This window comes from Primulina eburnea, chromosome 18 (assembly GCF_022965805.1).
Source record: "Primulina eburnea isolate SZY01 chromosome 18, ASM2296580v1, whole genome shotgun sequence".
NCBI lineage: Eukaryota > Viridiplantae > Streptophyta > Magnoliopsida > Lamiales > Gesneriaceae > Primulina > Primulina eburnea.
This window is the reverse complement of record NC_133118.1, coordinates 4,203,346-4,275,434: the sequence shown is the minus strand read 5'-3', so window position 1 is coordinate 4,275,434 and position 72,089 is coordinate 4,203,346. Positions and strand designations below refer to the sequence as shown.

The following is a 72,089-nucleotide window of genomic DNA, read 5'->3' as shown; positions in this document are numbered from 1 at the left end:
TCATGTAATTTGGATTTTTTAAACTTATTTTTCATGTTATCTGTCGATTTTCACAGTTTTTTCCCACTAACTTTGGTATTTTTTTACCATAGTGTCAAGTCACGATTTTCTGACATTGTGCCAACATTCCGATGAAAAATGAATAAAATCGTTAAAACAGATATCGTACATAATTATGTATGATAATAATTTATATAAGAGTCAAGAAATTTCGAATAGCCTGAGATTGAACGGTTTTCAAGGGATTGTTTCCTGCCCGGAAAAAAAAACAACACTTTTGCGACGTCGTTTTTCATACCGTGCACGTTGTATTCGATTCAAATTACTCTATCCCTCGAATAAAAACAAGTCGCGATAGCAAGATATGTGTTGGAAACATCAATGTCTGAGTGATGACTTCGGGATATATAGATGGAAAATCCCTTCCGTCGAAGGGGGCAAAGGTCGTTTTCTTTGGCCAGTTGGAATCTAGAGAGCAGAGTTAACACGATTTCAGTCCCATTAATTGTTTCGTTTTCTTGTTATTATGGAGAGATAACGTTGGTCCCCATGCATAATTTTGTGGATAAAAATATGAAATTAATATCATGGTTTTGAAAGCTCCATGCTAGTTGTTCCCATGTGCATGTTGACATCTCGAGTCAATTTGCGTGTCAATACGTAGGATTGAGCATTTTTCGTTTTAGCAAAAGTTATATCTTATCATAAATGTGCAATTTAAATATTTTAAACCGTACGTAAAACAGTTCAAGTGTCATGTTTTATTGATCTACCCAGCAAAGACGATTATTACACATCAATAATTTCTCTTTTAATAATTGTACTACTTGCAACCAATGAGAATCTAATCTGTTATCTTAGTTCTGATACCAATTGTAGAACTGAACGCTTGTCGTTTTACAAAATGTTTTAGTTGATAGTAATGGTGCAACTGAAATTTTTTAAATTTTATGACATCTCAAGCGTCACGTTTTGATTAATATACTCCTGTGGGGACAACTATTAATGCACCTAAATATAATATATGTTTGTGAGCTTTTAATTATACTCGTCGCGACTAAAAGTAAGTGTCGATCGATATTTTAGTTCGGAATGATCATGCGATAAAAAATTACATCTTTAAAAGTAGATACAAAAGTTCTCTCTAAATTCATGTGTTTATAAGATTATCTAAGCATAGATATGAATCAAGTTACTGTCGGAAATCAATAATTGTCCCTGATATGAGAGTGATCAAAATGTGGAGATTGGGCTGCACTGTTACTAAGAATTATAACTTTCGCTAAAATCACAAGCGTTCGATCATACAATTGATAGCATAGTCAATGTCTCTAATTCGATTCTCACGCTTGCAAGTGATGCAATTATCGAGAGAATGATTGTTAGAGTGCCCTGCTAAGAGAGTGATGTAACATGGTGCTTGAAATATTGTATGGTTTAAAAAGATCTGAGCTTCATCGTTATAATCAATTATAGTTTTAGGCCAAATGACATTTAATCCTATATATTCAACTCTAAAATGTGGAAATTTATCATCACTACAAGAAAATCTACCTTCAACCACACTCCAAAGATTTTACGAAAAACTGTTGTCTTTTTTTCTTTTAACAACTTTCATTAAAGCCGCTTTCTTTTGTGCGTTTTTTTTTTCAAAAATTAACGACAACGTTTCTAAAATGATGCAAAACTAATTTGTAAACAAGGCCAAAGGACATCAGTTTTTATTTGTTCTTAAATTTGTCTTCTACTTAAAACAACGATATTTTATTCATTGCGTAAATGTTGTTGTAAACTACAAACAACAATGTTTGTTATCCGTTGTTAAAATTTTGTTGTAACTTGAAAAAAACAACAATTTTTAACCGTTTTCATAGAACACATAACACAACGTTTTTTAAATGTTGAAAAATCGTTGTCGTAGATCACAGAAGAACGCTCTTGAATTAATTTCTTCTTTTTCACTCTTCTATTAGTCAGGTCTGTATGTATCTTTGAGTGTAGATACATGTGTTGAAACTATTTTGTTGGCTCACATAATTTAATTAATTATATATATTCTAGATCTCTCTTTTTTTTCCATCTGAGACAAGAATAATCGATTCTTTGTTATCTTGGAAGATCTATAACTACAACACTAGATCAATCAATTGATTATGTTATGGGTTCAGTGTTATTTATATTTTCTGATGATTTGGCATGAATTCCTGACCTGTTGTGATGTATGGATTATTTTTTATTAAATCTCCAACAAGTGATATCAAAGCTACATTCATATTGAATTATGAAAATTATGTATATCAATGGATGGAAACATAAAATTATGTTTATGATCATATGTGATTTTCCAACACAGGCACTTTGGCAGCCCCTTTTATACATTGGTTTAATAATAATTTTTCTAAAATTTAATTACTCAATCCGATATTTATACCCATGATATGGTGAGTTGATAACCGTCTTCTGCCTTGATGATAAGAAATCATTATTATGATATTTTCATATTTTGAAACGATTAATTAATCATTATTCTATGCATTTTTTATGTGAGAATCAATTCAAAAGGAAATTATATCATTTAAGGCAAAAAAAAATTGGTTCATTAATTTGTTCAGTTTTTATGTGAGAATCAATTCAAAAGGAAATACACTTGAGGAGGTCATTTTCTTAAAAAAAGAGTTGACCGAGGTTATTTAGCCAATTACCCCCGTTAAACGTTAATAAGACGGCATTACATGTATGACACATTAGCAAATAGACAAAAATATTCGAATCATAATGGTTAGTACACCAAAATTAAAGTTTGATAAATTAAAAGTTAATGCACCAAAATATTTATTTTGCCGATCATCTAACCAGAGGAGCTATATTTATTATGGGCAATTTCGTGTCCTTTATTATGGATTTTCTATAGAAAGGGGCATGTGATGAAAATATATTACCATATATTATATCATAATCCTAGTATACTTTTGTTTTGTAGATATTCAAGGCTTGTTATCTTGTGAAATTTGGAGTGAGATGGATTGCATAACTTCTTCAACATTTAATGTGTAACTGAGTTTAAACTCAACTGATTGTCATTCATATGTGAATATATCATATCTAAATTTTAGTTTCCGAGAAAATTAATTTTGGGTGAACGAGAAAATGATAGGCATAGTAAGAATAAAGAAACTTTCTTACATAGAGTAACAACCCGTTGGATACAAGTCTGTTGGGTTAAGTGTATATAAGTGGGAGTAGTACTGAAATGTATGATCTCCTGAAAATTTCTCATGGGTTAAGCTTCTGGAGTCGGAAAAGAAGTGACACTAGATATTAACGGCTAATAATGTATCTGTCAAGGACGGGGGCGACGATAGTGAAAGAGTAAGATGGATTTTTTTAAGAGATATGAGGCAACACTAGCAGATAGACACACAACTCTCCCGTCTTTTTGAAGGTCAAATTTTGGGAGAATGATCACAAAATTTTTGAACCATTGGATACCAAGAAGCAGGAAGTGGATGGATCTTCAATTCGATCTGCATCAAAAAAGCAAATCGATACTGATTCAAAAAGAACCCAATTGCCTGACCAATTAGTCATTTCCTCCTCACCATCCATGAGGACCATTACTCTTTCAAATGTTTAAGAAGTTGTGCAATCCATTGCACAACAACAAATTGAAGATTATGATGATAATGATGATGATGATTAGCTGCTCAGTTCATTTCTTGCCTCTTCACAAAATAAGAAAACTGTTACAATTAACCCCAATGCAGACGTCACCTCATCTGAAGATATCCTGGAGATAGAATCAGCTGAAACCGATTTTATTCGAGGGCTTGTTCAAGAGACAGTTGAAGTAGCAATGACCGAGCACAATGATCCAGTATTAGCATAACACATCAATTGGACTGTAGAAGAACTAGTTGATTCAGAAATTTTATTGATTGGTCAAGCAGTACCTTCTATCAATCTAGCCTTGAATTGGTCGATACCTTTTCCAAAGAAACTACTCTAGTAGAACAATCCTCACCTGATCTGGACTTAAATGATGGAACAACTTTGGATCAGATCAGCTCCAACCTCGTGCTATCTCCTCTTCTATCACAATCCTTAAAAGAATCAATGTGAATATTAAAGAAGCCTTAGAATCGTTCAAAGACAAAATGCTCAATGATGTGTCAGAACGATCCAGAAATGTGATTGATATATGTAGTCATCTGGAACAAATAAAAAAAAGCACAGGCAGCCACTTCTACTCATTTTGATGGGAAAATTAAAGCCAGTAACTTTTTAACTTTACATCAAGATAAAGGAAGTTCAAGTTAATTTCAACGAAAATATTGATGATAGTTCTTAGTTAGCATCTATTTTCGTCTACATGAATCCGCCATCTGGTGTTGACAAAAAAGGGAACAGGAGAAGTCAACTAGTTCTAATATGCATAGATCATCTATTTAGCCACAAGAGAAATTTACCAGCCAGTTTAGAAGATAATCAGTTTTGATTCAGTTAATTCAATTGCACATATTGTTGAAAATCGATGAATTCAATATTTTGGCATAATTTTGTCAAACACCAAAAACGAAAAATTGTTGAAACATTTTAGTTTTGATTCTTGGAAAAAGAAATCTTACCAAACCGAATTCTAGAAGTAAATTGAACTCAAAAATTTAATTCTTTAGAAACTTAACTAATAAATCATGTGTGATTTGTGAAAGATATCTTTATTTTGGATTTCCAGTTGAGAGGGGGCATGAGATGAAAATATCTTACCAGACCAAATCTTATTATACTTTTATTTTGTAGACATCAAAGGCAAGTTATCTTGTGAAGCTTTATCTTAAAGGAGTTCATATAGATTTGTGAAAAGGAACTTGATGTAGACAACCTAAAATTTATTATTTTTCATAATTAAAACTTACTTCATATGAAGAGTGGGTCTTACGTGAGACAGTCTCACGGATCTTAATCTGTGAGACGGGTCAACCCTACCCATATTAATAATAGAAAGTAATACTTTTAGCATAAAAAATAATACTTTTACATGAATGACCCAAATAAGTGATCCGTCTCACAAATATGACCCGTGAGACCGGCTCACACAAGTTTTTGCCTCATATGAAAGGAACTTGGTGTAGGGAGTAATCGATTTAATAACTGGAAAATAAAGGATTGGGATTAGGATCGAGAATTCGGCGACTGAACACATATTTTTCAATAACTGAATCGATCGAATTTTTATTTTTTTAAAAAAAAAACTGAAATCCAGCCATGCTTAACGTTTCCGAGGTTCCATTTCCAGAATTGGTCCAAATACGATTCCGGTTTCAAGGAACAATATGATCGACAAACCAAACCGTAGCGGTTGGACTAGTTCCGAGTTTTTTTAAACAAATTCTAAAATTTGTTTTCATTTATTTTATCTTTTTAAACCGGAACCGATTCCATGTGGTTTTATAAGTGGAAAACCTTCTTGATCCATTCACTAATGGATTGCGGGCAGTACCATAACGGATTACGCCGAATTGGTTTCGGTTTTGGCCTTAATAAGCCGGTTGCTATCCATTTCCGAGTCGAACCAGCCCATTAAGCATATCTACTAAAACCAAACCAATTTAAAACCGATTAATCGGTTCTGGTATCGGACTTAATGAGCCGATTCCGATCTAATTCCGGGTCAAACCAGCCCATTAAACATGTTGATAGAATTGGTATTCCTTGCTCTTATTCATTCACCCGTAGGTAATATATATAATCTTTACAAACTAAAATTATGGCTAATATTATGGCTACAAATCAGAGATATGGCTAATATTATGGCTACAAATCAGATATATATATATACAGAATATACATATTCTAGAAATAAAAGATTATTGGGATATTTTAATCTTAATACCCCCCCTCAAGTTGGAGCATGAAGATCACAAATGCCCAACTTGCCAAGTAGATACAAGAACTGGCGTTTTCCAAGAGCCTTGGTGAATATGTCGGCAAGCTGATCCTCAGTAGACACATGATACGTAGAAATAATACCGTCGCGGATATCATCACGGACATAATGACAATCAACTTCAATATGCTTTGTACGCTCATGGAAGACGGTATTTTGAGCAATGTAGAGTGCCGACTGACTATCACAGTATAAGCGCATGGCTGGCGAATGCGTGACACCCAAACTTGAAAGCAAAGCTTTGAGCCATTTCAACTCTGAAGTGACTGCGGCCATGGAGCGATACTCGGCTTCTGCAGAAGACCGGGACACCGTATGTTGTTTCTTGGTTTTCCAAGAAATCGGAGAAGATCCGAGAAACACTATCCAACCAGTAAGAGACCGTCTAGTCAAAGGACACGTAGCCCAATCTGAATCACACCAACCTGTGAGAGATAACTCACAATCGGTGCGAAGAAGAATGCCTTGACCCGGACACCCTTTTAAGTAACGGACCGTACGGAGCGCCGCATCCCAATGATCCTGACGAGGGTGTTGCATAAACTGAGCCAAGATATGAACTGTATAAACCAAGTCAGGACGGGTGGAGGATAAGTAAATGAGACGACCCACAAGTCATCTATACCGTTCAGGATCGACGAGCAAAGGGCCTTTGGCGAGAGCCAATGTGTGATTCTGCTCGATTGGAAAGCCAACGGGACGTGACCCAATAAGCCAGTTTCAGCAATAATATCAAGAGTGTATTTTCGTTGACACAAGAAGATGCCCTCTGAATTACGAGCAAACTCAATACCAAGAAAATACTTTAGGACACCCAAATCTTTCATATGGAAACACTCATGCAAATATGCCTTGAAATGGTCAATAGCGGAAGCATCATTACCAGAAATGATGAGATCATCAACGTACACAAGAACATTAAGTTGAATCGATCCTTGATGTAGAGTAAACAGAGAATAATCTGAATAAGATTGAAGGAAACCATAGGTCTTCAAAGAAGCAGCTAGCTTAGCAAACCAACACCGCGGAGCCTGTCGTAGACCATACAAAGACTTCTTAAGACGACACACTAAGCCAGGAGTGCGAACGTTGAAGCCAGGAGGAAGTTTCATGTAAACTTCTTCATCAAGATCACCATGCAGAAACGCATTATGAACATCCATCTGATGCAAAGCCCAATTCTTTACCGTTGCAACTGCTAAGAAGGCACGAACAGTGACCATTTTCGCAACTGGAGCAAAAGTTTCGTTATAATCAACCCCCTCAACTTGACGGTTGCCAAAAACAACCAGACGGGCCTTAAGACGCTCTATTTGCCCATCTGCATGGTATTTAATTTTGTATACCCATTTAGAACCAAGAGCCTTTTTATGAGGAGGCAAAACTGTCATTTCCCAAGTGCCATTAGATTCTAAAGCATCAATTTCTTTCTGCATAGCCTCGCGCCAACCTTCATGTTGCATAGCTTCTTTAAAAGAACGTGGCTCAATGCCCTCAGTGATAGCTGCAAGGAAAGCACGGTGTCGTGGAGAAAACTTATTACAATTCACATAATGTGCTATAGGATAAGAAGTACCTGAGGAGCTAGTAGAGGACGGTGAACACTCAGATGGACTCGAAGTTTGAACAGTGTGGGTAACGAAGTCACGAAGAAGAACAGAGGGACGCTTATCCCGCAACCCGCGCCCCAAGGCATCGGCACATGTAGGAGGAGACGAAAGTGCAGGGGGCACGGGAGGCAATGTGGGTTCCAATACAGTATCAGTCCCAATCGCAGGGGCTGTGGGGTCATCAACCAAAACAGATTCCAAGTCATCCAAAAGAGCAACATCAATCCCCACATTAGAATCAGGCGACGACGAGGAAGAAGCAGACACTTGAGAAGTAGAGACAGTCTGGTAGGGAAATTCATTTTCATGAAACTTTACATCTCTGGAAACAAAGATGTCACCTGTCTGAATGTCATACAGTTTCCACCCTTTCTTCCCATGTGGATAACCAATAAAAATACACTTCCTACTTCGAGGAGCAAATTTATTACCTTTGGCCTTTTGATTGTGTGCAAAAGCTAAACAACCAAAAACCTTAAGTTCATCAAAATCGAGTGCCTTGCCAAAGAGAATTTCAAAAGGAGTTTTATTTTGGAGCAAGCCAGACGGAGTTCTGTTAATGAGATACACCGCACCAAGCACACATTCCCCCCAAAAGGTAATAGGAAGATTGCCTTGAAACATCAAAGCACGACCCACATTAAGAATATGTTGATGTTTGCGTTCCACACGACCATTTTGTTGAGGAGTCCCAACGCAAGATGTTTGAAAAATAATGCCATGTGTATCAAAATAATCCAACATACATTTAAACTCCGTACCATTGTCACTGCGTATTAATTTGACATGTGTTTCAAACTGGCGGGCAATCACAGAAAGAAACGAACAAAAAACTTGATAAACTTGTGTTTTTGAACGCAATAAATAAACCCATACAGCTCTTGAAAAATCATCCACCAAAGTCAAAAAATAATGTGCTCCACATGAAGAGGATATAGTGTTCGGGCCCCATAAATCACAGTGAATGAGTTCAAAAATTCGGCTGGCTTTACTATCACTAACAGAGAAACTATCACGTTTATGTTTTGCTTGAGGACAAACATCACATGCTTTATTCAATTTCTTTCTAGATGTACTGGAAGAAATAGCCGGAACTAACTTGAATACTCTATCTGACGGATGCCCCAGACGACGATGCCACAACTCAAAATCCGAAATCTTTGGAACCGTTACCACACACACTGTAGGAATCCGCCGAAAATAATAGAGTCCATCCTTACGTTCACCGGCTCCAATCACACTCCCCGAGCGTAGGTCCTGTATAGCACATAAAGAAGCAGTGAATTTTAAAATACATTTAGAATCATCAATTAGTTGTGACACCGAGATTAAGTTGAAATGGAACTGTGGTACAAATAAAACATTCTCAAGTATCAACCCATCGGTCAACAAAACGCGGCCAGCCTTAGTAGCAATGGCATGTGCGCCGTTAGGTAACCCAACAGAACATTGTGGAATATGATGAGTGTCTGTCAAACATGATTCAATGCCAGTAACATGGTGAGAAGCACCAGTATCAATAATCCAAGAAAAGGAAGAGAGCTCACCCATCATCTGATCATGCTGGCGAGTATTTATCATATTTAATAAAATCTGAACATGTTCCGGTTTTAAATCATGCATAGAGAGGCTAGGAGACTCATGAGATGAATCCACTGGAACGCTCCCCCCACCTGTCACATCATTGGAAGCCACGACCATGGCAGCCGCGGCTTTAGGTCGACCACGAGGAGCATTTGGAGGAGCCGCAAGAGATGGTTGTGCATTGGGCCGTGCACGGCCTTGGACTCCACGGTTCCGATCTTCCCACCAATCCGGATATCCATGAATTTTGAAACAAGAATCGTTATCATGACCCGATCGCTTACAAGCAGAGCAATACAATTTGGATTTATCAAGACGGGTAAAACGAGCCTTGGGTTGTGCAGTTTGGAGAGCAAATGCATGGATTTCCTCCTTGTCCGCTCTATCTCGAGCAATACCCCGAGACTTTTCTTCCTGTAGGCATGCTTGATACACACGATCGAGATCAGGTAAAGGAGAGGTGGACAACAAATTCGAGCGTACCGTTGCATATAACTCATCGTTAATGCCAATGAGAAATTGATGGAGTTTCTCCTCCTCCCGATCCGCAGCGAATCGACCAGCAACATCACAGGTACAATTACCACATTCACACGCATGGAGAGGCTTGAGACGATCCAATTCATCATACAATCCCATCAAACGAGTATAGTAATCATCAATAGACATATTCGAAATTTGCCTACAGTTGGTAATATCGGCCCTCAATTGTTGAAGACGAGGACCGTTGGCCACGCAAAAACGCTTCTCAAGATAATCCCAAAGGCGTTTTGCTTCATCATGAAAAGGAATGGAGGCGGCCAATTTCGGATCAAGAGTCCGCGTGATCCATGAGACAAGCATAGAATTGACAGTGTCCCAATCGAGTTGTTTCTTCTTCTCCGTCGGTTTGGTGATTGTCCCATCAACAAACACAAACTTTCGACGAGCTTTCAAAGACAGCTTAATTGCACGAGCCCAGGCAATATAATTTTCAGTAGAGAGGATCACGTGTGTGATCATATTTCCAGGTTGATCTCCAGACCCAAGATAATAGGGAGAGTTGGGATCGATTTTGCCGTCATCGGCCATGATGACAAGAATCGGAGAAAGAGGCTGAGTATAATAGCTGAAGAAATCGAAAAAGAGGAAAAAAAATTGGTAAGAGCTTGCTAGGCTGCTAGGGCTCTGATACCATGATAGAATTGGTATTCCTTGCTCTTATTCATTCACCCGTAGGTAATATATATATAATCTTTACAAACTAAAATTATGGCTAATATTATGGCTACAAATCAGAGATATGGCTAATATTATGGCTACAAATCAGATATATATATATACAGAATATACATATTCTAGAAATAAAAGATTATTGGGATATTTTAATCTTAATACATGTCTACTTAAACCAAACCAATTAGTTCTTTTGATAACCAAATTAGATCTGTCTCTAAAAAAATATGTACCTATTAATATGTGGATCTAAAGTAAAGCCTATGACCCACAGTATATAACGAACATTATAAGGTGTATCTAGGTCCATAATATTATTTAAAATTTATTGTTCAAAAAATTTCAAAATTAAAACTGAAAAAGGACAAATTTAACCTATATTTTTAAAAAAACTTAAAATCAATTTCTCCAATTGATTTGGTTTGCTCCATTAATTCGAATGAATCCATTGAATCGATAATCATCCCTATTTAGGAGACTTCAATCACAAAAATCTATTTTGATGTAAATTTTACACAAAAATAATGTGATTTGTGCACCAAATACAATAGAATCTGCAACACATTTGCTTCAAATATAATATTTTTGAACTATTTCTTTTATTTTACATATATTAATTCTTATATTTTATTTAATATATGTATAATATTAATTATTTGCATTTGTATTTGTATTAGACTATTATGTTTTTAGTTATGGATTGTACTGTTATATATACATTATTTTCATTTGTATTAGACTATTATATTATTTATAAATCATGATTATTTAAAATTATTAAAAACAAATAATCTTATTATAAAAAAAAATTTAAAAATAAAATGATTGACCAAAGGAAAGGATGGGCTATTTTCAGAGAACGAAAAGCAGCATTGTACATTGAATGGATAATATAAAAATAATAATTTATATATTACAAAATTCATTTTCCGAGATGTCACGGGTCATATTAGGTTCACGGGTCTACGTTGAACCCATTTTGTCCTCACTCAACATTTTAAAAATGTTTAATTCTAGAAAATATATAATAAAAATTTCTGAAAAATAAACCATAATATTTAATAATAATAAACTACAATGTTGTGAACTATGGTTAAAGATTATGTCTTCGACCAGGTTTAGACATGTCCCGAAGTGGCAGTATGACTTAGTTTAAGGTATGTCTCTTGTGAAACGGTCTCACGAATTTTTATCTGTGAGACGGTTCAATCCTATCGATATTCACAATAAAAAGTAACATTCTTAGTATAAAAAGTAATATTTTTTCGTAGATGACCCAAAAAGAGATGAGTTAGTCTCATGTGAGACCGTCTTACGGATCATAATCTATGAGACGGATTAACCCTACTCATATTAACAATAAAAAGTAATACTTTGTCATGGGTGACCCAAATAAGAGATTTGTCTCACAAATACGACCCGTGAGACGGTCTCATACAAGTTTTTGCCAAAAGAGATTCGTCTCACAAAATAGGACTCCTGAGACCATCTCACACAAATTTTTGCCTATATATTAATCAATATTTTTAAATTTTTAGATTGTTTATAACTAACTCTTAATAAAATATGGAAAAAAAACTTTAATTTTAAAATAACAAAAAATAATCATGTTTAGATAAATATTTCAATCGTATAACACTTGCTTATTCTCCATCACTGCTAATTTATTTCTTAATTATAAAATGATGCTGATTTTAGATATTTAAAGTTACTAATCATTTGATTTTAAGGAAAAAAAACAAATTATATTTATGCATATACTTCTGCACATATATAATATACAAGAACCAATATTGGCATAAAAAAACGAACATAAAAATAAAATTGAAAGTAAATGAAACATACTCATATTCACTGAAAATTTTGGATCCGATTACAGCAAAAGACACTTGTCTAGACGCAGGCTTCGAATTAGCCCTGAGCTTTAAATCACGACTCTTAGAAAGGGGCTGGGAGGATGTCCCGACATAGCCCCTCCGATGCTCAAATCAGATACTGGTGATATGAGGGGGCAGCTAAAGGTGCTGCTGAAAAATAATATATTGAATGAATGAATTAGACACTCAAACCTCGTATTTATAGGAGAATACATAGGTCTGTGATGGACCTTCTACTTTAGTTGGGGATGGGCCAGAGTATTTGAGCTAAATTTTAATGGACCCATCCATCGAGTATCACGTACAAAAGTAAAATGTTAATTTCAAAACTTAATGTGATTGAATATTTTCTTCATGAAACAATAATATGTTAAAGTAATGTATATTACTTTTGAAAAAAAAATAAAAAATCAGTTTATCCGGTTGAACATGGAAATGGGCCTACTAATGGGTAGGAAGTTCAATATTTCGATCCATAAATTACAGCAAGGATCATGGGAATCAATCCTTCTATCAAAAATTAATTCTTCGTATTTCCTAACATTGTTTTAATCTCATATGTTGGTCAAAATTGATGTTATATATTGACGATTTAATGACTAAAATTTCACATCATGAAAAATTAAGATGTTCTATACATCGATTATGACATAAAATTTGGCATCATAATTATTCTTGACAGTGAGAAAAATAAGATAAAGTTGCCCACATCTTATCATCGTTGAATTATATAAGTTTCTCACATTTTAAAGAAAATTGACATGTATTTATTTATATATAATTAACTAAAATTTCACATAAAAATATCAGACGAGAAAAAATCATGCAAGAAAATTCAATTAACCGAAAAGAGAAATTTAGTATCCAAAATATATCATACATCCGTTGAAAAGAAATGGACTTGGCAACAAAAACATTTACTTAATTTTTGAATAAAATTTATCAAATTTAAACTTTGAATAATTACTTTTTTAAAAAAAATTAATTTATGGTTTTTTTTAATACTCTACACACTTGACTTTGGAAGAATAAAAATTGATTAAGAAGCATCATCACAAATCATGGACTTGTTTCCATTTGAACCATGGAAATAATATTTTTGGTTCTCTCTATGATAATTAATTATTGTTTAATAATCCAAAAAATGGAAGAAATGTGGGCTGAATTCTTGAAGTTGGTGACCATCCATGGTTAACAAATCTCACGCTTTGAATAGAAATCAAATTCCAACTTGAACAATACTAATACTACTCGATGGAGCTAGCTAGCTCAACCCCTAATACTATGTTATTGATCGAGTTAAGTCGAGTCGAGCTCGAAACTTATTTGAGTTCTCGTGCTCCCCGAGCTTCAATGATATTTGTAGTGATTCACCCGATTTTCAATGTTCCAACTACACAATTTGCACTTCAAACAACTTCAAGAAACATTACGATTTTATAAAAAAAATACAGATATTTGAATATAATGATACTCTAAACTAAACAGGTAAACATCAAACTAGATTTAGGACAAAATAGATATGAAAATTCCCATAAGTTCATATGTTCATCGACTAGATTGGACAGAATTCTAAGAAAGAATTGTCTATGTAGCAAAAACAGTAATTTCGGTGTGCGAGAAGACACAGATGCACACGCGCAGGTATCGCCCGTGTGCTTATGCGCGTTCTCCACGAATCCGTCGGGCCAGCTGAATGTCTTTCGGCATGATCGTGACCCTCTTCGCATGAATGGCGCACAGATTGGTGTCTTCGAACAGACCGACTAGGTATGCCTCAGCTGCTTCCTGTAGGGCGAGGACTGCATGGCTCTGGAATCGGAGATCAGTTTTGAAATCCTGGGCGATTTCACGGACCAGTCGTTGGAATGGGAGCTTGCGGATCAGAAGCTCGGTGCTCTTCTGGTATTTCCGGATCTCACTGTTGCAAATTAGTCAAAAGTGTTATAGTTGATTGATTAGTCTAGTCATAGTTGAGGAATAAAATTGGGGATTAGGGTTTTACCGGAGGGCGACTGTTCCGGGGCGGTAACGGTGGGGCTTCTTCACTCCGCCGGTGGTTGGGGCTGACTTCCTTGCGGCCTGAATACAAATCAAACACGAATGTCGATAAACCAGTTATCCTCACAAATTGGTAGAATAAACGCATAGAACTCTAAAGATTGAACCCAAAAAGGATGTGAACAAATTATTCTCCTCTCTCAAAGAAACAAAAGCCAATTTCAATCATACTCCAGCTGATTTTGGCAAAAGGAAACAGGAATAATTCACAAAATTGAACACAAAGATCGGAAAACAAATTCTCCTCGCGAATTGATAGCAGTAATCATGATCGAAACCATAGATATTAATCGTATACGAGTTCAAAATAGAATGCGAAAACCGGAAAATTTGAAAACAATTCGGACCCTAGAAACCATATTATTTCCAATTTCCGATAAAAGAACAGAAGAATTCTCACAATTCCAATCCTCCCTACTCAATCTCCCGATTCAAACAATAATAACGAAAAACATAAAGAAACCGGAGAAATCGAAATCAAAATCGAACACAAAAACAAGAGAAAATCGGAACAAAACACAGACCTTGGTAGCGAGTTGCTTCCGAGGAGCCTTGCCACCGGTGGACTTTCGAGCGGTTTGCTTGGTTCGGGCCATAGTTCCTCAATTCTACGTATCGAATACACCGGAAATCACGCCAAATCGGGGAAGATTTCGGGACACGGTTGGTACGGGGTGGGTATATATAAGGAGTGAAGCCGGCGCAACGGCTACTAGTTTCCTATTTTGTCGGGAAAAAAGGAAAAAAGAGAATTAAATGTGAATCCGAGGGCTGGGTTATTACTCGTTTCTTATTGGTTAATTTGTGTCAGAAGAACGATTTTGATAGGTTGTGTTTTGATTGACGCGGATCGAGAACGAGTTTGTGTTTCTTTTGTTGGAGAAGTTTTTTTGTTTTGAATTGACTCTGTAAAGGTCCACTCTTGGGTTTTATCTTGTTTATTGTCTACTTCCTTGACACGGAATCGATCCATAATTTTCTAGAAACAAACAAAAAATAATCTATATAAATCATGGATCAACTAAGATATCTGCATAGACTTGGAATGAGACCGTTTCATAGATCTTAATATGTAAAATGAGTCAATCTTACTGATATTCACAATAAAAAGTAATACTCTTAACATAAAAATTAATACTTTTTCATGGATGATAAAATAAAAGATCTGTCTCACAAATACGACCTATGAAACCGTCTCACACAAGTTTTTGCCGGAAACTTGACTTAAAAAAAATCTCATGTAAATATCATAGAAGTTTGATCTTGATCATATTTTATTTCAAAAATGAAAAGCCAGCTTGTAAGTTGGGATTCATGTAGAGTACGTCACTTGTTATACGATCTCATGAATCTTTAACTGTGTGATGGGTCAACCCTACCGATATTCATAATAAAAAAAATTTAATATAAAAAGTAATATTTTTTCATGTATGACCTAAATAAGAGATCTGTCTCACATAAATTTTTGTCATATATAAATGTGCTTTGACAATAATTTATATATCTAACTATTTTGTATCGTTTTTATGGAAATATCAAATATGAATATTTTAATAAATAATTAAAATATGAATAAATTAAATTAGTTATTGATCATTCAATGAGAAAACAAAAAAAAAATTTAACTTTCGAATTTGAAATTTTTTCTTAATACAATGTTGTTGTTGAAGATATAACAGCTTGAAGCTTTGGAAAAAGAGTGAGTCTAATGTGAGACCGTCTCACGGGTCATAATCCGTGAGACGGGTCAACCTTACCCATATTCACAATAAAAATTAATACTCGAAGGATAAAAAGTTATACTTTTTCATGGGTGACCCAAATAAGAGACCCGTCTCACAAATACGACTCGTGAGACCGTCTCACACAAGTTTTTGTCTTGGAAAAAATATTTACTTGACATGAATTTGAAAAGGATTCCATTGTAGTGAAATGAGAACATGTTTTTTTGGAGATGATTTTATATATATATATATATATATATATATATATATATAATAATAATAATAATAATAATACTACTACTTATCAGAGATTGGGTTTGGTCGGAATTTCTAATTTATGCAGAAAATTATGGGATCGAAATGAGTTTCCAGTTTCAAATTTCATTTATACTAGTAAAAAATGCACATACATTGCATGTGTTATTATTATTTTTAATTTGATCAAATAATACTAAATAATTAACACGAAATTATTTTCGATTTAGAAAAGTTGTTCGATTGAAAAGAGAAGTTTTATTTTGAATTTTTTCTATTTAAAATATAGAGTGACTTGAAAAGGTTTTAAGTATAGTAAGAAGGGTAATTATGGAATTAAATATTTTGATGTCGTCAAAAGTAGTTATTTTAAGGTTCTCACACGTAATATAATAGTAAAGAATTATAGATTTTAATATTTTTTAATTAATTTATTTTATTTATTTACGAATTTGACTCATCATCAATAATTGATGTACCGTTTCAAAATTAACTAAAAAAAGGCATATTCAACTTAAAAAAATCATTCAAAATTTTATTTTAAAGAGTGTTCATTTGCTCACTGGGGAAGTTTTGATGGAGTGGGAGAGGAAGAAAGCCTACGGCTGGGCGATTCTGGCGGGACTCAACGCTGCTCTATCCGCTATTGCCGCTAAGATCTTTGCGGCGCAGGTGATTGATCCATTTCTGAAACAAAAATCGATACGAATCATCGGATATGAGATGTGTTGTTGGAACCTGGATTTGACTATATTTTGTTTCAATTTCAGCTGGGCGTGGCTTGAATTGGCGCCCATCATCGTTTTGATTAATCTAAATTAGAGACCTTTATCTGTTTCTGGATTTATTCTTCGAATTTCAATTGTGTTTGTTTGGAATTTTCGTGTTGACAAGGGTTTGGATTTATTTAGTATTGTGTGTACTTATTATTATTCTTCTTCATGTCATGCATATTTGTCCTCTTAGTTTAAGGGAAATTGTTGCCGAACTAGTTGAAGTTTGCGCTTCAACTGATCGAATTTCGTAATTTTTTTAATGCAAGTTTAGGGGTATTATGAGATTCTTTGCATAGCTAGTCGGTATATCTGATTCATTCAGCTCAAACGGAATTCATCTCAAATAGTTGGCATGTATTTTCTGTTACACTTTTGAGATCGGTCATCGTTGTATATAAACTTTGGAAAGGTATCATGATACCCTTAAAAAATTAGGCCCAAGCAGGTATTCCAAATTCTAGATGATCACTTCACGCTGGGGCGTTAACTCAATTTTTATCTAACCCAGAATCTAGATTCTTCTGGTGTGTTTGGTAGAAATTAAGTCAGACGAATCATTCGGAAAAGCATTTTTGTTTTCATTTGGTATCGTACTAGTATCATGCTCTGTGTGCTTTCTTGAATGTATGCCTATATAGATGGGTAATTGTGTGCTTTTATGCATTGTTGCCTTTCCCTTCTTTATAGGAATTCTGTAATTTTGGCTTCCATTTACTATTATTATATGTATAATGTGTAATGTGAAAGCAGAATTGGGTACCGAGAGTATTAAGATTTTTTAAATCTGATTCATCAGAGTCTGAGACGATATTTTGTTGAATGAGTGTGTTTTTATTGGAATCCTAGATATTTTGTTGAGTGCATAATTATTAACGTCGGTTCTTTCCAACTTCTATGTAATACTTTTAGATGCCGGCCAAGTGAAGAAGCGTGGTTTCTTTTTTATAATTTTGTGAAGTGAATGCCAATATTCTTTGTTTATTTCCTCGGATGCTTGACCCTAGCATAGGAAAGAAAAGTAAAGGTTTGATCTTTGATGAATAAGAGTGAAATGTCTAGCAACAATTCAATATTTCTTTGAATAATTCTATATTCACAAGTACCTTGTAAGTGTCTGGTCACACCCAAAAATACTCAGGTTGTGTTTGGATGGAATACTCTCATTCGAGAATTTGATTTTGAAGAACAGATTTTAATTAACTTCAACAGTCAGGAATTCAGAAAAACTTGATTTGATTAAAAAATGATTTAAAATTGAAGTTGGGGGATTAAAATACATTAATTTGAAATTACCCAAACTATTTGAGTTACTTTGTATGAAGAATTTAAAATCCAAATAATTCTTTTCAAATGCAAACTTAAACATGCTTTAGATTCATTTGAGAGATACTCTATTGTGGTTGGGTCTCTCTTACACACTTCATTGCATATCGGCAGATTAAGTATGCCTTGGTGGTATTTTTCAGTGTTTTGATGTGGGGATCTTGGGTTAATAGCACAAAGTCACTTTCATCTTTACAAGCTACAGTAACAAACTTCGCGACAAACTTTGTCTTTTCCGGATTGGCTGGATTCTTTCTCTTTGGGGAGACACTACAAGTTAAGGTAATTTTGCCCATTTATGTGACGCTCATGAAGCTTGTAACTGTGTCTGCAATCTATAAATAGTTGAAAAGTTCTTGGAACTTTTGCATTTTGTGTTCTTCAAGTTTATAGCCCTCTGCTTTCCCATGTATCCTTTTTAGCATATGGTGTTAGGTAACTTTAGAAACATTTTATTTTTTCAAAAGCTCAAACTCGTAGTTGCTGGCCCAACAATGATTTTTTCATTTTAATACTTTGATCCAGTCCTCTAACATACAAATCAGATGTCGAAGAATATATGTTCGGGATTGATATTTAAGATGTACAACTAACCAATGTTATTAATCGGTTTTGAACATCCAAATGTGTTTTGCAGTGGTTTGCAGGAGCTGCATTAATCGTGATTGGTGTCGTAGTGCTTAGCCAGTCGAGCAATACGAAGGAGAAACATGCTTGAGTGAGATGTGTACTCCACCAGATTGCTGAAAAGTTGCTATCTATTCGATCTGGCAACTAATTAATTTATTGAAGTATATTTCACATAATTTAAACAAATAATTCTATTAATTTATCTTGCTATATTAGTGACTTGTTATTTATCGTTGTCTTTAATCTTTGACAACATGAAAAAACCAAAATTCATAGATTTCTCGAGATATTTCTTACGAAGTTTTAAAAAAAAATAAAAAGTGAAATAAAGAACACAAGAACATCAAGATTTTAACGTGGTTCGGTCAAATTATTTATGTCTACGGGTCACGTCCATGTATCAAATGAATCTACTAAATATAAAATACTAACATACAAGGACTTATTCAAACTAAAAAAGATTTCATCTTTTTATTGACGTCTCTATGGTGAACACACTTAGTAGACTTCACTTGACGAGCACCACTCGTTTTTTGTAATCTACCTCAATCGAAATCCCTTCGATAACATGGACATTTTTCTCCCGAGAACATAGCCTTCCTCTCCCGAGAAATGAATCACGACGTGTTGAATGTGATTGCACCATTAATAACTGAAAACCTCGAAACCGGAATGATAAAAGTGATGTTGTCAGAACATTGTCGTATCAATTGTCACGACACAAAATGATCTGATACAATTTCTTCACCAAAAATCGTTAATTGCAACTGATATTTCACATCATAATATAGGAATTAGCAAGCATCTGCACGAAATCTCCTCAGAAAGTTAAACAAATATCATATGCATCTCATCATTTTCACAAATAGATTTTAGAAAATTATAGCAAGAACCTAGACATTTTTCCCATACCTATTCATCGATCTTATCTAACTAAAACATATATAATTTTTCTAAAATACGGGATATGGTAATTAAGATAATTAACATCAAATCGTAAGATATATATGCAAGTTATTCAAATATAACATGAGATAAAATATGTATCCTTAACAAAAATTAAAGCAATAAAATCTTACCAATCTTCTAAGATAAAGTGACTAGAATATTCAAAACATCAAATAAAACATTTGTCCAACTTTCAAAACAAGGCAATAATAAATATCCAAATATGAACCTTATAAGGACCGCATATCGTATTATCAAAAATCATACTATGATTATCGATTATCATAAATTATTTTGTGATTATCGATAATTCATTAAATTGTTATGCGATTACGTAAATAAAGTATATAATTGATACTGAAAGTAAGAAATGTGGTGGTGATAATGAAAGATTTGAATAGAAATTGATTGGTAGTTGAATGATGTGCGGAACCGCAATAGAACAGTGACACATGTTATGATTTTCAGCATAATTATCTGAGTATTGGTCCAGATGAAATGAAACCAATTTCATTGAAAAACTGATACATAGTACTATAAATTTTCATGTTGACCATTTTTATTAATTGGGCCATAGGATGTTGGAAAGAATAGCGCGCGCTGGAGCGCGATATTTGACCGCCCGAGCGCGGCACAACCAGCACTCGGGGGATAGAACGTTTCGCGCTCAAGCGCGAGATGTTACCGCCCGAGCATGATACAAATAGCACTGGGGGACAGAACGTCTCGCGCTCGGGCGCGAGATGTTACCGCCCGAGCGCGGAAGCGGTGAGATGATAAGTATGATATTTTTGTACGTTTTCTTTCATTTTCCTTCTGAAGCTTCGAGAATATTGAAAGAAACTTGATTTCTATCGTACGAAATCACCTCGAAACGTTATTCAAAAGCGAAACAAATTATATACTCGGAATCATCTTTTCTAGAGCTTTCTATTGAGGTTAGTTTCTTCTAGTTTCAGCACCCTTATTTATCGAAGTGCTGGAATAACATGTATTTGAAGTCGAGATTTATATATGTAGTAGAATAACCGATAATAAACTAAGTTTTGAAGTCGGAATTGAGTTAGGTTATGATTTCAATTTGATATGAATTTTCAAAGTTTCAAAGGATATTTGAAACTTATATTGTTGAATTTGAATGAAATTATTGATTGAAATGAATGTGTTATTGATGTAGATAGAGTTTCTATAATGAAATCTTCAAGCTACATCGCCTGGAAACGAAGAATTGAGGTATGTTTCGGTCAATTAACATACGACAAGTATCTGTATCATATGATATATGTTTGATTGATTTGATTGAGAATATGTATGCCTTATTTGTTGAGTTGATGTGGCATACATGACATTATGATTGGATTATCTATGTATAAAATAAATATTTTGTTAACACACATTATTTGCTACATACATCGATACATGACATGCACGTTGAGCTATGATCCTTGGATACCCTGATATGATTGGATTTGATTCTGGGGTTTGTGAACACGATGCTATGTTTTGCATTATGTGGCCCTTAAAGCATAGTCATTGTGGCCCCGATGATTGATTGAGATTTAGGGTTTGATGGTGCTTTGTCGACGCTATCATACAAGTATCCCTGATTGAGGCCGGTGTTCCAGCTCGAGCATTGATTTGATAGCGATTCATTTGATTCTGACATTTGCTCAGTGGATGGATATTTGACCCGATACCTCCACGACATACATGCATTGCATATCATATATCATTGTTTAGTTACTTGTGGTATATATTGTGGTTGTTTCAGACTGAGCTTTGCTCACCCTAGAGGGGGCTGTTGTTGTCTTTGTATGTGGACAATGACAGGTACTATGTTTTGTTTCCCTGTGTATATATATGAGTTGTTTGTATATGGTTGATTTTGATCATGTGTGGGCATATTTTATGATATGAGTTGAAATATTATTTTTAGTATTCAAATAAGATATTTTGGGCTCATTGTAAAGAAAATTTTAACTCGTTTTTCGCTGTAATTAAGTAATCCTAATCAAATTGTATTGTAATAAATATTAGGAGTTAAGGGCCCTACAAACCCTAAATTTTCAGTGAGTATCACTTGGCACAGTCTGTGGGAAGTTTGAGATGAGATGTAGAGATGGTAGGGAGCAGAAGAACTAACTCAGCGTTGTCCGTCACGTCATCAGACCTAAATTTTCAGTGAGTATCACTTGGCACAGTCTGTGGGAAGTTTGAGATGAGATGTAGAGATGGTAGGGAGCAGAAGAACTAACTCAGCGTTGTCCGTCACGTCATCAGACGAGACCTGAACAACCTCATCTCGAGAAGACGAGACTTGAACAACCTTGTCCTGAGATGAGAGCTGAAATCATCCCAATGAGAATGTGGGGAGCCTGACCTTGGAACAATTAGGTCAATTCATTACCAAGATAGTGGACGAGGCCATGAAGAGGAACCAAGAATCTATGTTTGCCAAAGAGCAAGATCTTCACCAGGAGCGTGAGGAGAATGCCGAGGGTCATCAGAGCAGGGTTGAAGAGACGCAACCCCTCTCAAGTGGGGAGAATTCGGAGATGGAGGAGATGTGGAAGCAGAATGTTGAGACAACAATTGAGAAACAGGGCTCCATCACCCAAGAGAGAGAGTCTTTTTTCCGTCGCCATTTTGGAAGAAGGGCTTTCCTCAAATTTTCAACAATCGAGCGTGGTAGAGTATGACCAGCGTACTGACCCAGAAGAACACTTGGGAAGATTTGAGATGAGGCTTTGTTACATCAGTACTCAGATGGAGTTAGGTGCAGGCTGTTCCTGGGAACATTGGTGAGATCAGCCCATCAATGGTTTAATACGCTGTAGCCCAACTCCACACGGTCTTTCGAGGACTTTTCCACAACTTTCTTGCACCGGTTTTCTAGCATCAAGATGTATCAGAGAAATTACCTAAGCCTGTTCGTTATGAAGTAACATGAAACAAAAACTTTGCGGAAGTTTATCCAGCATTTCGACAATGCAGCATTGGAGATACCAGCGACTACCCCTGATATTATGATCAGTGCCTTTAACCAAGGATTGAGAGGAGGAAAATTTTTCAAATCACTAGTCAAGAAACATCCATTTAGCCATGATGATCTTTTAGCTCGGGCAGAAAAGTACGTGAATCTAGAGGATCCACGACGACACAAAAAGATGGAGAAACGACCTGGGGAAGTAGGGTTGATGGAGGGGAGGAAGGAGGTCAGAAGAGAGGTGTGGGTAAGAGAGAAGATGATAAAGCTAGAGGTAAAAGACAATTCTCATCCCATGTTCCTTTGAATAGGAATCGAGATAAGGTGATAGAGATGAGGGAGACAGAAAGGAGGTGGGAAAAATCGCGAAGGGTTGAAAATGATGCTGGATTGCCTTGGCCCGATATACGAGAGAGATCCTCATCCCGGAGTTGCCCAAGGTCTCGCCTGTCCCCTGGGGGTCAGGCCCTCCCTGGATAAACCACATGATAGTAGAGCCGAGAAAGGAGTGGCGGGGTCAAGATGTCCCTCGAGAGCCTGGATCCAAGCAGAATAATAAACGAGGACAAATCTCCTACGAGAGGAATGATTCATATGATCTCGGGAGGTGCTACCAATGGAGACTTCGGGCGAGTTCGGAAAGCACACGGAAGAAGGTTGGAGAACTTTGAGATATTCAGGGATACAAACTTACCACAAGATCCCGTCATCATTTTTGGGCCGGAAAACCTCTGAGGCGTAATGATGCCTTAGTGGTGACGACCATCATTGCCAATTACAGATTGACAAGGATCTTTATTGATAATGGCAACTCTGTGAATATTTTGTTCATGAGAACATTGGATCAGATGAAAGTGGAAGGATTTGAGTTTGCGTCGGTCTCTACCCCTCTGTATGGGTTCTTCGGACAGGCCATTCAGCCATTGGGTCAAATTGTTCTTCCCTTATCCGTGGTGAGTGATCCTCGGCAGGTAACCAAGATGATAATCTTTATTGTGGTAGACACTCCATCATCATATAATGGAATCTTTGGACGTCCAGCCCTAAAAGATTTTAGAGCCGTAACTTCCACCTATCATCAGAAGCTTAAGTTTCCCGTGAGAAAAGGAGTTGGAGTTTTGTGAGAGGACCAAAAATTCACATGTCAGTGTTATGAAGGGGTAGTGAAAGATGAGGGAAAAAGAGCGCGTGTGGAGGTCAGCATGATTAGGAAAAGAAGAAGTGAGTGACTTGGTACTAAAAAAGGTACAAGAAGAGCAGAGAGAAAAATTGGAACCAAAGTGAGAGGTCTTTTCAGAGCAATCGAGAAGCTTAATTCTAGAGCTTATTACTTGGAAAATACTCAAGGCAAGGCTTTAAAGAGAACCTGGAATACTTACTACCTTAGGAAATATTACCCTTGACTTTATCGTTGATGTATTTTGTTTTTGAATTTGTCCTATGTAATCGGTTGAAATTTAATAAATGCATGTTCTTATATTAGGTTCGTGGATGTTGTTGTATTATGAAGATGATATTATGAGTTAAATTTTACATACTTGAGTTATGCCTAGTAGAGGAGAAGAGTTGTGGAGATTGAAATTTTTTATTTTCCTGCTAAGATATCGCCAAGTAGATGAGTCAGGGGTGAGGAGGTGGAACTTTTATTTTTCTACTAAGACATCGTCTAGCAGGGTAGTTGATAAGTTCAAGAATTGCACTTAATTTATATAAAAATCCATTTGAATTATTCTTGCATTTAATTTATATAAGAATCCATTTGAATTATGTTGGTTTCAGACAAAATTATGCTTGGTATTTGTTGTTTTTGTGTCATGCAGGAGATAAACTACTATTTGATGATTGATGACGATTAGGGACAATTTTGACGTCAAACGTTTGATGGACGAGAGCCATAGTGCTACTGTGTGCGGGGGATAGGTGCCACAGCGCCACAAATACAGCGCCGCAGCACTATCATGCCGAGTAACAAGCACTGCGGCGCCACACCGTCGAGACTCATCAAATGGGCTTCAATCTACAAGATCATACGAAAATAAAAAAGAAGGAAAAGGGTTTGACAAAAGGGGACAGACATTTTTGGAGACAATGGACGTGAAGACAAAAGGACACATGAGACGAAGAATCGAAGCAAAAAGATCGATCACAAAGACGAAGAACGACGAATCTGGGGACAAAGACGCCACTTCTGATTTGTCATCTAATCTTTCACCTTTTTTATTTCATATGTTTCGATGTCTAAACTTTCGAACATTCGCCGTTTTTGTTTAGATTTCATTATGAACTAACTTTTCCAGTCTAGAGGATGATACAACTTTGTTGATACGATAATTTGACTCGGTTGTTTATGTGATTGAATTCCTTTTGGTTTAATTGTGTTTATTTGTTTTTGTTCGACTTCAGTTTATCAGCCATAAATGATTGTTGTCTGATTAATTCTACAACTCGGGAATGGAACTAAGATTATAGATCATTAGAGACACATCGTTGAATGTTTATATCGTTCCGAAGGCGTATAACTTTAACGAGGCTTAGGTGAGAACATCGTTTCATTTATTATTTAAAATTAGATTCTTATTAGGAATGTTTGAATCGAAGTTTGAATGACAAAATTTATTCGTCACTTGGGAGAATAAAATAATTAATTGTTCATGGCCATTAAATAATTGGAATTCATGAATATGAATTCAACCGAGAATAATTATCGTGGAAACTTAGTGAAATCACTCCTTTAGATATTTCATCTCATTGATATTTCTCAAGTCGGTGATAAGATTAATATTTATTTACAATTAACTCATTTTAAGTAAACCAAATCTTTTATTGATTCTTCTTAATAAAGTCGTGAATATTCTAATTACAAGCACTGGTATACGTTTATTAATACACTCCTCGTAGAAACGATACTTTACTCTCATATATTAAAATTTGAAAACCGTGCGCTTGCGAGCGGAAAATACGCAACAATAGTCATGCGGTGAGGTGGTGGAACTTTTATTATCTAGGCTATGTCCAGTAGAGAAGAATAGTTGGGAAGAAGGAAAATTAAATTTCACCTACTCGCGCTATGCCTAGTAGAAGAGAAGAGATGAGGAGATTGAAAATTAAATTTTACAAATGTGAGCTATGCCAGTAGAGAATAAGAGGTGAGGAGATTGAAAATTAAATTTTACATACTTGAGCTATGCCTAGTAGAGTAGAAGAGTTGAGGAGATTGAAAATTAAATTTTATCGTGAGCTTTGCCTACTAGAGAAGAAAAGTTGGGGAGATTGAAAATTAAATGTTATCTACTTGGGCTATCCCTAGTAGAGGAGAAGAGATGAGGAGATTGAAAATTAAATTTTACCTAATTGGGTTATGCCTAGTAGAGGAGAAGAGTTGGGGAGATTGAAAATTAAATGTTATCTACTTGGGCTGCGCCTAGTAGAGGAGAAGAGGTGAGGAGATTGGAAATTAAATTTTACCTACTTGGGCTGCGCCTAGTAGAGGAGAAGAGTTGGGGAAATTGAAAACTTTTATTTTTCCGTAAGGGCATCACCTAACAGAGGAGTTAGATGGTGACGAGGTTGAAGTTTTATTTTTCTTGCTAAGAACCGACTTTGCAGAGGAGTTACGAGATGATGAGGTGAAAGTTTTATTTTTCTGCTAAGGCATAGCCTATAAGAGGAGTGAAGGGGTGAAGAGGAGGATATATAATTTTTCCTGTTAATACCCAACTTAGCAGAAGAGTCAAGGGGTGAAGAGATAAAAATTTTATTTTTCCTGCTAAGGACTATTTTAGCAGAGGAGTCAAGGGCGCGGGGAATTGAAAATTTTATTTTCTTTCTAAGGCCAAGTAGAGGAGCTTGAGGTGGTGATGATGAAGGCTGGAGCCTAGTAGATGATCTTGAGGTGATAAGAGTGAAGAGCTCGAAGTATGGAGAGAAATGGTTCACATTTTGTGGGGTCCTTAACTCCTAATTGCTATTATAATGCAATTTGATTATAATTAATTAATTACATAGGAAAACGAGTTTAAATTTTCTTTACAATGAGCCCAAATATATTATTTGAATACTAAAAATAGTATTTCGTTTCACATCATAAAATATGCCCATACATAATCAAAACCAACTACATACAAACAACTCATATCCTCGGGACATGTCCCGATATATAGATACATTTACATACATACTGGGATGGACCACTAAATCTCAAATCAATCGTGACTCCCTCCAGAAGTACAATCTCGGATCTCCTGATAACCTGAAATAATTGCCATTGTCCATACACAAAGACAACAACAACCCTCTTTTGGGGGTGAGCAAAGCTCCGTATGGAACAATCATCATATATACAACAAATATCTTCACAATTATATATGATATGCAATGCATGTTTCGTGGAGATATCAGGTCAAATGACAATCCACTGAGTATATATCGGAATCAATCGAATCGCTATCAAATCAATGCTCGAGCTGGCACACCGGCCTCAATTAGGGATACTCATATGATAACGTTGAAAAAGTGCCATCAAATCTCAAATCTCAATCAATCATCGGGGCCACAAATGACTATGCTTTAAGGGCCACATAATGTCAAACATAACATCGTGTTCACAAACCCCAGAATCAAATCCAACCATACCAGGGTATCCAAGGATCATAGCTCAACGTGCATGTCATGTATCGATGTATGTAGCAAATAATGTGTGCTGACAAAATATTTTTTTATACATCGATAATCCAATCATAATGTCAAGTATGCCACATCAACTCAACAAATAATGAATATAGATACATATTCTCAATCAAAGCAATCAAATATATATCATATGATATAGATACATGTCTTATGTTACTCGATCGCAACAATACTTATCTCTTATGGTAGAGTACTTTAAATCAAATTGGTAGGAAGAGAACTCTACTCTACACAATCCAAACAAAGTATAATTTAATATGCTTTACAGAATACCTAAACATTTCATTTAAGATAATTCATATACACACACACACACACACACACACACACACACACACACACACACACACACATATATATATATATATATATATATATATATATATATATATCAAACTACATATCCAAATCCCAAAAATTGTCTTATTCTTATTTTTTATACGAGTAAAATCCAACAAAAGTGAGTAAAGGCGGCGAGGTGATCTCAATTAGAGAATTCACGTGGTTGGTGGTCTTAGGTGTGCTTAATCTTGCTTTTACCATCCTTCTTTTTCTGTAATCGGTCATTGACAATTCAAGAGTTATAAATCTGTACATGCCAAGTGTTTGTGGAATTCCCTAAATGAGTTACAGCTCCACTAACGCCATTCCTGCTGCCTTGGGCGATGGTTCTAAGAGCAATGTGGCTCATAACCAAGCTGCCACTGACACTATAGCCCATGAATCAATGGGTCCTAAGGGTTCGAGTTTGAAAAAGCCATCCTATGCTAGTCTTTTTCGCAACAATAGGGTGCCGAATGAGGATTGCCTGCTCAAATAAATTTCTTTGGTAGGGAATGAGTTGACTCTTACTTTTGATGAGATTGATACGGTGGAGGATTCTTTGGTTTTTTGCTTGGTTGGTTGTGTGGTTGGAAGAAATTGAATGGATATGCGGTTAAGAGGTGATCCGACAATGGGGCAAGAATGTTAAGTTGTCTTTTCATGCGAGTGGTTGGATTACCTTCTTCTTTGCATGTGATGATGATCGTCAAGTAGTGTTGAAAGGGGGCCGTATCTCATCTTTGGCCGATACCTTTATCTAAAAGAGATGCCATTTTTGTATCGGGTTGAGGACTTACGGTGTATCAATGAGCTTAGATGTAGATCGACGTCTTTTGTAGACATTCGATACAGTATACCCAAGTCTAAATTAGATCGGGATCCCTAGATTAGAGATAAGATAAGATCAGATCACGAGTCATTGATTCATGTAGTCAGATTAAATACATGTTTTGATGTTTGTTTATGCTTTTATATATGTTTTATATGATTGCATTGTTTATACTGGGATTTTATATCTCACCGGAGTTATCCGGCTGTTGTCTTGTCTGTATGTGTGCATGGCAACAGGTGGGATATGTTCAGGGTCACAGAGGTGAAGAAAGATCGAGTAGAGTGGAGACTACGGACTTGGACTAGAGATAGGGTTTAAACACTTGATAGTTAGTTGTTGAACCTGTATGATTGTATATTGTATCAGATTTATACTTTTGTACTGATATGTATATGAGTTTGATTCCATTACCTTCCGAATTTTTTAAAAAAAAAGTAGACCATGTTTATTATAATTGATTAAATTAGCCCCAATGATGATTAAAAAGATGATTAGCGTCCGGGTCCCCACAACAGGTGGTATCAGAGCGATATATCCTTTAAATTAAGATAGAAGAGGCTAGTGAGCGGGGTAGATTGAGGTTTTCTTTCCTGCTTTTGAATGCTAGCATGTCTTACTGCTTTAATACATGTTACTTGCTTATCTGATTTGATATAGTAATATGTTTTATTAAGACTGGATCAGCACCGATTCTAGATCAGCAGTAAGATGATCAGAGGAGGATTGAAACAGAATTGGGGTATTTGTTACTAATCTATTTGGTTATCAGATATGCCTCCGAGACGAGTACCAGAACAGGGAAGTACATCAAATCCTCCAATGGATGTCACCCCGACTCCAATGGAAACGTTACTGAAACGATTTCAATCATTTCATCCGCCAACTTTGAAAGAAACAGAGAACGCTGTGGAATGCGAGAGTTGGCTTGATGATATAGAGATACTGTTCGAATCCTTGGAATATACATATGAGAGGAGAGTGAAATTGATTGGACACCAGTTACATGATTTTGCAAAGGACTGGTGGATTACGAGAAAAAGAGCCTGGGAGCATAGAGGTACGACTATTACCTGGAATATATTTAGAACTGAATTCTACCAACGTTTCTTTCCAGTGTCATACCGAAAGGACAAGGGGGCAGAGTTTTCCAATTTAAAGCAGGGACAGATGAATATAGAGAATACGTGTCAAAGTTCTCCTCCTTGCTGAAATTTGCTCCACATGTAGCTGACAGCGAGGAAGCTACTGCCGACCAGTTCATCAATGGCCTGAACCCCGGCATTTTCACATTGGTGAACACAGGGCGACCGAGTAATTTTACTGACACCCTGAACAGAGCTAAGGGAGCAGAAGCCGGTTTGATGAGACAGAAAGGGGCTTCATTTGTGCCTCCAGCACCGATACCACAGCAACCACCTCTCAGATTTGAGGGTGGCAGCAGCAGTGGAGGGAAGAAGGAATTTCTGAAAGCCAGAGGAAAGCAATTTAAGAAATATGGCAGTAGTTCTTCCAGCTCCGGTGGTTCCAGACAGAGTCAGAGTTACACTGGAGTTTATTGTAAGACTTGCGGAGGAAGACATGCAACTGAGCAATGCCAGGGAGTGACTGGTAGTTGCAACATCTGTAAACAGCCAGAACACTTTGCTAAAGTGTGTCCACAGAGGGGACCTCAAAGGTCTCAGGGAGCCGAGTCATCGGGATCAGCAGCACAGACTGAGAGACGATCAGCTGCTGTTCACATTTCAGCCAGCGCCAGCTCAGTAACAGCAGAGGCCAGGAGGTAGCCAGACGGTTAGCCAGCCTCCTAGACAGCAGGCCAGGGTATTCGCTTTGACAGAGGAGCAGGCCCAGGAAGCACTAGATGACGTTGTGGCAAGTAACTGTTCTTTATGTGGTTACCCTGCTTATGTATTGATTGATACCGGTGCTTCACATACATTTATTTCTGAACGATTTCCATTAAGTCATGCATTGCCTGTAGAGTCTTTAGCTACTGTAGTGTCTGTCTCTTCTCCTCTGGGGACATGTTTGATATCTGTAAATTCTGTAAAACATTGTGTACTACAGTATGACGGGCATGAGATTGAATTAGATTGCATCATACTGGGGTTGTCCGATTTTGACAGTATTATTGGTATTGATATGCTGACCAAGTACAGAGCTACAGTTGATTGTTTCCACAATATTGTGAGATTCAGACCAGATATGGCTGAAGAGTGGAAATTCTACGGCAAGGGTTCTAGATCGAGAATTCCTTTAGTATCCGTACTATCTATGACTCGATTGTTACAGAAAGGAGCAGAGGGGTTCCTTGTATATTCAGTAGATTTACTGAAGTCGAGTCCATCATTGGCTGATCTGCCAGTGGTACGTGAGTTTGCTGACGTCTTCCCAGATGAGATCCCGGGATTACCTCCAGTTAGAGAGATAGACTTCAGCATTGAATTGATGCCAGGTACAGTGACGATTTCTAGAGCACCGTACAGAATGACACCAGTTGAATTGAAAGAATTGAAGGATCAGCTGGAAGACTTACTGGCCAAGAGGTACATCAGACCGAGTGTCTCTCCTTGGGGTGCTCCAGTATTATTTGTAAGAAAGAAAGACGGTTCGATGAGACTCTGCATCGACTATCGGCAACTAAACAAGGCAACGATAAAAAATAAATATCCTTTGCCTCGTATTGATGATTTATTCGATCAGTTGCATGGTTCTTCAGTATATTCCAAGATTGATTTAAGATCGGGATATCATCAATTGAGAGTCAGAGATTCTGATATCTCAAAGACAGTATTCAGAACCAGGTATGGACATTATGAATTTATTGTCATGCCATTTGGTTTAACGAATGCTCCAGCTGTGTTTATGGGATTGATGAACCGTATCTTCCAGAAATATCTCGATGATTTTGTGATTATTTTCATCGATGATATTTTGATTTATTCAAAGAATATGAGTGAGCACGCTGAGCATTTAAGAATTGTGTTGCGAATTTTAAGGGCTGAGAAATTATATGCTAAACTGTCGAAATGTGAGTTTTGGTTAAGACAGGTAGTATTTCTGGGTCATATTATAACCGGAGATGGAATATCAGTGGATCCCAGTAAAGTAGAAGCCGTGATTTCTTGGCCAAGACCGACATCAGTACCTGAAATTCGCAGTTTCATGGGTTTAGCGGGATATACCGTCGTTTTATTAAAGATTTTTCGAGTATTGCTAAACCAATTACTCAGCTGACGCAGAAGAATGCTCCATTTGTTTGGTCTGAAGAATGCGAGACCAGTTTTCTGGAGCTGAAGAAGAGGTTGACCAGTGCCCCGGTGTTGACTATTCCCTCCGGTACTGGTGATTTTGTGGTTTATTGCGACGCTTCTCACAGAGGGTTGGGATGTGTGCTGATGCAACGAGGGCATGTTATTGCTTATGCCTCAAGACAGCTTAAACAACATGAGACCCGTTACCCAATTCATGACCTAGAATTGGCAGCCATTGTCTTTGCATTAAAGATATGGCGACATTATCTTTACGGTGAGAAGTTTGAGATATATTCTGATCACAAGAGCTTGAAATATCTGCTTTCACAATCTGAATTGAATATGAGACAGCGAAGATGGCTTGATTTGCTTAAAGACTTTGATTGTGAAATCAAATATTATCTAGGAAAGTCTAATGCAGCAGCTGATGCACTAAGTCGAAAGGTATGTTCTTTATCCTTGTCGACGATTGGTGTTTCAAATAGAAGACTGTTGTTTGTCTGGATTAGCATTTGAAACAGATTATAGACCGTTAAGACTCTATACGGTACAAGTGGAACCCGAGTTGATCTTAAGAATTAAGGCAGCTCAGAAAGTTGATCAGAAGGTACAGAAATCAATATCGATGGTTAGAACAGGACATCGATCGGAGTATCAGGTATGTGATAACGTCTTGTATGTGAATAATCGTCTGGTTGTGCCAAATGTTTCAGATTTGAGACGACAGATATTGTCAGAAGCGCACAACAGTCGATTCAGTATTCATTCTGGTGGCAGAAAGATGTATAATGATTTGAAAAGACAGTTCTGATGGAAACAAATGAAGACTGACATTGCCGAATTTGTCTCCAAATGTCTGAATTGCCAGCAGGTGAAGGCAGAAAGAAAGAAACCAGGAGGGTTATTACAAAGTTTGTCTATTCCTGAATGGAAATGGGACCACATTTCCATGGATTTTGTGACGCAGTTGCCGCGTTCCTCCAAAGGTTGTGATGCGATTTGGGTCGTGATTGATCGACTGACCAAATCCGCATGTTTTATTCCGTACAAGATGACGTACAGATTTGACCAGATGACAGAGATCTATGTCAGAGAAGTGGTCAGATTACACGGAGTGCCGAAGTCAATTGTATCAGATCGTGATCCTCGATTTACTTCGCACTTTTGGCAGATTTTGCAGCAGGCTCTCGGTACGAAGTTACATCGGAGTACCGCAAATCATCCACAGACTGATGGACAGTCAGAACGGACTATCCAGACACTGGACGATATGCTGAGAGCAGTAGTGCTTGATTTTAGCACTAATTGGCAAGATGCATTGCCGCTTTGTAAATTTTCGTACAACAACAGCTATCAGACAAGTATTGAGATGATACCATTTGAAGCGTTGTACGGAAAGAAGTGTCGATCCCCTCTCTATTGGGATGATATCTCTGAAGTGCCTGAGATTGGACCTGATATGATCAGAGATATGACAGAAAAAGTGAACCTAATTCGAAAGAAAATGAAGGCAGCACAAGACAGACAGGCCAAATATGCCAATGTTCGACGCAGGCCATTGGTATTTGAAGCAGGAGACCGATTATTCTTGAAGATTTCACCTTTCAGGGGAGTTGTCAGATTTGGCAAGAAAGGGAAACTGTCTCCACGATACATTGGACCTTATGAGATTCTCGAAAAGATAGGAGATCGTGCCTATCGACTTTCCTTACCGCCTTCATTATCCGGGATACATGATGTTTTTCATGTATCATTATTAAGGAAATACCTTCCTGATGCTTCACATGCTATTCAACCAGACGAGGCCGAACTGGATGAGACATTGAGCTATGTTTAAAAGCCGATTCAGATTATTGATCGTAAAGAAAAACAGCTCAGAACGAAAACTATTCCACTTGTAAAAGTTCAATGGACTCGTCATGGCACTGAAGAAGCCACGTGGGAAACTGAATCAGACATGAGACAAGAGTTCCCAGAGTTATTTCGATGATGTAAATATCTTATACAGTTTTGTATATATACTCCTTATTGATACGATTAATGGGTTGTGATTTCGAGGACGAAATCGTATCTTAGGGGGGAGAAATGTAATGCCCGAGAATTTGATCCTAATAATCTGTAATTATTGATTTATAATTTGACATGATTATAAGAGGATTAATCGGGACACAGTTTGAATTCGATATAAAGATATATATGTGCGAGGACAGTAGCATCGGCGCACATGCGCGACCGGATACGCGCACATGCGCCAAACAGGCAGAAGACCTCGCGCATATGCGCGGAAGATGTCGCGCGTATGCGCGAGCCTATACAAGTGAGGTCCAGAAGCCATCGTACATATGCGCCAGTAATGTCGCGCATATGCACGAGACGTGTGCTACAAAGATTGAGCCACTCGTCCTTGTGCATGTTACGTGTGTATATATATATATATATATATATATATATATATATATATATATATATATATACATTAATCCTTAAAGAATTCAGAAGGAAGGAAAAGAAGCTGAGGAAGGAAATTGCTTTTGATTTCAGAATTCGATTTCCGAACAATCCGTCCGTCCAAATTTGAATCTGAGTACGACACCGTGTTTCTAGCAACGACAGCTACAACAGGACGTAAGTTTTGTTAAGATTTGAAATTATGCAATGTCCAGAATCAGATACGATTCATATATAGTGTTCTTGCCATAGTAGACATTATAGAATCGAAGTCAGATTTAGAAACAGATTGAATATGAAATTGTTATGAATTTCAAAGTTAAATTGACTGAGATGTGATGTCAGATTTGTACGGTTGTTGATTGTAAATTATTGGAATTAATAGATACTGGTTTGGTATTACCAGTATCTCAGAATTATACGGTTGTATCGCCAAAATCTAATAAAACAGAGATGTCGTGATTTGATTAAAATATTGATACAGATATGAATATTTTCATTGCCAGATTGAACAGTGACAGACTTTGAGTCAAAACTTCGATTGTATCAGAGCGACATCAAGAAATGTATAAATAAATGTTGATTCGGGATTGCACAACTCGAGTTAGGTTTGACTTGAGTTTCCCAAAATCACATACTTTATTTTATTGCATTGATATTTGCAGATTATCAGATTGATATGTTTAGTCTATTGAATGATAGCAGATACAGAGTTTGAGTCTAGGACAGATCAGCCTAGCTAGGGCAGAACCGCCAAGTCTTTGTCAGAACCGCGAAGACTCTAGACTTACGGTGTATCGATGAGCTTAGATGTAGATCGACGTCTATTGTAGACATTCGATACAACATACCCAAGTCTAAATTAGATCGGGATCCCTAGATTAGAGATAATATAAGATCAGATCACGAGTCATTGATTCATGTCGTCAGATTAGATACATGTTTTGATGTTTGTTTATGCTTTTATATATGTTTTATATGATTGCATTGTTTATACTGGGATATTTATATCTCACCGGAGTTATCCGGCTGTTTTCTTGTCTGTATGTGTGCATGGCAACAGGTGGGACAAGTTCAGGGTCAGATTTAAACACTTGATAGTTAATTGTTGAACCTGAGATGTGTATGATTGTATATTATATCAGATTTATACTTTTGTACTGATATGTATAAGAGTTTGATTCCATTACCTTCCGCATTTTAAAAAAAAAATTAGGCCTTGTTTATTATAATTGATTAAATTAGTCCCAATGATGATTAAGAAGATGATTAGCGTCCGGGTCCCCACAAATCGTATGCCTATCACATACTCTTCAGGTCTCGAAAAATATATTATATTAAATACTTCAACAATGTTTACATGAACATCATCTCGAACGTAGAAAAAAAACTTGACCCAAACCCGTATATTGTTTATACTGGGATATTTATATATTAATTTAAACGGGTATTCGGGTAGGGCGTGGGTCGGATTATATCAAACCCGCCTCCATACCCAAACCCGAAAATTCTCATACCCGATTATCCAATTATTTAATCGGGTCTAAAAATCCCTCCATACCCTCTTCTATTCGGATCGGGTATCGGATCCTCCAACGGATTCGGAGGAAATTGCCATCCCTATATATGTCCCGTCTCATCTTAGACCCGTTTCGAAAATCAAAAAGGTCCACTCCGAGTTGGACTTGGACCCGTTAAACCCTCTGCAAATTTTATACTTTAGTTAATATACAATAAAAAAAACTATTAATAAATCATTACATTCAGTTTCCAACTTTATATTTCTATCTATATCTACACATTATTTTATATAATAACTATTTTATTTTAATTTTTATGATCATGGCTACTAAAATAGAATTAATTTCTATTAAACATATGTAAATTTCGATTATTTATATCACATCTCATACCAAAATCTCAAATTTGAAACTCCAAACTTAATTATAATAAATCCTCAAATTATTCAAAAAAATCTTGTTTTCTATGGTTTTACCATGTTATAACTTATGTACCATGTCGATCTATCTGAAATGGATCGGCATGCTTCGGTTACATCGTGATTCTTGCTTCTAAATTTGATCCAGACTAGAGTTATCCATCTCAATTTTTTTTAAAGTAGTAAAAGACGTACACGCTTTGCATATATTATTATTATTTTTAATTTGATCAAAATACTAAACAATTAACACAAAATTATTTTCAATTTAGAATAGTTGTTCGATTTAAAAAGTAAGTTTTGTTTAGATTTTTTTTATATAAAATATGAAGTGAATTGAGCAGGTTTTTAATATGATAAGACGATAATTATAAATTAAATATTTTGATGTCTTTTAGAATAATCATTTTAAGAGTCTTATATATTATTAAATATAGTATCGATAATAATAATAATAATAATAAAAACAACAATATAAATAAGGATAATTTGTCAAGGTAAAAGAAAAAAGACAGTGTGCTTGTGTGGCTACAGTACAAGTGCTCTTTCAACGACTATTCTTACATCACGGATATTGCATTTCTTGCAACCTTTTTGATCTAGGGTTTTGACCCTTCTATCTCACTGATTTATCCACTCTCCGATCTTCTTACCGAGTGAGCTTTCCGTTTCTTGTCCATCTCTTCGGAAATGTTTTCTTGATCGGTTATATATGTTCATTTGGGTTGTAATTGCCGTCTTAAAGAACTTGATTTTGGGTCTTTTTGTTTCTATTTTTAGTTGTTTTTATGGGGATTTTTCTATTGTTGATTTGTGGTTGACCTTGAGTTTACGTTAGTTGAAATGTGGATTTTTGGTCATGCGGGTCGGAATTAAATTTACTGGATTTGGTTTGTTTGATTTAGGTCATGCATGCTGTTTAAAGTTCGTTTCTTGTGTGGAAGTGAGATAATTTGGATTTCTGCTTCGATGTTTACCGGAATTTGATGTTGGGTTCGTTTGATAAGGTTGATATATGCTGAAAGATTTGAACTTTGTGGGTGATTGATTACGAGGGCTAGTTGCTTTCTTGGTTGGGTATTTCCAATTTGCAGGTTTGAAAATTTTCTTGGTGTACATTTACCCGCGAATGGTTCTGTTTTATGTGAGTGAACTGAAAATTTATCTATTAAAAACTAAAGAGATAAAAATAAGGTAAAATTAGAAGAATGGTGCATGTTGAACTTATGCAGTTGGATTTTCTGTAAAAGAAAAGGATCTTTTAATATGCTGAGGGAAGAATCTAGTTGGGGCGACTGATCGGTGGAGCCATGAACTAGATAGAAGGGGGTGAAACAAAAAAGTTTGTTTATTTATTACTTTCTTTTGGGGGTGGAGCCATGAACTAGATAGAAGAGGTGAAACAAAAACTTTTATTTATTTATTTATTTATTTATTTTTGGGGCTAGATACAAGAGGTGAAACAAAAATGTTTATTTATTTATTTTTATTTTTTTTGGGGCTAGATAGAAGAGGTGTAACAAAAGCGTTTATTTATTTATTTATTTATTTATTTTTGGGGGGGTGGGGGGTGTCGGTGTCGGAGTCACAATTTGATAGAAAATGTGTTTGCTGGAAAGATACAGATAACACACGAAAACGTCCCCGGGCCATTGTGTAATTACTAGCACTGCAGTTGATAGACGATCATAATTCATTAAATTCTGGATTGTAGATCAAAATCTTCTTTTGGCGTAAATATGAAATTTTTTGGAGGATGAGAGTTAAACTTTGATTTATTTTTATCACTTTGTTGCATGGTGTCCCGACTTTATAGCTTTGAGTCGAGGAACTTTCCTTCATATCTCCACTTAGAGCTGTTTCTCCTTTGTATACATTATGTGATGCAAATCGTTCCATTGTTGCTACATAATTATAGTTAATGCTTTATAAAAACTGGTTTTGTAAGCTCTTGTTATAACATATTGATTCACGTTTACTTGGATGATGTGTCCACTGTGGATATGGGCTCCTAATTCTATCATTTATTCTGGGAAATAATAAACTTTTCAGCTCAAATCTACTCAAGTTCTTACTTTCCTCGTTCGTCAAATGAAGCAAACCCGTCAATTTCATCCATGTGTCCTTTCTCTGGTTCTAGTCATTCGCATAAACAAAGCACACTGTTGTTTTTTTTCCCTCTATGTACTTGAGATGGTATTTTTTGTAAAATTTCGCTGTAAGCATGGACGTGGTAACTCTATTTTGAGTCTTTGACAAAGTATTAATCTTACTTATTAGCTTCCTGCATAATAATATATCCTCCTGTTATTGACCGTAATAGTTCCTTAATATCATCGAGGTGCAATTTATGGTGTACTGCTTTTACCGGATTAAATCTTATGATAGTACTCATCTTTGCTGAACAACTCATCTAAATATGACCACTCTTGCTTATTTCGGCTTGTCGGTAAAACTATATACATCTATCTGAAAAGTCAAGCTAATCATTGTGAAAATTATTCCATGTAAAATTGGGTTAGAGTTCTTACTTTTGATTGTATAGCTTTGCTTTCCTTCATGTTACATGCTGGGACAGGTTGCTAGATAACCCTTATACGAATTTAAAGCTTCCCTTTGGATATCAGATGGATGACTGTGGGCATCGTGAAAATGGGAGGAACAAGCCTTCTCAGGGTCAGGTAGCTAGTTCTAAGTCACATTTAATGGCATCTCCGTTTAAGTTTTTCATCTGGTTTGATCATATTATGGAGATTTTGGATGTCAAAGGCCGTCTTCCAATCGGTGTTTCGTGATATGTTTTGGTTTCAGTGGTTGATGCAGCATCAGCCATCAATGAAACAAATAATGGCGATGATTACTGAAAGAGATGCCGCTATTCAAGAACGTAACCTGGCCCTTTCCGAAAAGAAGGCCGCCTTAACAGAAAGAGACATGGCTATTTTACAGCGAGATTCAGCAATAGCAGAACGGAACAACGCCATAATCGAGAGAGACAACGCAATCGCCGCTCTCCAATATCGAGAAAATGCTATGAACAATGGCAACTTATCTCCATGCCCTCCAGGATGCCAAATTGCACGAGGAATAAAACATGTGCACCATCCTCAGCAACAAGTACATCATCCTCAGCAACTCATACACCACCAAGCTCCATACAATTCAAGGGATTCACATGTGACAACAGACACCATTCCATTGTCACCAGTTGCTCTCGAGCCGGCAAAAACTCGCCGTACAAAACGTCCCAAGGAGGCAAAACCAGCTACCCCGGCCAAGAAAACTTCAAAATCTTTTAAAAAGGTTAAAACGGAAGGCGAGGACCTTAATAAAACCATTTTTTCAAATCCTGAGGAATGGAATGGCCAGCTCGGTGTGGGTTGTGGCAGTGACGACCTTAACAGGCAGCTAGCTGCATCGAAGCCCGATTGGAAGGATCAGGGTCTGGGATTGAACCAGGTTGCTTTTGACGAATCAGCCATGCCGGTTCCTGTCTGTTCTTGCACTGGGGTTTTAAGGCCGTGCTACAAGTGGGGTAATGGAGGTTGGCAATCTTCATGCTGCACCACGAATTTGTCGATGTATCCTCTCCCAGCTGTGCCTAACAAGAGACATGCTCGAGTTGGTGGTCGAAAAATGAGTGGCAGCGCATTCACGAAGCTGCTCAGCCGGCTTGCTGCCGAAGGCCACAATATATCTAATCCGGTTGATCTCAAAGACAATTGGGCCAAGCATGGGACAAATCGCTACATTACCATCAAATAAGAATTTGTGGAATCTTGCCTACAAGAGCATCAGCGTGCTAGTAGGATGCTGAAGAAGGATGAAGCTAGCTGTTACATGAGGTAGCCGGTTAACTACCGGACGTTATCACTTCAAGTCATTTTCATTCAAAAGCCGATGCTGTCTTCTGTATTTTTGTCGTATGCATGAACTTAGATGGAGGGGAACTTGGTAATTGTAGAATATGTGTGAGCATAAAACAGAAGAAAAATCTGCCATCTTCTGCATGTAACCTATGATGTAAATTATAAAGCATCTCTTATTGTATGTCTTCAGCATATGTATCTACATTAATTAATAATGTAGATGAGTGAAATGATCATTGAGCCTGGCCGAAGCCAAACCTCTTGTATGTGTGTAGCATCACCTACAAACCAAATGACATCACCTTTTGTGATTTTTTTTTAAACGTCTTTAAACATCATTTTATACATGTTTTGTGATTTTCATTGATGCAGTTGTTTGAACAAATTATTGCGTGTGTGGGGAACGATGTGTGCCAAAACGTGATTGAAACTTGTAGAAAATCTAAGTTCTTGTTCAGAGATTGTACTCCTCAGTTTGATAGTATGTTATAATCTCTATGTTACTCAAAGATTATAATTCACTATCCTCTTATTCAAAAGATAGATTGGTAGTTATTCATACCTCTCAAGACCAAATGTGTGTTAGGTAATCGGTTACTGAAGTTTCACAAATCGGAAATGAAAATCCAGTAAATCAAGTTGTTAATGGACATGTTAAAGATATGAAATTAATTATCGAGTACATTAGCACTGAACTGATGATTGCAGATCTTTTGACAAAAGGAATGTCACCATTGAAATTTAAGGATCATACAGAAATAATGAGATTTGATTCCTTCATTTAATTTGTTATAAGAACAAATTAATAAAACTTTGATGTGATATTTTCTCATATTTTTTGTGCACACATTCATTGATTCGAGAAATATCAATAAAGTTGGACCTCGAATAAACATTAGGTTTATTCATTAAGTTATACAGATTTGAGATACATAATACATTGTAATATATGGAGATAATACACGTTTTTAGAGGACATATCGCCATGATTCATGTGTTTTGTTTTCTCCATGGTAAAAGAGATATATGTGCCAAGTGTGAGAATGTAAGAAAAATGGCTCATATCAAAAGAATAAAACACGTGTAGGAAATGACGACGGTCATATCCTACATTTTTTAAAAACGGTACATGCACCGCCCCAACTTTAGAAAATTGAGACGTGTATGTGTATCTTCTTTTAACTCTCGAGTTCCCGATAAACTCACTGATAATATGAGAAATACTTATAAAAAACAGTGATTGAAGTCTCTAAGCACACACCTCATAAGAACAAAAATACACCATCTACATAGAGTTGGAGTGCTTAGAATGCTTCAAACGGAGGAAAATCGAAAACTTACAACTTATTCGATAGCAGGATGTAACGCTTGATCCGCTCCCGTATATTGTTTATCATGTCCATAGTTACATAGAAACATGATTTTGTTGAAAAAACTCTTAACAAATTAAGCATGAAGAACATAAGAGTTTGTATGCGAAAAGAAATAGCAGAATGGAAATCATGCACCAGATTTACGTGATTCGATTCTTCGAGAATCTACATCCACAAAGAAATCATGCACCAGATTTATGTGATTCAATTCGAGAGAATCTACATCCACGACGGCCTCAAGAAAAATCCACTAGGATAGAATTGAATACAGTTACAATACACTCTTTTCACTCGTGTATTTATACATTTCAGAAGTTTGCCTTAACCAACTCTACATATATATATACACAGCTCTATTCAATCCAAATAAAGTAAGTTGCTTCTGTATTCAATCGAAGTGCCTCTTATATCCAGGAATAGGACCAATATCCAAAATATCTCCACCTTGTTTCGACTCCTGCCTTTTTAGTTTCTTGTTTAAACTTGTTGGCTGCATCAGAGCCTTATGGCTTAGGCTCCCCTACTTTAACAAAGTTTAGATTGTTCCAAAACTTGAAAGCCTGTGGGCTTTTTTTTGACTTTAATAGTTCCATTTGCTACTTCTTGAATAAACTGCAGCTTTACGTCGGATGTGTTTCGATCTCTTGTGATACACTAGATTCTTCACTAGATGCACGACACTTTGTTTCAGACTTCTTGAAGGGTAATTCTTTCTAATTCAATGAAACATCTCGACTAGTAATGCATTTTTCATTCCCTGGTTCTATGCACCACAACCTATATCCTTTAACCACATCTGGATATCCCAAAAAAATGCATCTCTTAGCTTATCTTTCTGAAATGAGCAAAGACTATGCATCCAAAAGTTCTCAAGTTCGAAAAATCTGCCTTACGTCCACTCTACATCTCTCGCGGAGTTTTAAATTCAAGGGATGTTTAAGGTGATCTTGCTGTTGAGACGGCCTCTGCCCAAAAGACCGGTGGTAATCCCGCACTTGAAAACATGCACCTCACCTTCTCTAGAACTGTTCTATTCATTGTCATGTATTTGTACATTCCAGAAGTTGTTGGTTTTATTAACTTTCCTTAACCAAACTCTACATATATATACAACTTTATCCTAAGAAATTAAAATCTAAAATAAATAAGATATAATGAGTTTGTCTGGTTCAATATCTATAATTTCATATAAAAGCAAACCATTTATCATAATGGATCTCACAAAAACTTAGGTAATAAAACATACATAGCCGCTATTGGATGCAATTGAGTTAAACTACTAGTTAATAGTTCGGTCGAAACTTGACTCGAGCTTGATTTTAGGGAGGGTTTGAGTAGCTTGATTCTTCGTTCGAGTTGAGTTCGAGTTTTGATTGTTTCTATACTATGACTCGCAAATTACTCAAGTAACTATATATTAATATTATTAATTTTAGAGAGTAAATAATTAAGGTTATTTTTTTCTATATGGATAAAATTTAAACTCTAAAATTATGCTAAAAACATTTCAAAATTTTCGAGTACATGTTCGAATAATTCGATATTTTCATGAGTCCAGCTCGAACTTGAAATTAAATACTCGATCGAGTGTATATTTTAAATGATTCTATTCGAGCTGGACTCGGCTCATATAACCACTTTGTAGCTCTAATTTATAAACTTAATTTATGGATCATAAAATGATTTTTTAAAAAGAAAATCATTGTAATAAAATAGTGGTCCGATTTATTTATGTTTCTCTAGGCCTTTTTCACTATGTATTTAAAGAAATTTTAAAAATAAAAAATAAAGCGGCATTCTTAAACGGTCGCTGAATATAGCGACGGTTTATGTCTAACTATCGCTATATTAGCGACAGATAATTTCAACAACACGGTCGCAATATTCGGCGACAGTTTTTGGCCCGTCGTTAATAGCGACGGTTTATAATACCGTTGCTAATAGAGACAGTTATCCTAAAACCGTCGTCGATTTAATCTGCGACGGTTAAGAGACAGTTATTCTAAAACCCTCGCCGATTTATCTGCGACGGTTTATTAAAACCGTTGCTATATGCGACGGGGTAACATATAACTGTCGCTAAAGGCAACGGATTTAACCAAAACCGTCGCTATGATTCTATATGTACCGACGTTCGCAAACATTTTCTTATGCGATTTTTGCCTTTCTTCTCTGGTAGTATCGAAAATCTATCAATTTTTACAAAGTTTCGGTTTTTGTACTTTTTGCTAACATTTTTTCGTATTAATTTTGTAGATTTGCTCGTCGGTGTGATCTTCCAACGATACGTGGATCTCCATATCTTCGCAAACATCAGATTTTTAAAGCGTTTTCTTTTACAGAAAATTAATATTTAAATTAAATTTTTGGGTAGTATTTTATTTATGAAATATGTAAAAAACGTCGCTACGATTTTTTCAGAAAACACCGTTTAGACGGTATTAGACAAAACCGTCGCTTAATATAGAAAATCATTGTCATAAAATAGTGGTCCTATTTATTTATGTTTCTCTAGCCCTTTGTCATCTGGGCTTAAACCCTAATTAAAGCCCCTTTTCCTTGGAACTTCCGTTCGAATCGATTGCATCAAATCCCTTCATTGTTTCCCTGTTTTTGTGTTTTTTTTTTTGGAGGAAAGTGATTGATAGGTACAAGGATAATCATGACGGAGTACAGTCGCCAGCGTGATTTCATGTTCTGCGAAATTTGCGGAACAATGCTCAATTTCAACTCACCCAAGTATGCACGATGCCCGTCGTGCAAATTCAAGAAGCGCCTCAAAGGTTTTTTTATTTTATTTTATTGCCGATGATTTAATTCAGTGTTACCTTGCTTTGATGTATATTTTCTCTAGGAGATGCTCAAATCTACTCGAAAAGCATGTCAATAAATCAAAATATTGGGAATGTATCCATCAGTTTCTTGTAATTACGTACTACAGTTGTAAGATCGATTCGAAGTTTGACTGCAAAGTATTGATCTTGTTATATTTGCTGTGGATGCTTAATTTTGCCCTGGTGTTTCTTGTAAAATCTTGTGAGCTTGCTGCGATACACATGGAAAAAGCCGTTTTGACCCTTACATTGTAGCATTTTAGGGTTGCCCATTAAATGAAATTGGCTCCTCTAATGTGCATAATAGTTTGAAGTAGAGAAGGATGTAGCTATCAATTTCGCCATAGATTTTTATTTGGATCAATCTTTACTATGAATCTTTAAAAACTATTGATACGGTATTCAAGTCCAGTTCGGTTGCAGCAGAAAGTTGATTTGTTACTGAACCACAAAGATCTGATTAAATTATTAATTACTCTATAGCGGGGCATATGCTGCAATAATAGTAATAGGAATAGTTTCAGGATTTGTATTTGGTCGGTTCATTCACAAAAATGTTTTTTCTTGTTGATTTGTTTAAGATTTTGTCTTTTTATTCCTTTGATCAGATTTCGCTGGAAAAGTGATACAGTACACCATTAGTGCCGAGGTATGTTCCCATTGTGTTTATGGCAATTGTTCTTTCACTAGGTATGATATAATGTTTATTTGGCTAGGATCAAAGTTGGTTTCACAACTACTACTCACATGCAGAAATTAGGAAAACGATTCTCTTAGTTATGCGCTAATTCTTCAGTTCTTATTATCTCTGCATCATGTTATTATATTTGTAGGATATGAGGAGGGAGCTGGGAATATCTTCATTGGACGATATTGAAGAAGAAAAGGAACTAAAACAAATGGTTGGAACTTTGTGCTCTTATTCTCGCTAGTCTAGTGTTACAAGTTTCTTAAATTTGAACCAATGTTCTCTTCTTAATCTTGTAGGATTATAATGCAAAATGTAAAGCATGCCAGCACTTGGGCATGGCCTATGTTGCCAGACAGGTAATTTTTCTCCCAGTTTGTGGACAACTAACTTATTTATCGTGTACTTATCCTTTGCCCATTTTATGTTTTGTGTCCAACTAGCTCTACTTGTTCCTTTTCTTTCTTAAATCCAGATTAGATCTGCCGATGAAGGGCAGACCATCTTTTACACTTGCCCTGTATGCGCGTATAAACAAACCGAAAACTCGTAAACTTGCAGCAGTTTGAATTTATCTGGATGATTTACTAGAAGGGGTGGGGTGTCCTTGGGCTTCTTCAGATTTGTGAACTCAGCACATACATAATAGTGACATGGCACAATTCGAACTTGCGACCTACATTTTGGGAAATCATCCGATCCACCGACCTCCCCGCTCCTTTTTTATCTTAGCCATTATTGGGATTGAGTTAGATGAAAATGTAACCCCTCCAGGGAGTGCATTCTTGCTTTCTAATTCGTACAATGTTATTTTGATATCTCAACGACTTCTTGTCATTAATTTTGTGGACTTTTTACTTTTTAGACACGGGGATCTAAATTGGGCAACATTTTGGTCTTCTTTCTTGTATGGTATAAGCAGTACGACCCTACTATGCAGTACTTGTGTCTTGATTTGGGGTACAAAATAGCTTAATTTTGGTATCAATAATACCCAATGCGCAGTACCATGAACACATGTATGAGTTATTGATCTTCGTTCTTGTAAGGTAAGAGCAGTACAAATTGTCATAATATGTGGCACTTATGTCTTGATTTCGGATACAAACTAAGTTAATTATGGTATCATAAGTACCCAACTCACGGTATCATGAACACATATATGATTTATCGGTCTCCGTCCTTGTACGATATAAGCGATGCAAATGATGCTATTATGCTATTGTAAGAAATAGCTTAATTTTAGTATCAATGATACCCAACGCCTAGTAGCATGAATACAACATATATGTATGAGTTATTGGTCATCGTTCTTGTATGGTATAAACATTACAAATGACCCTGATATGTTGTATTTATGTACTGGTTCGGGGTACAAAACAGCGTAATTTTAAAGCAAAATCATACGATCGAGTTCAAACATGACATTCCACTGGAAAGTTACTTTGCTCACCTCATCTGTTCTAAGCAAGACGTGGTCTGGGAAGGGAAGGGAATTAGAGACTTCGAGTAGTATACAAAGTTACAAACTAAGTTAATTGAAAGACAAATTAACTCTTGCACACACGTAAATACTGAGCTGGAATTTTCAAAAAAATTTCAGGATCAGGATGACACACAAAATACACACTATTTTCAAATACTCAACAATCAACCTTAAAAAAAATTCGAAAATTATCTAAGCTCGATATGACAAAAAGGTATTTTTTCTCAGTTTTGCATTCTAACTAATCTGTCAAAACAAAACTCTAATATGTAAAAACTATGCTAAAAAATTATTACTTCCAGAGAAGAGAAGAATGCCTTGGTCGTTCGCCCACAATCGCCGGTAACAACACTCTCCATTCGCGTATCGGCGATCCAAGACTTTCTAGTGTTTTTCTCCTTCATTTGCTCGACATCAAAATCTATTTGAAGAGAAATGAGGACGTCCGATTTTAATGTCATTTATCAGGTAATGGTAATTAAGTTTTATCAAACAGATGAGACATAATATATGAATTTAAGTGCAGTGAGGAGCTAGAAGTAGAGGTGTCAATTCGGGTGGGTTGTGTCGGCTCTGGGTTGAGCAATAGTACTATTTGAAAATTGTTCAACTCGAACCCAACCCAAACCCGAGCCAACTCGAAGACTCTGAAACTAAACCCAAATCCGATCAACCCGTATAACTCGATTTTGAATTTCTTTTTAAAGATAATTAAATAAAATTAAAAAAAAGTAATATTTTAATTTAAACACATAATAAAAAAATCTCCCTCGTGTATATGATACAAATTTGAAAAACTAATTGTACAAAAATAAAATATATTTATTAAATCAAATAAATAATTGTTTAAAAGTAAAAAAAATGTTCAAAATAAATATTAAATTATGAAAATTTATGATATAAATATAAAATAAATATTTTTTCAGACATACAATATATAAAAATGTAGGAAATATTTATTATTTATATTTTTTAAAAATAAAATTAAAATTTTCGGGTCCATCCGAACTCAACCTAACCCAGTCATTTTTTTCGGGTCAGCTATCGGATCCAATCAATTCCGAACCCGAAAACATCAAACTCAAACCTGATTTTTTTCGGGTTGAACCGTGTCGAGTTAGTGTATCGTGTCTGATTTTGACACCACTATCTAGAAGTAAAAAAATTTATGGAAAGAAGCCCTTAATATGAAAATCTCACGAAAGTGAAAGTATGACCAAGGGTTTTAGTAGTTTGCCCTTCTTTCTATCTATGCACTTCCAAATAATATGCCTAAATATAAAACTTTTATTTTTAAAAAATTAACGTAAATAAGTGAAAAAATAATCAAGGTTAGATTATTACTAAAAACAACCATCGGCTTTCACGGTTTATTTCATCTCACCCATATGAGCATTGCCCCCATGATAGACTAAATTCTGAATAGCATCCTATTCGACTGAAACATGGAGTAAGAAAGGTCTCTTGCTTTGTCAAGGGATTAATGACAGACACAATACGCGGGTCTCTGCAATTAGGAGCCATTACTACTACTCCATACTAAATCTTGTAAATCCATACGAACATATCTTCTTCTTAAATCGTCAAATCAAGTCCACCATCAGAATATTGATTAATACTTATAAATTGTAATTAGGATGAGGGCTCTCAGCCCATTTTGGAGAAAAATTACAAAAATACACAATTCTGATTTTGACAATATTGAATCTAAAATTAGAAAGAACTAAAATTATAATTTTTTTAAAAAAGATTCTAACAAATTATTTAAATCGCGAACACTCAATTCTTCAAACTATAAAACTCGAGGAGGATTACTTTTCAAGAACAAAGTTTGATCAAGGTTATTTTCAAAAAAAAATTCCAGAACAGACCGCTGCTTATAGAGCCAACCCCGCAATTGTGGCTGATCGCACTTGCTTGCTTTTCACTAAATGTCCAAAATACATAATTCAATATGATGTTAGAGGAAAGCGAAGGACTAATCAATATTCTTTCTTCTTTGTCTGACTTAGGAGCCTCACAGAAAATTTCAAGAATAATGCTAAATATACAACTAAAAGATCGTACAACGATCTTGATTTTGCTATTATTTCGTGATAGTTTTTATTGAATTTATCATGAGATTTTGATATATGAAATTTTTGTAATGAATTTATCGTGTTGTAAGAATTGATGTACAAATTTGGTTGTACATATAACATTACTCAAATTTTAATACGTAAAACAAAATGAATAAATGCACAACAAATATCCCAAAACATAAATATTACTAACCCAGAAAAGCAATAAACGAGTGCTTAACAAGACATAAAATGCAGCAAGTTATGCTCTTATCACATGATTTAGCAGAAGATAGATAAGGAGTTGGAAAAGTTAGAGTGAATATCTGTGTAGAAAAATGAACATATATCTTCCTTGACAGTGGTCCAAGATGGGATCCTAGCTACGTTCGATATTTTCAAGTTCGAGCAAGGTTGCTTCTTAATTCAAAAACGACTTCAAATATTTTTTTAAAGATATCTTTATCATAAGATCAATCAGTACCACCAGCTTGCATGAATTGAAAGAAACACGAAAAGAGGGAAATAAACCAACAAATATGTAGAATCAAATGTATGCTTTCACAAACCAAGAATGCAACAAGACTCTTGTCAATTTAAAATTGAATGCCAGGTGCAACAAAATCTAGCTAGAAATTGGCATTTCCCATCTATTTTGTAGTCGGTGCAACTAAAAAATCTTCTTCCAGGCGAACCAGGCTATTCACATGAGGTCGAAAAAACCGTGATACTTTGTTGGTGTCCAACTCAAATGACTGGATTTCTCTTGTCTTGACATTGTAAGTCATGCAACGTGTTTGCAGGCCTATAGTGCTGAAGACCAAAACCTCCCTAACCACTAACCAACCAGAGGGAATAATTGCATTTGCATATTCGCCAAAGAGGTCCTCAAATCGGTAGATCAGAGGTTTCAAATCAAAGCTAAGCGATATGCTCCACTCTCCAGTTTCTGAATTCATTTCCCAAACATCCATAAAAGATTCTTTGGCTTCATTAGCAAAGGATAGATTACTGCCCATTGGTAAAAACTTTCCGCATATTTTCGGTATTTCAGGCAAAGGAAACCGGCGAATGGTTTCAGTCTCTACATTCAATGTCAAAAGAAAAGTGAAAGTTTCGCTAACCCAATGTATGTATCCTCCAGTAACCCACGGTAAAGACATGAGAGGTCCCCTGGTTGCACGAGATAAGTGTTGTACGTCAATATGCCTCCAAACTTTATCAACTCCAATGGTTAGCACTGCAATTTGCGTACATTGATTAAATGATTCGTTACAATATGCGTGCACCACTTTATACTCCATGGAAGCCTCAACGAATGCTAAACCAAATTCTGCAAGATGTCCTGTCTCACAAAAATACGGAGGAAGAATAATCCGCTGCTTTGTCAAGGGATTAACAACATAAAGAATATGTTTGTCTCTAGGATCAGGGGCCAATACCAAACCATCACAGCTATTGAATACTAGATGTCCAAACCCGCTGTCAAACTTACATATCTCGAGACATCCCCGTCGCATTTCCACGTAAATCGCGTTATGAACCGATCGCCAGTCCTGGATCATAATTCCAGGAGTTGAATTCCGAAGATGGTGGCTGGCGAAACTTGGGGAACGAATCACAAGGTTCCATTCTTTGCAAACATACCTCACCACATCATGTAAAACTTGAGCAGGAAGACGTGAAAAAATATCAAACAGCAGTTCTTGGGGTATACATCTCGACGTGTAAGGGTTGACGGACACCTGCGTAGTCACAAAGAAGAACCATACCGAGTTTAACCCAAAATTCTCCTCCTTCGTCCCTCAAATTCAACAGAAAATAAAGTGGGAAAATCACTGGCCCAAGAAAGCCCAAAAAAATCATAGAGAACGCTACAAATTATTCAAGCAATTCGATGAAATGTGTATTCGTGGCTAATTATTCTTCTCTGTAACAAAAGGCTAATTATTCACCGTTAATTACCTCAGTCGTCGCTTCACTGGGATCATCAGCATCGGCCATTTCAGCTCCGATCGGTGGTCACCGAGGTGGTTGGCCGCGGAACAACACCCTTGTGGAGGCGGAAGAGGTGATATCCCTGCAGCTTTAAACCATAAAAAAACTGTAAAGGGATTTTTTAAAACCTCCAATTTAGGTCATTTTACACAATACCCTTTAATTTTGGGTAATTTGGCATAAAATCCCTACCCAAGTTTTTAATTCAGAGGGAAGATACGGTCTCACAAATCGTATTTTGTGAGACAAATCTCTGATTTGAGTCATCCATAAAAAAATTTTACTTTTTATACTAAGAGTATTGCTTTTTACTGTGAATATCGGTAAGATAGACCCGTCTCACAGATAAAGAATAATTAGCCACGAATACACATCCAGATCATGAATGTTTGGAATCCATCTAAGAAATTATTCCATCGAACATACTCCCAAATCAGAATTCTCTAGCAGGATTTATAATTGACTAAAAAGGTCCAATATATAATTCATCGTGATAAGTGAATTGGTATGCCAAACTTAGTGGGGTGTATTCAATGTAGAGATTTAATGACTTTCAATGACTTTTTTAAAATGATAGATTTCCATTGATTTGGTAGTAGATTTTTATTTACTTTTGTAGAATCTCACATATTTGTAAACAGAATTCCATGGCCTTTTGCCGACTTTTTGCAAGATTTTGATAGATATTTGAAAAAAAAAATTACCATTCAATTTAACAAAATCAAAATTTCAATATATATAATTTTTTTGAACTAGTAATTATTTAACATAAATAACATATTCACTTTGAAATAAATTTACTTATTTAAAAAATAAATATGTTTAATATATGAAAAAAAATCACAATTCAATTTAACAAAATCAAAATTTCAATCCCCATGTCTATTCAACATGCATAAATCAAAATTTCAATCCCCATATCTATTCAACATGCATAAATAATTAATCAATAAATTTTTAATTTATAAACATATATATAAATTTAATCAATATAGAAAAATAACTAATCAAAACATCATGAAATTTGATAAATTGTAAGTAGTTTTTTATGAAAAAATCTAAGATTCGTTATTGTGAATATGATCAACGTCAATCCACATTCTATTTGCTATAGTATCTCTCCATGCATTTTGCATTTGCTAGTTGTTGCTATTCAGTGTCAAATATTTGATCAAAGTTGTTATCCTCATAAACTTGTTCTGATGAAGATTGTGGAACTTCATTCTCTGGTTCAACTGGAAAATCATCAGACCGACACTCATTTCAAAGAAATTGTGCAATCCGGCACAAGCCAATACAAGCTCCGCCTGTGTTGTATATGAAAATGAAGGAGCAGTTTGAATATTTTGAACCGCGATTTAAATATACCAAATATTCTCTCAATGACGTTTCTCAAAGAGGCATGACAAAGATTGAACAATTCTTTTGCATCTTCAGGGTGACGACCTTGGCCAGTGAATTCTTGGAGATGATAACGAACACCTCTAAAAGGAGCCAATAATTGACGTCGATTTGCATATCCGCAATCCACTAAAAAAAGTTTACCTATCGAACAGTATTTGTAGAATCAAGTAACCAATGAATAACATATATAATATTGAAAAATTACAAAATTTTTAAATAAGTAGCATATAGAACAAAAAACATACCATGTGACACTTTAATCCCGTTATTTCTTGAGCATCTGTTAACATGTTTGAATCATTGGCAGATCCCTCCCACCCACTGAGCACATCAATAAATTCTAAATCAAAGTTACAAGCTGCTAAAACATTTTGAGAAATTGTCTCGTGACGATTACGATAACTGTTAGTATCATGCCCAAACATTGTTGCTGGAATATGAGTGCCATCAATAGCCCCAATGCAATCCTATAATAAGAAAAACATAATAAAAAAATGTGGTACTTATAATAATAAAAACTAAAAAGAATTTAATCACTTACTTTAAAATAAAGATAAAATCTTGTACTCTCTCTTATTTTTTCTAGAACTCCAGATCCAGGTTTGACCATCATATCTGCTGCAATGCTATTCAATGCTCTCAACACCTTGTTGAAGTTTTGGCTAGTATTGTATTGTGATCGACCGAATATTTTACGAATCAAGCAATATCGAGTATTTTGACCGACAACAAGTAAAAGTATGACAAACATTTCTTCAATACAAATATATCTTGTATCTTGCAATGATGTTTTTTCTCTAAGGATGTTGCACAATTTTAAAAATACGTCAAGGTACATTCTATAAATTTCTCGAAATTTTGTTGGATCCTCTTTTAATATTTTATGGATATAATCGTATCAATATGAAGTTATTGGCCGTCTATTTAAGGGATGATGGACGCATTCGTCATTCATGTTAGTTATATGCTTAGTTAGCACATAGAGGATCCCAATAATTTCCCTCAACAAATACCTAAAAGTTTCGTGTAATTTTTCTTCGAATTCCTCTTCTTCCATTTGATCTTCTACATCATGTACGTTGATATATGATATTTTAATGAACTACCTGATATCAAACAAGGAATTAGAATAAAAAAATCTATGAATTTATTGAACATCATTCTATGTAAAACTCAAAACTTATATAAATAATCCAAAAATCCACAATCAGAAAACACATAAAAAGAATATGTCCAGAATTAAATCACAATATAACTCATTATTAATCATGTCCCTAAAAATACTCATTCATTTAATTTATAGTATATCCATCCCGAATATCCATCCCGAACGCACTTCACTTGTTATTTTCAAGAAATCCATCTTCTTTACTCTGGTGTTAAGTAAACCAAGCACTTTGTATCGAGTACGATTATCCAAATTTGGGACCTCTTTGATAGCATCCCAACAAGTATCACCTGCATTTCCTTTTAATTCTATCTTAGAAACTACCTTCTCAAGAGTGTGAGATATTTCACATATATAATTTGGGCTTGTATTCTTGAATGTGCTTGATTTTGCTTCAAACTCAGCCCTATCTCGTCTTTTTGTTGTTGGTGGAACCTCTGAACCTCTGGGATGAGGGGATAATGATAAAACAGAGTCCTCAAAAAATGGAGGCTGGTGCGAAGATTCTTGTTCGTCACTTTGCACGAATTCACCACTATTATAATCAAAGACATAATCATCTAATAAATTAGTTTCCTTATTTTCTTCTATCTCAAATGTTCTTGCATTAGTGTCAACTCCTAGTCCAATTGAGTATATTCTAGTAGCAATTCCAGTCCCGACCGCAATTCTCAAATCTTCATAATTCTCAAAAGTGTCTGTCCGATAGTGTTCTTATTTAGGATGAGACTATAAATAACAAAAAACAACAATTGTTAAAACTAGTTATAATTCTAATTATAAATATAAATTTATTATTTTAACTCAAATACTTTTACCTTGAAATAATCCTCCCATACTTCATCTTTAGCAGTGAATTTCTTTGTCACGGAATCCCATCCAAAACCAGAGTTATGACGTATAAGCTTACAATAATTGTTGTATCGCTGTTTGAACCACTTTAAACGAATTTGATATTGTGTAATAGTCTTTTCACATTCAAGTTTTTCGTTTATAGCATGAATTATTTTTTTCTCCATAGTTTTTTGTTAAATACTCAATTCTTATCACGTCATCCTCGCATTGCGGCATCAACCATGAGTCTTAACAATTCATTACTCTCCTTAGTCGTCCACCCATTATATTTTTCTCGTGAATCTCCCATTGTGAGTGTTACTTGAGTATGCATAAGATATAAAATATACGGTGATAAGAAGCAAACAAGCACATATATTTTACTAGATATTGACCAAAAGAAGTAAAAAGATCTAGAGACAATTATAAAGTGTAATAAAAACAATCAAACAACAAGGACTAACAAGAATTTTAAGAAAGAAGCTCCTAAGTTCTATGTTTATCACAACTACATGATATACATTGATTTTAAGTCAATGTATTAATTCATAAATGGACTATACATGTGATATTTTTTACTGTGCGATATTTAACAATGCAATGGAATTAATATTATTGAATGCCTTAAAAAATATTAATATTAGATATTAATATGTCAAACTTACTCATTATTATGATGATTTGGGAAGCATTGGTTTTCTCATAGATAACGCGCTTTCTTTCAATGCTCTTCTAGTTTATATAGAGGTATTGTACATTTCCGGCCAAGTATCGAAAGAGTTTTGCATATGGGGTTCAAAAATTGTTAGGGAATTTGGTCATCATAATGACATATAATGAATAATATATATTTGAATACAAAACACACACATGTTGTTAGCCTATTGTTATATCCTGCAAAACCATCGGCATTAAATTAAGAAAACAAAGCATCCTCATATGATGCATTTCCTCCTCACCTTCCAAGATATTGATACATAATAAATTAAAATAGATTTTTATATCCTAATTCCTGACCACTGTGAAATCCTTTGTTAAGATTGAAACCAAAAAGAGACCCAAACTGTACAATAAAGTATATTATGATAGTATTTTGACTCGCCAATCAAAGGAAAGTAAAGAAAAATACTGTTACGAAAATCTTTTGTATTACTTCAAAAAATCCATTTCATCTCAAGAAATTTAAAGAAAATAACAAATTAAACAATGACATCGACTCACCACTAATAAAAAAAACTACTGCAAAATCATAAAAAATTGATTTCACGAAACGCTTATCCAAATTGTCTACTGTCTATACCAATAATGTAATCATCAAAACTATAATTGCCAGCCACACCTACGTGAATGAACCAAAATACACTTGTTGAATACATGATTTGAATAGACAGAAATCATAATATATTTTTTTATCAAATCAATAACGATTCAAGAAAAGATTCATACCTTTGAAATTTGAGAAACCCTCGATTTGTCTTTAGAGAGGAAAAAAACGCCGTCTTTTGAGTGAGAAATAGAGATGTTCCGAGTGTGATTTCTTACCATCAAACATAAAATTGGAAACTTGAGGAATGAAAGTCTAGAACACAGAAGAGAAAGAACTGATCATGGAGTTAGGCTTGAAGTGGGCTGCTAATCCTAACATCCTTGTTGCTGCCAAAGCATTCTGGTTGAAAGCTACAGTCCAGGTATTGTCTCTTATAAACAATTGACAGCCTAAGTTATCCGATTTTCCTTTTCCGGCATTTCAGGTTATGGACTTTTAAGTATTTTCCGAGGATTAAAGCCACTGGTTCCGAGCTTTCCTTGTTTTGCAAACATACATGTTTCTCAGATGGAGAAGGTGTGTACTGATTGGTTCATCTTTCTTGCTGCTAATCCTCGGGAAAAAAAACGAATACCATGTAAAAAGAGATGCAGAGATTTGCACGCGTTTTGCACGTACAACGCTCACATATGTGAAGTGAGCTATCGACAATCAATCGAGTTCATGATATATTGCTTTTGCCTTAAATTCTAATTCTGTAGCCTCATGTGGACTTTGGAGTAAAGCTGCTTGGTGTAGATGCAATTTCCATTACTGGATAGTACATATTTGTCCAGGTATTGTTATTTCTCCTCTCCAACATTTTTTCAAGATCTTCGGTGATTTTTTCCAAAATAAAGGGGCATTGTGGTATATGTTTCATATGAATTTGCGCTGCTTCATGAAGTGATCAAAGATCAGGTTGCAAATATGTATTTATTGCCTAAAAAACTTGAAGTTCAGATCAGGGATCCCGCAAAGTGAGAACGAAGTGTTTGTGTTCGACTATGTGCAACTCTACGATTTCTAATCATATTCGGGTTTGCTTGCTAATTGACAGAGCCATGATGAAACCAGTCAGGAATACTTAATGTGAAGGGTCTCAGAGTAATGAAGTCCAAGAAGAAAGAACTCTTAGTAGCATCTGACCCTTATGTGAAGCTAAAGCTCACTTACGATAAGCTTCCGTCCGAGAAAACAACACTGAAACATAAAAACTTGAACCCGGAATGGAAGGAGGAATTCACTTTTGCTGTCAAGGACCCTGAGGCTCGAGTTTTAAATCTTTCAGCATTTGACTGGGAACAGGTATTGAATCATGTTACCTCCTCATAATCCTTCTACAAGTCACATCATTCATCAATAATCAACTTGAATCATGTCGTCCAACTATTTATGATAATAACACTTGTATCACTGAAGTTTGAAGGCAAATCTACTCGACTAACCAATATAGAATTTTTTTCCCTTAGGACCTCTGGGTTAGTGGATATATACCTATCAGACGTCATCAACAACAAGCGAATCAATAAGAGATGCAATTTTATTTACTCAGAGAACAGAAGGATTCAGATTGAGATGCAATGGAGAACTTTTTGGCAATATAGGTTTTGTGAAGAATAATTTAGTGGATGTAAAGAACTAAGAACTGAGCAGCAAGGAATATTTTTAACTCTAGGTATATTAATTTGTTTCTATTGCAGTTTTTCATTGGGTAGAAAATGTTAGGTTAGAAATTGATTCACTCCTAGCATTAGTTGACAAAAAAGGAAGTTCATGTACAGATGCCAGTATCGACATGCTACCTAGTCATCTCAATTTCAAAACACGAACAAATTTATTCTGTCAAAAGCTTCCAACTTTACCAACAAATATATATAGTTCTTGAATTATCCAGTCCACTGAGATTTCCCTAGACCATAATGCCGAAATCCTAAATTAATGCGTTACTTTGGCCGTCCTAACATCTGTCTTAAGGACTGCCTGAACCTATCCTGTATGACCCTGATCATCTTGCTACCTCATATTCCAGACATTGTTTCAAATCAAATGACAACTGCAAGTCCATGATTCAATAAACACCCCTGAATATACATACCTCTAGAAACTCTTCACAAGTCTTTTTTAGTAAGCATTCCCATAATTAAACATCCACCGGAATGTTTAGAAATCACCATGCAATATGCATTAGTTGATGCTAGTGTCACTTCAACCTTTAAATTTGTATCCGTAAAGCATATGGCAACTTGAAGAAAATACAGGTAATCGATACATATTTCCCAACATGCTGAGAAACACCACCAAAAGGTAGAACAGAACAATAGCAATTATATCACATAATACTGATTCTGAAATTTCAAATTCGGATTATTATTTACACATGAGAAACCAAATAACAACAAAGATTCAGCCCCCACACACAGAGACGAACCAGGAATTTAGTTGAGAGTAAGGAAGGGGAATTTAATGTAATTGGGACGAGTACTAATATGAAAACAAGTTCCAAATCAAACATCTCTAAAGCCCAGCATTGAAACAAACCTACAGTTTAACCAACGGAACAGCAATAAAGAATACAAATTCATTGCGTACCACGTCCAATCAATCACAGCAAAAACTACTGCTACCACTACTCCCAGAAGAACTGGAGGGCGCTGCCGATAAGCCCGCCATGACCACTCTCTTCCTCCTCTCCTCTTCGTACTCGGGGTCATCCGTAGGCAGCTCAAACCGACACACGGGACACGAATTCCGCGACCCCAGCCAAGGAACAATACAGTCACCATGATACCCATGCCCACAAGGCAATTTCTTGGCGATTTCGCCCACATTCACCATATCTTTGCAAATAGAACACTCCAATTCCTTCCCTTCTTCATCAATTACCCAACTCCCCAATCCCTCCACAGCTGCCTTCGCAGCCGGTGGCGCCCCACCTTTCCCTCCACCATCACTCTCTGCTAAGTTCTGCAGTAGGGCTTCGTAGCCCGCAGCATCCACATAATCTCCTGGGTTCCCAAGATACGTATCGAATTCCGGAATCTGTAATCGAAGATCAATCGAATGGTCTTCGAGGCCCATCAAAATATCCGCCCAATCAAGAATCCTGTTGCGTCTGCTAGCAGCTCGAGTGGCAAAGTTTCTAAGCCTTAGCCTCAGTACATCCCGCTGCCTTCTGCTCATCTGCCCTTCATCATTTTCCTCACCAAGCAACTCTCCAACCTCACTTCCCTCACCTTCATCCTCACCGTCGGATCCATCTACATTCTCGACCTCGCGCTGCTCAAGGTCACGAGCATCATCACCGTCCTCCTGGACTATGACCGATCGGTCATCCTCGTCGTCGTCGTCATCTCCGTTGCCCTCCCCCCACCAGTCCGGATCCGATCGGGGCTGGGGAGGGGGCGGCGCGTCCTCCTCACGCGCGGCCAGGGTTATGAGCCGAAGCATCCGTAAGAACTCGTCACCGTAATTGGAGCGAAGAACCTGCTGGGAATCGGCGCGTGCGTCGTGCGTCGAAGTTCCGGAGGCGGCTGCGGAGATGGGTTCGACGAACCCGTTCTTGCACTCGGAGCAGACGACGTCGTTAAGATCGGCGAGTGTCTCGACCGAAACCCTCTTGTCACAGCTGTAGCACCAATACTCCGTGACCGAAGTTGACTGTGGTTGGGCTGGAGATCGATCCGGTGAGATCTCAGCCATGGCGAACAATTCTTTTTCCTGAAAATACGAAAATGGTGAGCGGAGGAAGATGGGTAGGCTATCAGTATCGTGATTTGATTTTCTTCCTTTTCTTTATATTTTATTTTATACACCTCTGGGTGTGTGTTTCTGGGTGTCAGGTGATTTTTTCCTAGCTTGACAAAATTATAAACGAGGACTTTTATTACTAAATAAAGAATTTAAGTTTTCTCGTAAAAAAAAATAAGAATAGTATGTATTGAAAATAAAAAAGTTGAAAATATTAAAAATTAGTGTTTGACGATAGATTTTATTTAAAAATGTATGACGTGAGTTTGCAAGGACTAAAACGCAGCAAGTTCATGTCTCTCTCCGTCAACATTCTTCTCATCGCAAGTTGTTTTCCGTGCATGAAATACGCAAAAGCACGCCTTAATCTTTCTTCAACCATCGTTCATGCCATATTATATGTATTGATACATGTTGCATGAAAAATATGATACACTATCTTATATTTTCGTTTTTATGGCAAAACATGAACAAAACTAGATTTTTCATCAATTTAAATTCATATTTATGATGTACAAATGAGATGTTATGGTAGGGATATGAGAAGAGATGAATTTCAGTGTGTTTGAGGGTGGTTAAGGTCCACGGTTAAGGGGTGTACATGTAAGGCAAAGTATTGAACGAAAACTTGGTTGTAAGGAGGCTATGGTTTTGATTTGAGGGCTAGGAAGGAGCAAGACATGGGCTGCTGTTGGGGCATGTCCAAGAGTCCTAAGAGGGTAGTCTTGCGGTCCTTTTTGGGAGGAGGTAAGGCCTGGTATGGTTCAAGAAGAAGGGCTGTTTGATTTGGGGGCTCATAGGGCTAGGGCTTGCATTTTCGCTGGAAAAGAAGGAAGGGGCCGCGTAGGGTACTTTCCAAGAAAGGGGCAGGGCTCACTAAGGTCCTAGCATCGAGCCATGGTGGTCCACGCAAGGTTGGAAGGGCTAGGAGCGGGCGCACGACTAGGACACAACCGAGCCGTGGCCGCGAGTTTTTAGGGAGAACCTTGAACGTCCTCCTGCATGGCTCACTAGGTCTGGTCTAAGTAGGTCCAAGGGGCTTGGTCATGGTCCTAGGAAGGTTTCATAGGGGCTGATTGGGTCGGCCATGGGCTAGGAACGAAAGGGCAGAAGGTTTTATCAAGCTAGGGTTTCGAAAAATAAGTTCAGAATTTCAACCAAGGTCCTAGGCTTGTTCAAGGGTTTTAATTACTTGGTTTGGGTTGTATAGGGTATGGTTTGGTGTTAATAAGCTATGGTTAAAGTGTGGTTAAGTTTCAAGCCGATTCGGGTTAAAACCGAGATTACGCTTAAGTTTTAAAATGAATTGGGAAATTAGTCGAGGAGCTTAAGTTTACGTCTAAGAATTGCTTATGGGTATATTTTAAGGTGTTATGTTAAGTTTGGATAGATTCAGGTTGTCAGTTTAAGGTCTAAATATAAATTGGGAAAGTTAGGGTTTCTAGGGCAAAACGATCATTTTACACCTGAAAAATGTTAGACGTCCTGGCAGTGCCCTGAATGTTGTAACGAATATTAATATTTTGAAAGGTTATTGAATTTTATTATGAAAAACGAGAATACTAAAAGACATGGTGCATGCGTGTTTTAAAAGAAAAATGATATGTAAGGCCAAAGCTTAGTTGACGGGTGAGAGTCTCGCTCATGTCCCCTGCCTGGTATCATGGTTATACGTAGATGGATCCATCGAACTACAGCTGATACGAAAGTCACAATTAAATATTTGAATTCAATAAAAGAGAAACATATAAGTATATGATGAAAGGAAAAAAATGATATGATAAAAGGAAAAAGGATTTAAAATTATGCATATTCATAAAAAGCTATTTTATTAAATGTATCTTTCATTGTTGCTTATGAATATATATGTATTACTTGTTATTATGATTAAGGTGTGCTGAGTCAATAGATTTACTAGGTGTGATCGATGCAGTGAGCATGATGTTGTTGATGAGAAAATGTTAGACGTACTAACAGTGCCCTGAATATTGTAATAAATAATAATATTTTGAAAGGTTATGGAATTTTATGATGAAAATCGAGAATGCTAAAAGACATGGTGCATGCTTGGTTTAAAAGAAAAATGATATGTAAGACCAAGGCTTAGTTGACGGGTGGGAGTCTCGCTGATGTCCCTGCTGCCTGGTATCATGGTTATACGTAGATGGATCCATCGAACTACAACTGATACGAAAGTCACAATTAAATATCTGAATTAAATAAAAGGGAAACATATAAGTATATGATGAAAGGAAAAAATGATATGATAAAAGGAAAAATGATTAAAGTTATGCATATTCATAAAAAGCTATTTTATATAATGTATCTTTCATTATTGCTTGTGAATATATATATATATATATATATATATATATATATATATATATATATACATATATATATATATATATATATATATATATATATATTACTTGTTATTATGGTTAAGGTGTGCTGAGTCAATAGACTTACTAAGTGTGATCGATGCAGGTGAGCATGATGTTGTTGATGATAGATTATTTGATGGTTGAACTAGCTGGAATGATAGTGCACATAACCCGAGGACCTATGGTTTTGCGCATTAAGATTACTTTAAAAGTTTTATGACTTTATGTTTTTGAGTGGTTTTGAGAAATTTAAGAATTTATGCTTTATTTTGAAAAATGCTAGTTTTCGGCTTTGGTTTACGATTTATGATTTTATATGTTGCATACGTTCTTTTGGATTTTCAAATAATAGGTTGGTTGGATTATTTTAAATGGTGAAAAATATATTTAATATATATATATATATATATATATATATATATATATATATATATATATATATATATATATATGTATATATATATATCAAGGCCGAAATGGAAGGATAGAAAGAAGAAGAAAAAATTTCTAGTATATTTTAAAGCAAAACGAGTAGTAGGCATTTCACCGTGACCTTACAATCCGCATAATGTTTAATGTCTCTTATACCAAGATTACAAGCATAATATTTAATTTGTTCGAAGATTTACTCATCTAAACTTTGAAGATCAACTCTCATGTAAATATGTGAGTGATTGTGTGTTAGGAGTTTTACGTTGTGTGTATATATCAAATGTATCATCATACTTGTGTTCGCTCTCATTCTAGCTAATTTCTTCATATAGGTTGCTCATGCTTTGAATCATCTTCCAAAACTTGTATTTCGTATTCAAGATGTTGTATATATAGCCTCCAAGAGTAATATATACATTACACATAAGAATATGACTGTTTGGGAAGGTTTTGGACAGTTTCTGACATTAAAACGGTTAAATACGCCTTGCTGGAAACTTTTTCACGACCCCGACCAATGAGCCAAACTGATGATCCTTGATGTCTGTTGTTGAGTCAAACTGATTGGTATGTTAAAATCAGCCTTCAGTCTATGCAAAACCAGTAATTTTCATCATGATTTATCAATATCTTAAATCTGATTCAAACTTTGACTTGTCATGATGATTTGTTGGTCATTGTCTTAGCTTCCTAACTGTTGGAACATTTCATGTTCGCAATTTTGATTTTGATGTTAACGAAACTTGTTATTTTGTTACAAATGGTTTATCGAAGTGCGCATGATACTGTAACTGATCAGAAGCCGAACTGCTCAGTTATCTCGCCTAACTGAAAATTTCGAGAACACCAACTGATAGTGTCAACTGATTGTCCACGCTGAATCAGTCCAATTGATGTATCGGAGAACAGTTCCACCGATTGATCAGTTGTTAGGAAATTCAGCTAAAGACCTTCAGACGCCCGACCAGCTGATGAAGTGCTCAACTGATGGAAGGTCCGATTAACCAATTCAACTGAACTAGTGTAACCAGTTAAGCTGACGAGCCAACTGATTTCACCAGATCAGTTCAAGACCAGTTCAACTGACCAGTTCAAAGTCATCACCCAGGAATCAATCAGTATGGAGAACACGACAAGCTTATTCAATGGAATCCATCTGTGGGCACTGGGTAAATTATCTGTACTATCTGTAGTACAATTAATGGACATTTCAGCAAAGATTAAATCCGAGAGATTCTTGGAGACTTGTCGGAAATGTCGAGACACAAAGTCCTAGGAACGAATTCAATCTGCAACGGATACAATTATTGGGTCTCATTGTACGATCAGTTTCTCGCCTATAAATAAAAGATCACTGAAGACCAATAACAACAAGTGAAGATACAAAAAAAAGGGCACGCATATTGCATATCAGCTTACAAGAAGCAATCGGCCCAGAGGGAACAGTTCATCGTGTTATCAGTTTAGATTAGAAGCACAATTCCCTCAGTGTGTGATAACACTTTCGTGTTGTACTCAGAGATTAGTTCTCACACATACACCACCACTCAATATAGTCTTGCACAAAGACGTTAAACTTGTGTATGTAGTCTTTGACACACAGACGTTAAATAAGTTTTGGCTGAAAGGTGCTGCCTTCAGTCTAGGCTAGGAGTTCATTTGAGGCAGTAATGTAAGTCCTAAGCTGAGTGATTTTGTACAAGTAGTTATATAAATCAAAGTCTTCTAGTGGATCATACTCGAGGTGATAGAAGGGGTGACTTAGGATCAGTTGAAGTCTCTGAACATCCATAAACATATCTTGTGTACTTAATTGATTAACTGTTGTTTTCAAACTGACTTGATAAGTTAGAGCATCCGTCAGTTCAGTTTTCACCATAACTGAATTGACATATGCGACAACTGATCTTTGCTTTTCAGTTATTCAGTTTATATAAGTTAAAATGTTTTCTAATATAACAGGTTTCTTCACGAAGGATTACTTAGAGTTTCTTCTGCTTGGTTTTTAAACCAAACTCTATTTAATTCATCAGTGTTAAAATTTTAGAACCCGAGCTATTGCAGCTCATTGGAGAATATTGTGTTTGAAGCATCTTCGAAGGTGCTAGCACATGATCCTTCACTAACTCATAATGAATCATCCTATTCTGATAACCGAGTTGATTAGGGTAGCCAACATACAGCAACTGGTCATGTACAATTGATCCTCGTTGATCATCTGAAGTGATGAGATTTGCTGCCATCAATTTGCCTATATAACATCTGATTTCGCCTAACCGACATGAAATACGACTTGTAGCAAATTAGGTTTCTGTTCAGTGTAAGTGGCGGCTGGTATTTGCATCATCGAGCTATAGATATCATCAAAACACTCCATCTCGTCAGATTTTCAGCTTGGCTAAATTTGAGTTTCACCTTTCAGCTTGAGTTAGCAACTTCACACTTGAGTAAATATTTTATAAACATAATAACAAGTTTTGTTATCATCAAAATCAAAATTGCTAGTATTTATATTCTCAAAGAATGCCATAAATTCATCAAGTATAGCAAATTTGACACTAATATTTTCCTATGTGGAGAGAATAAAACTTAAATTACACATTAAATTCTATCAATACAAAAATAAAGAGAAATGAGTTTTTTCCACCAAATTTGACATATTTGATGTTGTATTGCTGTATATTTCCTTTTTATTTTTGTTTAATGAATTTTGATGTGTGTAACATATGATTTATTCTAGTCACATGAGTCATATAGGAGAACATCGGTATAAAATAGGCGAAAAAAGATCAAAACCCTAAAAAAAATCCAAATTATTAGATAATTGTTGGAACTTTTCAAATTTTCAATCTTGATTTTTATATTAACAAAACTTGTTAATTTATGTTACTAATAATCTACCTTAGTGTGCAGTAGCTAGGATCAGTCACGAGCTATTTACATCGCAAACTGAGGACTCAACTCATCGCACAAACTGAATCAGTCTAACTTTTAAGTCAATTAAGCAGTCCAACTGATTGTCTAATTGATAGGTGGTTCAACAGGAGAACCTCAGAAGCCTGGCCAGCCGAAGGAGTGTTCAACTGATGAAGAAACACAGCTGATCAGTCCAACTGAATGAGAGTGAAATCAATTCAACTGACGAGTCAACTGATTTCACCAGCCCAACTAAAGATCATTTCAGCTGACTAGTTCGAAGCATAAATCAGAATCTTTCAGTTGTAGATAAAGACAAACTCTTTATGAAGATTCCAGCTATACAAAAAGGTAAAAAGTAATTGTCCAGTCAAAGGACAATAATGGACGTAGCATGAGAGCATTAAAGACAAAACGTTTTAGAAGAGAAGTCGGAAAGTCGAGACACAAAGTCCAAGAAACGAATTTAAGATTCCACGGATACAATAATTGAGTCTCATTGTACGATCGGTTTTCCCGCCTATATAAAGAGAATATCAGTGAAGACTCAATACATAGAGACGAGAAGCTTCAATGCAAATACGAGAGAAAAGAATGGGCACGCACATTGCACATCACCTTTCAGAAGCAATCAGCCCAGAGGGAACTCTTCACGGTTATATTAGCTTAGATTAGAAGCTTATTTCCCTCAGTGTGTGAGAACATATTTGTTCAGTTCTCACACACACAAACACTCTCACCACCACTCAAATACAGTCTTGCACAAAGACGTTAAACTTGTGTATGTAGTATTTCTCACATAGACATAAAAGAAGTGTTGGCTGGAGGGTGCTTCCTTCAGTCTAGACTAGGAGTTCAGTTAAGCAGTGGGTAAGTCCTAAGCCGAGTGGGTTTGTACAAGTAGTTGTATAAATCAAAGTCTTCTAGTGGATCCTACCCGAGATGGTAGAAGGGGTGATATAGGATCAGTTGAAGTCTCCGAACATCCATAAACATATCTTTTGTATTTAACTGATTAACTGTTGTTTTCAAACTATTTGGATCGGTTAGAGTATCCGTCAGTTCAGTTGTCACCATAACTGAACTGATGAATGCAAAAATCAATCTACCATTTTTTTTTCAGTTATTCAATTTATATAAGTTAAAATATTTTCTAATATAACAGTCTTCTTCACGAAGAATTACTTCGAGTTTTTTCCGCTTGGTTTTAAAACCAAACTCGATTTAATTCATCGGTGCTAACATTCTTAGAACACGAGCTATTGCAGCTCATTAGAGAATATAGTGTTTGAAATGCCATCGAAGGCACTAGCACACTTGATCCTTCAGATAAAACCAAAATTTGACAAATTACAATGTTAAAATCCAAAATATTTCAATTTACATTACTAAAATGGTAAATTTTCCTGCTAATAAATTGTTAAAATGATACATTATAATTTTTGCAAAATTAATATGTGAGGTTTAGATATTATAATTACAATTAAGTTTCAAACAATATTTAATATGTAGCTGAAAAATGGTTTAAAATACTAATAAAATAAGCCTCCGGGGGGGGGGGGGGGGGGGGGGGTAGAAAAAATTCGACACGGCCTCCTCGTAAATAGGACGCACAAAAAATTTAAAATACCTGTAAAAGAAAAATGACTCATAGACGACACTACTGTATTCATAAAAAATCACACACGAGTGCATATCAAGCACAAATCAACAATTCACAAAAACAGCTCAAAATATAATGGAAAGGTTCACAACAACAAAACTAAATCCGAACTCACCATAACAACTTCAAATAACCATACAAATAGGACATCTCCCAGTAAATAAAATATGACATAAAGCTGAAAAGGACTCGAAATAATATATATAAACTAACTAGGAGACCTCAGCTCTGAAAACCGAGAAATCTTATCTCACTCATGAGCTCCATGAGTTGAATCGGGTGTTGCAAAAATACTCGGATGACCTACCATGGTGCCCAACATCAATCACAGTAGCCCTAAAATAAAATACAGAGGTTAGATTTCTGATATGAAACAATTAAACAACAATAACGATAATCATACATCATGCATAAATATTCAATAAAATGAAATATGCAATGCGTGAATATGACTTAATAATAACGAATAGCAAGAGTCAATAAAAGATACGATAACAACAGGAATACTACGCGAACAACAACACATATGAGAACTACATCATCATACAGCTAAACCTCTCTTCCGAATATGTGAGTTATGTCATGATGTGTCCAATAAACACCAAATACTCAGCCTCCATACAACTGGTAAAGATACAACATGAAGATACAATAAAAATGCACTAAGAAATAAGCAATAATATTTTCGGTCTCAAGGAAAACTAGGCTCGAAAGCCGCTCGCTGATTCCGAAATAACCACGTGTGCCAAGAATACAATATAACATAACAATGATTAACAAGAATGATAGAGTTCAACGTGTATGTTATAATATCATGTCCCAAACTAAATGCTCTAATATGTCAAATAAATAAATATGTAAATCAACAAGCATTTAATTCACATAATTTATATATTTCGCATAAATTACGTGAATCACTTAAATACGAGTATACATAATTTATAAATTACCGTCATATGTTACTAAACTTTAACATTCCTAAACTGACTTTGAACAACTGCCCAGCAGCTATCAAGTTTCTTTCAAAATCCTAGGCCTAAAATAACTAAATATTCACAAAATCGAATAAATTCAACAATAAAAACAAATAATTTATTTAATTTAACTTTAATTCCGAAATTTCTCAATGTTGAATATTATAGCCAACAAAGCTAAAATAATTCAACTTATTTCCAAAAATTATTAAAGTTGAGTTTATTTATTAAATATTCAACGTAACGATTTAATTGCTGTAATTTTGTCTCAATATTCTCAATATTTATATCAGAAGACATCAAAGTGAGATTCAATTATTTGAACAGTATCTTACGCCCGAAAACAGAATCCATGTGCAACCACAATTCGATACAATTTTCTGATTCGGCACTAAATGGTAAAAAATTCATATCTAACTCATTATTTACTCAAATCAATATTCACTATTGAAAATGAAAGAAAACTTAAAGATCTAAGTTTGTCGAGTTAAAAGCATATTAAAAATCGCAATCGTTTGTACCAGAATTTACTAGAATACACGAGAATAAACCAATTCGTGGGAATAAATCTGTAATAGAGCAGTTCCAGGAATATGTGCATAAATATCTCGATTCTTAATGGAATTAAAATATTCTTATTATTTAGAAGACAACACAAAGATTTACAACTTTTATTTGAACAATATATCCAGAACCCTAGTGCACATATCTCATATCCTCGAAATACAATATGTTTTCTTCTCACCTCAATCACATAATACAGTTTTGGCACATTCTAGTATAAAATTCATATCAAATCCATAAATTATTGAAATTCAATTATTCTAGAGACCAAAGAAAGCAAACACAAGGCAATGCAAGTTTATTTGAACAAAAACTACAGACACATTACACATCAAATTCCAACCTTGAACCAAAATGAATCGAAGTGCTTAAACTTTGAAGCCCAAAAATTGGTATACCTTCAAGCAACTCATGGGCTACAAAATAAAGCTGGAAATGAAATCTTCCAGCCCTAAAGTACACTAGTAAACTAGAAGAAAAGCTAGAATCCAGGAGTAGCTCGGCCCCTTCGATCCAGCGTTGTTCTTTCGTTTCGAGGCTGGAATAAGGGTGCAATAGCTAGGAGAAGGGTTTGTTGAGCTATCCGCTACCTCTCCAATGGTCTAGGTGGCGATAGGAGCTAGAGCCAAGATAGAATACGTGAGTAGGGAAGGAGGGAGAAAGGTTGGGGAAATTTAGGAAAGAGGGAGTACATTGTGACTTATTTTAAAAAAAAGATCTATTAGTCAATTTACATAAATTTTCATGTGTTTTAAGTGTAAATACACTGTTAAATTTGATTAAAACCCTAACATTCATTCTCATTATTCAGTCGACCAAAATCTCTCTTTTTCTTGTCTACGCAAATCTTCCCTTCCGTCGACGCAGATCGATTTTTAATCCTGGAAATTCCCTTCCCTCGACGTGACGCAAACTCAGTCGAAGAAATGACTAACCAGAATCTTGTAACTTTCACGTTTATTTCGATTTATTGCTTCTGCGTGCGTGTTGAAGAAGATTTCGATTTATTGTTTATGTGTGCGTGTTGAAGAAGAAAAGGTTAACCTAGTCGGCACAAGCTGGGTCGACCAAAAAAAAGTGGGTCGCCAAAAAAAAGTGGGTCAATGTTCACGGTTGGGTCGACTCGACTCAAGCTTCGGTCGACCCACCCAAATTCTCCATTTATTTTTCTAACGTATTTGTTTGTATCTGTAACAGGTCTATTTGCCAAGAAAACTAGGCAGAGTGCAAATTGACACTTGAATCCAGATATAAAGATATTGCAGAGAAGATTCATCATTATTTGAACAACGACGAGAGAGCCCTTTTTCTCGAGCAGTCTCCTTTTGGTAATTTGGTTAGGTATCATAGAGATTTTAACCTTTCTAGTCAAATTATATGGTATTTAATGAGTAATCAGATAGTTGATACTGGTAGTGATGAGTTGTGGATGGACGTACGCAAGAGGCCGGTTAGATTTTCTTTGTTAGAGTATTGTTTTATAGCCAGTCTTGATTGCGCTATAGAGCCCAAAGATCTATCAGATAGAGGTGTCTTTGGCACCACACACTTTGCCGGTAAGTCCGAGATTTTTTTGAGTGATTTGGAGGCAAAGATCAGTGTCCAAGTGCAGAATAGGACTGGTATAGATGTGGAGAAGTTAAAGTTGGCTAGTATTTACTTTTGTTGTGCCGTCTTCGGTGAGGGGACTAGGAAAAAGATAATGAAGATCGACCCTAAATACTTAAGGCTTGTAGATAATTTGGATAGGTTTAACACTTATCCATTGGGTAGAGTAGCGTATCGTGATGTGGTCCGATGTTTGAAGAAGGACCTTTTAGGGCGATATACTTACCTCACCGAGGCACAGGGTCAGAAAGAAGTTGAACTTCCTTGTCAGTCATTTTGTGCTTCCTCTTTAGGTATATTAATTTTTGAATGTTAAAGTGGATTTGTTATCTTTATTTATTCTAATAACATTGTTTGAAATTTAGGTTACAGATCATCGCTTATAAATATTATCCGAGCGTGGCATAAAAGATTGTAAAGAGAAGAGATGTGAACGGTTTGATGTTGCCCAAGATGTTTCACTGAGTGACTAACACGTGGCCCTCAAACCATGCCCCATCTGCTGTTGATGTCAGTGCAGCCTTTGGTGAATGTGCTATAAATGTAAGTAATATGAATTGATTTGATATAATAACTATGGAAATAATTTTTAATTAGTCTGATACATTATTAATTAAATGTAGGATTGTCTTGGATATTTGAATTATACTCCTGAGGAGCTCGTTTCACCATATTATATGACCGGGGTTTTTGTTGATTCTGCGTCTGATACGGTCATCACTCGGGTACTCGAGCTGTGGAGGCACGGTCAAATAGTCATATGTAGCGAGCACCCTACGGAGTCTCCCTCAGTCCAGCACACGCCTTTATCTCCGGATTGTTACAGCACCCCTTCTGCACATTCTTCTCCGGATGGTTCTACTACCTGTTCTGGTGATGCCAATAGATCCAGCTCCAGCACCAGTTCTCCCATACGTACGGGTCCTAGAGTCCACTTTGCACTCAATACTTCCCACCACCATCACCCCTGGAGCATCGTTTCGAGAGGTGGTTGACTGCATTGGAGGATTCCGTTACGTCTATGTGTATTGATATGAGAGCAGGATTTATTGAGACCAGGCATGTATCAGGAATATACATATGGCTTTCGATGACTTGAGATCGAGTTTGACCGAATAGATTAGAGCGGGTTTTGCTGAGATCAGGTCTCACACGCCATGTGTTGCTGAGATCAGGTCTACGACACCAGTGCATCAGGAGAGAGATTATAGCATAGCCTATAGCAGAGGGTGGAAAAGGAAATCATCCAAGGAAAATTTTGGTGAGTTAATTTTATTAATTATATTTATGTTTACGTAAGAGATTGATTTACTAGAATTGTCATTGTAATTATAATTTGTTTGATGTATGATGTTATGTGGATGATAATATGGCTAGGGAAATTGGCAGTAGTAGCCAAGCACACCCACAATGGTTTTTTGAGCCTAGCCTTCCAATCATAACTGAGGAATCCTCTGAAGGTGAGGTAATGCATTTTTTTGATTTTATATTTATGTATAGTATATTAAACAATAAACTTTTTGTCTTTAGATATTCAAGTGACTCCTAATGTGGTTATGTCAGATGGCGAGGTGAACACGTCGAGAGGTTAGTACACAACACCTTGTCTATTCATATTTGCATTAAAGTTGTTGTAATTTATCAATTTACGTAGGGATTCCTTGAGATTTCTGCACATCGGCGAAGCTCTCTGGGTCGACCATGTTCATTTGTGGGTCGACACTGGTCGACCAACCATGTGGATCTGGGTCGATCATAATGATTTGTGGGTCAACCATGTTGATCTGGGTCGACACTGGTCGACCAACCATGTGGATCTGGGTCGATCATAATGATTTGTGGGTCGACCATGTTGATCTGGGTCGACACTGGTCGTCCATGGTGATTTAGGGTCGACCCTATTGATTTAGGGTTTAGGGTTTAAGCTTTTTAACAAATGAATCAAATAATTTCACAATTATGTTTTTTAAGAATTTCACAATTATGTTACATGTTTTAACATATGAATCACAATTTCACAACTATGTTACATTTTTTAAGAATTTTACAATTATGTTGCGTTTTTTAACATATGAATCTCAATTTCACAATTATGTTATATGTTTTAATATATGAATCACAATCTTACAACTATGTTACTAAATTTAAGAATTTTACAATTATGTTACATTTTTTAACATATGGATCACAATTATATTACATTTTTTTAAGAATTTCACAATTATGTTACATATTTTAACATATATGATCTAAATTTCACAATTATGTTACATGTTTTAACATATGAATCACAATTTCATAACTGTGTTACCTTTTTAAGAATTTCACAATTACGTTACATTTTTTAACATATGAA

At 35.8% G+C, this 72,089-nt stretch overlaps 6 protein-coding genes and 1 long non-coding RNA gene across 9 annotated transcripts; 4 read left to right on the top strand and 3 right to left on the bottom strand.

Annotated features, from left to right (window-relative positions):
- Positions 1-13,710: 13,710 nt before the first annotated feature.
- LOC140820151 (histone H3.3) lies at positions 13,711-15,025 on the bottom strand. The gene is made up of 3 exons (XM_073180472.1): positions 14,816-15,025; positions 14,236-14,312; positions 13,711-14,151 (listed from the first exon to the last, which is right to left on the bottom strand). Exons 1-3 carry the CDS (start codon positions 14,885-14,887, stop codon positions 13,890-13,892), a joined length of 411 nt encoding a protein of 136 aa, XP_073036573.1. The 5' UTR covers positions 14,888-15,025; the 3' UTR covers positions 13,711-13,889.
- A 1,766-nt stretch (positions 15,026-16,791) lies between these two features.
- Positions 16,792-19,209, top strand: LOC140820251 (uncharacterized). Its single transcript, XM_073180591.1, has 3 exons — positions 16,792-16,942; positions 18,484-18,651; positions 19,007-19,209. Exons 1-3 carry the CDS (start codon positions 16,847-16,849, stop codon positions 19,085-19,087), a joined length of 345 nt encoding a protein of 114 aa, XP_073036692.1. The 5' UTR covers positions 16,792-16,846; the 3' UTR covers positions 19,088-19,209.
- LOC140820252 (uncharacterized) lies at positions 16,949-18,293 on the top strand. Its single transcript, XR_012115388.1, has 2 exons — positions 16,949-17,319; positions 17,562-18,293. It is a non-coding gene; the product is annotated as an uncharacterized lncRNA (long non-coding RNA).
- A 17,720-nt stretch (positions 19,210-36,929) lies between the features above and the next one.
- LOC140819304 (protein BASIC PENTACYSTEINE6) lies at positions 36,930-40,545 on the top strand. 2 transcript variants are annotated; one of them, XM_073179311.1, is made up of 3 exons: positions 36,930-37,075; positions 39,047-39,100; positions 39,231-40,545. In XM_073179311.1, the coding sequence occupies exons 2-3, from the start codon at positions 39,047-39,049 to the stop codon at positions 40,182-40,184; spliced, it is 1,008 nt and encodes a 335-aa protein (XP_073035412.1). In that variant the 5' UTR covers positions 36,930-37,075; the 3' UTR covers positions 40,185-40,545. The 2 variants fall into 2 exon arrangements, with proteins under 2 accessions (XP_073035412.1, XP_073035411.1); XM_073179310.1 differs by having other exon boundaries at positions 38,998-39,100.
- Positions 40,546-43,321: 2,776 nt separating this feature from the next.
- LOC140820213 (uncharacterized) lies at positions 43,322-46,047 on the top strand. 2 transcript variants are annotated; one of them, XM_073180551.1, is made up of 6 exons: positions 43,322-43,404; positions 44,177-44,444; positions 45,104-45,144; positions 45,329-45,397; positions 45,483-45,542; positions 45,659-46,047. In XM_073180551.1, exons 2-6 carry the CDS (start codon positions 44,324-44,326, stop codon positions 45,734-45,736), a joined length of 369 nt encoding a protein of 122 aa, XP_073036652.1. In that variant the 5' UTR covers positions 43,322-43,404; positions 44,177-44,323; the 3' UTR covers positions 45,737-46,047. The 2 variants fall into 2 exon arrangements, with proteins under 2 accessions (XP_073036652.1, XP_073036651.1); XM_073180550.1 differs by lacking the exon at positions 43,322-43,404 and having other exon boundaries at positions 44,142-44,444.
- Positions 46,048-49,255: 3,208 nt separating this feature from the next.
- LOC140820086 (putative F-box/kelch-repeat protein At1g13200) lies at positions 49,256-50,868 on the bottom strand. Its single transcript, XM_073180406.1, has 2 exons — positions 50,695-50,868; positions 49,256-50,474 (listed from the first exon to the last, which is right to left on the bottom strand). The coding sequence occupies exons 1-2, from the start codon at positions 50,731-50,733 to the stop codon at positions 49,380-49,382; spliced, it is 1,134 nt and encodes a 377-aa protein (XP_073036507.1). The 5' UTR covers positions 50,734-50,868; the 3' UTR covers positions 49,256-49,379.
- A 6,879-nt stretch (positions 50,869-57,747) lies between these two features.
- Positions 57,748-59,258, bottom strand: LOC140819821 (E3 ubiquitin-protein ligase CIP8-like). The gene has a single exon (XM_073180059.1). The coding sequence runs from the start codon at positions 59,139-59,141 to the stop codon at positions 58,041-58,043; it is 1,101 nt and encodes a 366-aa protein (XP_073036160.1). The 5' UTR covers positions 59,142-59,258; the 3' UTR covers positions 57,748-58,040.
- Positions 59,259-72,089: the final 12,831 nt, after the last annotated feature.

Bases quoted from the DNA above. Each gene is read 5' to 3' on its own strand.
- LOC140820213 (XM_073180551.1), top strand. From the start codon at position 44,324: ATGACGGAGTACAGTCGCCAGCGTGATTTCATGTTCTGCGAAATTTGC. The intron at 45,145-45,328 runs GTATGTTCCCAT...TTATATTTGTAG, and splicing joins AGTACACCATTAGTGCCGAG to GATATGAGGAGGGAGCTGGG. The intron at 45,398-45,482 runs GTTGGAACTTTG...TTAATCTTGTAG, and splicing joins AAAAGGAACTAAAACAAATG to GATTATAATGCAAAATGTAA.
- LOC140820151 (XM_073180472.1), bottom strand. From the start codon at position 14,887: ATGGCCCGAACCAAGCAAACCGCTCGAAAGTCCACCGGTGGCAAGGCT. The intron at 14,313-14,815 runs GTCTGTGTTTTG...ATTTGTATTCAG, and splicing joins GGAAGCAACTCGCTACCAAG to GCCGCAAGGAAGTCAGCCCC. The intron at 14,152-14,235 runs GTAAAACCCTAA...AATTTGCAACAG, and splicing joins CCCGGAACAGTCGCCCTCCG to TGAGATCCGGAAATACCAGA.
- LOC140819821 (XM_073180059.1), bottom strand. From the start codon at position 59,141: ATGGCTGAGATCTCACCGGATCGATCTCCAGCCCAACCACAGTCAACT.
- LOC140820251 (XM_073180591.1), top strand. From the start codon at position 16,847: ATGGAGTGGGAGAGGAAGAAAGCCTACGGCTGGGCGATTCTGGCGGGA. The intron at 16,943-18,483 runs GTGATTGATCCA...GCATATCGGCAG, and splicing joins CTAAGATCTTTGCGGCGCAG to ATTAAGTATGCCTTGGTGGT. The intron at 18,652-19,006 runs GTAATTTTGCCC...TGTGTTTTGCAG, and splicing joins GGGAGACACTACAAGTTAAG to TGGTTTGCAGGAGCTGCATT.
- LOC140820086 (XM_073180406.1), bottom strand. From the start codon at position 50,733: ATGGCCGATGCTGATGATCCCAGTGAAGCGACGACTGAG. The intron at 50,475-50,694 runs GTAATTAACGGT...GTGACTACGCAG, and splicing joins CCAGTGAAGCGACGACTGAG to GTGTCCGTCAACCCTTACAC.
- LOC140819304 (XM_073179311.1), top strand. From the start codon at position 39,047: ATGGATGACTGTGGGCATCGTGAAAATGGGAGGAACAAGCCTTCTCAG. The intron at 39,101-39,230 runs GTAGCTAGTTCT...TTTTGGTTTCAG, and splicing joins ACAAGCCTTCTCAGGGTCAG to TGGTTGATGCAGCATCAGCC.